The sequence below is a fragment of the Ischnura elegans genome, chromosome 12 (genome assembly GCF_921293095.1).
Source record: "Ischnura elegans chromosome 12, ioIscEleg1.1, whole genome shotgun sequence".
NCBI lineage: Eukaryota > Metazoa > Arthropoda > Insecta > Odonata > Coenagrionidae > Ischnura > Ischnura elegans.
Window position 1 is genome coordinate 76,441,867 of NC_060257.1, and position 72,089 is coordinate 76,513,955.

At 38.5% G+C, this 72,089-nt stretch overlaps 3 protein-coding genes across 12 annotated transcripts; 1 reads left to right on the plus strand and 2 right to left on the minus strand.

The window, feature by feature from the left end:
• Positions 1–9,209: 9,209 nt before the first annotated feature.
• Positions 9,210–11,965, plus strand: LOC124169477. Of its 2 annotated transcripts, XM_046548094.1 has the most exons (3): positions 9,210–9,389; positions 9,726–9,884; positions 10,025–11,965. In XM_046548094.1, the coding sequence occupies exons 2-3, from the start codon at positions 9,742–9,744 to the stop codon at positions 11,844–11,846; spliced, it is 1,965 nt and encodes a 654-aa protein (XP_046404050.1). In that variant the 5' UTR covers positions 9,210–9,389; positions 9,726–9,741; the 3' UTR covers positions 11,847–11,965. The 2 variants fall into 2 exon arrangements, with proteins under 2 accessions (XP_046404050.1, XP_046404051.1); XM_046548095.1 differs by lacking the exon at positions 9,210–9,389 and having other exon boundaries at positions 9,794–9,884; positions 10,014–11,965.
• A 2,982-nt stretch (positions 11,966–14,947) lies between these two features.
• On the minus strand, positions 14,948–47,333 carry LOC124168956 (zinc finger protein 1 homolog). Of its 6 annotated transcripts, none has more exons than XM_046547375.1 (12): positions 46,948–47,329; positions 42,840–42,977; positions 41,772–41,957; positions 40,808–40,915; positions 39,598–39,711; positions 30,949–31,183; positions 30,551–30,838; positions 30,398–30,451; positions 30,215–30,277; positions 28,188–28,465; positions 27,413–27,578; positions 18,745–18,857 (listed from the first exon to the last, which is right to left on the minus strand). In XM_046547375.1, the coding sequence occupies exons 1-12, from the start codon at positions 47,125–47,127 to the stop codon at positions 18,844–18,846; spliced, it is 1,824 nt and encodes a 607-aa protein (XP_046403331.1). In that variant the 5' UTR covers positions 47,128–47,329; the 3' UTR covers positions 18,745–18,843. The 6 variants fall into 6 exon arrangements, 5 of the variants coding, with proteins under 5 accessions (XP_046403332.1, XP_046403331.1, XP_046403330.1 ...); XM_046547374.1 differs by lacking the exon at positions 18,745–18,857 and adding an exon at positions 20,554–20,947 and having other exon boundaries at positions 30,949–31,177; XM_046547373.1 differs by lacking the exon at positions 18,745–18,857 and adding an exon at positions 20,554–20,947.
• Positions 47,334–50,340: 3,007 nt separating this feature from the next.
• Positions 50,341–58,388, minus strand: LOC124169124 (venom serine carboxypeptidase). 4 transcript variants are annotated; one of them, XM_046547620.1, is made up of 7 exons: positions 58,187–58,388; positions 57,809–58,092; positions 57,532–57,715; positions 55,730–55,876; positions 55,550–55,624; positions 52,733–52,899; positions 50,341–51,055 (listed from the first exon to the last, which is right to left on the minus strand). In XM_046547620.1, the coding sequence occupies exons 2-7, from the start codon at positions 58,082–58,084 to the stop codon at positions 50,486–50,488; spliced, it is 1,419 nt and encodes a 472-aa protein (XP_046403576.1). In that variant the 5' UTR covers positions 58,085–58,092; positions 58,187–58,388; the 3' UTR covers positions 50,341–50,485. The 4 variants fall into 4 exon arrangements, with proteins under 4 accessions (XP_046403576.1, XP_046403578.1, XP_046403580.1 ...); XM_046547622.1 differs by having other exon boundaries at positions 58,191–58,285; XM_046547624.1 differs by having other exon boundaries at positions 57,809–58,089; positions 58,187–58,275.
• Between the last annotated feature and the right edge of the window lie 13,701 nt (positions 58,389–72,089).

Consider the following 72,089-nt stretch of genomic DNA (forward strand, 5'->3'; position numbering starts at 1 on the left):
TGGGGCCATCTGTGACCGGTATTTCATTCGTGCCTCGGAATAGGGGATTCTTTCCAGGGTCTTTATTTCCATTATCCTCCTTTCATCTTTCATGACGGGACAATCTCGGGAGTACGATGGATGCGTGCCCTCGCAGTTGACGCAGAAAGGCTCCGATGAACATTTCTCACCGTCATGCTTGTCCTTGCCACAGCGCGGGCAGGTGTTCTTGCCCTCACATCGCGGTGCGATGTGGCCGAATTTTTGGCATTGAAAGCAACGCATCGGGTTGGGAAAGAAAGGTCTCACAGGTACCGATTCATAGCCTAGGTAGACTTTGCTCGGGATTTTATCCAAACCGAACGTGAGGATTACCGAGGTAGTATTAATCACTTCACCGTTACGCTTCGTTGTAAGTCGTCGACAATCAATGACACCCTGGGAAGCCATCTCCTTCTTAATTTCGTCTGGTTCGACATATAGTAGGTCGTAGTGGCTTATCACGCCCCTAGATGTATTTAGAGTACGGTGGATCTCGACATTGATTGGTATATCGTGCAACTTTTCTACTTTTAACAATTTTTCGGCTTGTACGTTATTGGCTGTTTCGATTAATAGGGAACCATCTCTGAGTTTCTTTACTGAGTTTGGCTCTCCTGGAATGATGGCTTGAAGTGCTTTTTTAATGAAGAAGGGAGAAACCTTTTTCAAATTTTCGCCGTCCTTGGAGCATTTCAATGACAGAAACCGTTTTGCTCTTTCGAATAACTGTTCTCCTCCGCCCGTGTCCGGGCGGGATCTCTTTGGTGGAGGAAGAATTTCAGACTCCATACTACGTTATATTTCATCCCCTGGGCTCCCCACCCACCACGGAGCCACACATTCGGGACGCCACACCGAGATTCGGTGTGGTCGCCAGGGCTACCCAAGGGACATAGGAACCTTCGAAAGGGGGTCTCTTTCGGGTTAGAACCTCCAGCGCGGGGGCCCTCCGAACCCACACGCCTTCAGCCGCCCTACGGAGACCCCCATATCTCCAGCACTAACCCGTCCTGGCGTACGCTCGGAAGGAGCCGCCAAGCTCCCCAGCCGCCAGGAGCCGATTGACCGAGCTGGGCTCTTCTCGGCCGCCCGTTTTTCGGGGAATCCAGGGCCGAAGTGGGGTGTTGAACTCCGGCCCATACCGGGTATCCGACGCCCAGCTGGGTGCCGGAGAGCTCACCCACCAGGATCCCCTTCTCCCCCACGTACGGGTCTCCACGCACGGCAAACACGTGGGTGATTCTGGACGCCAGATCTTACGGCTACTCAGAGCAGCAGAGTCACATGCTGTCTGGACACTATCCGAGCGAGCGACGGGGTTTTTTTACGAGCTTGTCTCCTCGGTGGGCTCGGGTCCGTGGGGGCGCGACTCCCCAAAGGAAGAGATAGCTCTCCTCCCCCCGTGCGGGGCCGATCAAGAGGTATTGGAGCTCCTAACCCTTCTCTCGAACAATAGGGACTCTCCCAAACTGACCCGCAGAGATGGCCATGAGATCCACCTACTTCTCATCCTGGGCTCGGAATGGCTCACTCTCTCTGCATCCATCCGCAACGTGGTATACAACCGTGGCCGCATCCTTGCCATCGCCGCTACCCACGGCTGGGAGACGGCCAGTCGAGCATGCACCCCAAACGAGATCCTGCGGCTCCCGGCCTCCCTCACGGGCCGCAGGTCATCAGGGAGATCGTCCGGGAGCGGGCGCCGCCTCCAGCCGCACGCCCGACCTCTCGTTACCAGCCCACCAGCTCCAGGGGCCGCCGACCCGCCGCAGCCCGCGGTCCCAACCATCGCCGGCGCACTTAGTTCTTCACCGCCCCTGCTCCACTTGCTGGGGCCGCCGTCTCCGGGCCCACCGGAATCACTGGAGGATGAAGCAGAGGACGATATCCTCATCGGGGAACTTCTCCGCTGGCACGATTCCGGTGAGGCCGGGGATCCCGTGGACTGGCAACCTGACTCCGACTCTGGGTCCGAGTCCGACTCCGGAGACTCCTCCACCATCTCCGACGATGCTGACACGGCTTCAGGCGCATCTGCGCCCCCGGACTCCCCCGAGCCGGACCTAGATGACGATCCAGCCCTCGACACCCCATCCCAGGGACCAGGTTTCGGCGGCTGGCGCACTCGTCCTGACGAGGACCCAGACATGCGGCCTATCACTGATATTCTCCAAGGTACTGTAAATGAACCAGTTTCGGTTGCGGTGTCGCACGACCCCCTTCCCGCTATCTTGCCTTTTCCATACGACGACCCCTCGGTCACTGAACTAGCCTTAGGCGAACACTCAATATAGGCGAACACTCAACTTCTTCGCTGTAGTCTTGAAGTATTTGAGTCTTGGATGCCAAGTACTTGGTCTTGTTGTTGTACGACCACTGGCAGCATACATGAATAATAAGGTGGTGTATATGGAGCGGCATGTCCGTTCCCAAATTGAGTCACTATATCACGATGTGTTGAAATTTCGATGTTTAACACTTTGAGTGCCAACGACGTAATATTACGTTCTCGTGAATCTTCGTAGAACTGCGGGCAACGTAATATTACGTCGGTTTGAATTGGATCGTCTTTTATGTGGTCGGCGTAATGTTATGTTCTGAAATCTACTTAGATCGGTTGCTTACACGAGTTAGTGCATAGAAAATATTCTAGATGGCAGCTCACTACAGTAATGACCGAAAAAATATAGGTATTGCATCACCCTGTCAGTTGTGGAAAAAGCAGTCATCATGGCCGACGCTCTGCTCCGTGATAAAGATATTCTTAGAGAACTACGTCATGAATGGGATGACAGTGGCACTTCTGATGATGCTGAACTTAAGTGAAGATGATCCAGATTTCATTTTAAACGAAGTGACATCTGACTTAGGTAAGCTAATGTCTTTTATGTGGTATTTTTTTATTCGCGTAACGACCTCTGTTATTCTTGAAGTCCACTTACGTTACTTGTGAAATATTGCGTAAGGTCGTTTTTTAGATAATTTTATTCTTACATATTACTCAAGGTTTCTTGAATATTTTCAACTTGGTTTCTCAAATGCCTGTTTTGTATACTATTATTTTGTTCCTTTAGATTCGAGTGACAGCAGTAGCACCAGTGATTGTGAGACCGAAGCAGCGGCCATGAATCAAAGGGGTTTGAGAGGTAGAAGAGGGCGGCCACGAGACAGAGGTGGACGAAGGATCATGGCAGATGCACAAGATGGAGGTTGGAGTGAAATAGACCATGTTCCAAATATAAATGTTTTCACCGGAATGTCTGGTATGGTTGAGGAAACTGGTCTCGACAAAACCACTCCTCTTGCTGATTTTTTTTTCTTATTTTTTTGATGATGATATTATAAAAATCATCAAGGAACAATCAAATCTTTATGCTCGGCAAATTTTACAGAAAAAGAGGAGTTTGAATCAAATATCTCCTAACAGCAGGCTGCTGAAGTGGAAAACTGTTACACTGGGTGATGTGCGAAAATTCCTAGCAATTATTTTGCACATGAGCATCAGTGAGAGGCCATCTTTGGCCAATCATTGGAGCACAGATCCGGTCATATCATGTTATTTCTGCCCTAGTGTCATGAGTAGGGATAGATTCCTATCCATCTTAGCTTATTTTCATTTGAATGATAACACCAGTGCAATGAAGAAAGGGGAGGCAGGTTTTGACCCTCTACACAAGGTTCGTCCCATGTTCGAGTTGCTCAGAAGTAGATTTCAATGTGCATACCAACCGGCAGAGGATGTGACCATCGATGAAGGCATGTGTGCATTCAGAGGGAGGCTAAGTTTCAAGCAATACATGCCACAGAAACCTAGCCGTTATGGCATCAAGTTATATATGCTCTCTGAATCTGATTCTGGGTATAATTTGGAACTTCGACGTATTTTGCGGTCAGGACAATGCTGTGAAAGATGTTGTTACAAGGCTTCTTGGAAACTTAGCCGGAAAAGGGCATACTTTGTATACAGACAGGTACTATACAAGTCCCTTGCTTGCCATGGAATTGGAAGGTCTCCAAACGGGGTTGGTAGGAACAACGCAAAAAATAGGAGAGGGATGCCCAGTGCTCTTCGTAATCCTCAACTAAGTCGTGGGGAACAAGTTTACAGGAGGAAAGGTAATGTACTCGTGTTATGTTGGAAGGATAAGCGTGATGTATACATCATAAGTACACGACATACATCAGAAATGGTGACCTATAGTGATAGAAGAGGTAACCAAAGAACTAAGCCAGTTGCAGTGGTGAACTATAATAAGAAAGAAAATTGGTGTAGACCTTTCTGACCAGCGTATGTCCTATGGTGTATTTGACCACCGTAGTATGAAATGGTGGAGGAAATTAGCTTTCCACATGCTTTTGATGACAGTACAAAATGCATGTGTCTTGTATAACCAAGTTACAGGGAAAAAAATTCCAATGACATCTTTCATGAAGGAACTCCGCAGTGACCTTGCAATTACTCAGGAAGAACCTTCATCAGGACCTGGTCCCAGTGGAGGTCATCTAACCCGTCTCTCCGGAAAACATTTTCTCAGTAGAATACCAATTCCCCCAGAAAAGAAAAGGGCTCAAAGAAGATGTAAAGTGTGCTCTGACAAGGGTACAGAGCAATCAGGGAAGGCAAGGAGAAAGGACACATCTTTTGAGTGCAAAATTTTCAATTTAGGATTTTGTGTATCTCCATGCTTTCAAATATATCATACAAAAAAAATTATGTAACATAAATAGTCGATAAAAATGATGCTCACACTTCACATAATGGTATTTGAAAGGAAAATGTATATTTAATTTTACTTGTGATAATCATTTCTATTACAAATCCGGAATTTTCAATTTTCTATTTTTAAGAAAATTGATTATTTTTGTAGAGATGGCAAAAATATTATATTATTTGCGTATATTATGCCTAAATACATAATTAAAGATAAATTTATAAACAATATGGTCGTCTTTATTTTCAATTTCTATGTATTGTAGTAAAATTATTAAATATTTCTAAACTTTCGTAAAAATGCCCAGCACTGGAGTAAGGATGAGGCTTTAAAGCGCTAGCACTCAAAGTGTTAACAATCCATCAAACATTAACCAATCTTTTATCCTTGGCTAGCATTAGCGAGGATGAATTTGCCTTCGCTTACACGAAACGTCCAGGTACAACCGCAATACGACGAGGAGAAATAGCTTACCTTCTACATTGTGTACCTGTGTTTGTGAGTATTCAAAATAATCAAAAATGTTACATGGATCTGCCAGTATCCTACAACAACAAGACCAAGTACTTGGCATCCAAGACTCAAATACTTCAAGACTACAGCGAAGAAGTTGAGTGTTCGCCTATCATGCCAGTTGTTTTTCATTTTAAAGACCAATGGTACAATGTTAATCCAACCCCTGTTATAATTCCTTCACCAATCATCTTAGATCCGAACACTCAACCACGATGGGAATACAAGAGCCCAAAATCTTTAGCTCAGTCTGGGATTTATTCTCAGCATGACCACAACGAGTGGCAGACAAATATCTTATTGGCTACTAGTCAGTCTGCACTTGCAAAGGTCATCGCTAATCGGTTTATAGGTAAAAATGTAGATTCTCAGGGCAGCTCAATACATTCTTATTTAGACGAGGCCACAGTTGACCATTTAACTTCGTCATTTATAGCTAAGACATGGGGAATCTTTTCTGACTTTGGCCATTTTATGTCCGGTATAATAGGATTCTTCATCCTCATTAAAGTTATTAAGATGGTTCTTGACTCTGTAATGAACGGATATGCACTTTACAAAGAGTATGGATTTAGTTTAGCTCTAGCAGGTTGTGTTTGGGATAACATTGCTCATTTGCTTATAAGTATGAAAGGCAGAAACCATAATGCAAGCCATAAGAATGAGCCAGCATCCGCTCCTTTGACGGAAGAGGCGGAGCCTTCTGGCTGTGTGTATCCCAGTGCATCACTAAAACCTATGTACCGAACTGCTGAATCTCTGTGACCATAATAAACTACTATAAACCTATACAGATTAAACACAACATCACATGTAATCTTGGTTTAAAACTTAGATTCTTTCTTTTGACTCTCGTATTGTTCTGTTAACATCATGACAAAGGAGGTCTTCTTTGTGCTCCTAATGGGACTTTCCCTTGTTAGTGGATTAATTGGGTATGACTGTAAACATCCAGACGTGAAATACTCAGCTGTGTCCATTAAGGAAGTGAAACCATGTGACGAAGTCCCTCAACGAGTGACGTCAGAAAATGTCCACATACAACTGATCCAGAAAAGGCGATACTCCAGCATCCCTTATTCAGCATGTTATACAAAAACAATTGTTCATATAACCCACTGTGGCATGCATAGCCATGCATCCTCAGTGACAGGAGGAATCTCTACGAGAATCGTCCCTTATACTTACCACACATGTGTCGAGGCTCTAAGGAGCATGAAGGTGCGTCTCTTTGATACAGCTATAGATGTCTCCTCTTACAATTCCTCAATCCAGGGCACATTTACCGCTTACGGCTCTATGTGGGGGTCAAGTGCTAGTTGTAAGGGTACATCATTTGTGTATAACACCCATCATTACTACGACTCGGTAATGCAAGTTGCTTATGAGATTATCTTAAAAGACTGATATGGAACAGTAGATGCAGAGTCTGATAAATTCATAACAGGACTTGGAAGTGTAGGAGTGTATTCTGCTGGGACACTACACATTAAACTTGTTGTATGTGTTGACAACCAAGCAGTGCTCTCTTGTCTCCGGAAAGGAAATGGTTTAATGACGACAATTACTGTGAAATGTACATTCGAATAATAAAGGATCCGACACGCAATGTGTCCTGGAGGTTTGTCCCGTCTGCAGCCCATCTCGCCGACCGTCCATCCCGGACTTTACTCTTCTAATATGCCTAGGCAGTCACAGCGTGTCAGGCCACGCGTATCTCCTAGGGAGGAGAATATTTTCATTTATCTTAAATTGTACGACGCGAGTAACATTGCTTTGTCCCGTGGGTCTCGTGCGGGAGGGATCGACGCGGAGTTTGGCATTTTTTTTGTTTTGTGAGACATCTCCCCCCGGTTCCATCTAAATATCCGGGCGAGCCAGGGGTGGGATGCCACATTATGTATTTTTTGTATTGACTTAGCTTATACTTTACTATGTTAAGTTCTAGGACCAATAAAAATTATTATTACTGATTGTATTTGTTTTTGGCTAGTATTGATTTATGCTTGTACCCCTGTCCATCATTTTTAACGGCATACATTCCTTCAGTGTGGAAAATTGGCAGCATTTTCCCTCTTCAAATCCGGAAAGAAATCTTCTGTGGAGTCTTACTGTCCTATTTCAATTTTTCCAATTCTATCAACTATTTGTGAACGCATCATTCATCAATGCCTGTTGTCTATCTCTCTTCCCTTCACATCCAATGAACAGCATGGTTTTCTTCCCAGATCATCTACAGTTACAAATCTGTCCATTATGCACAAACATTGCATTGATGCATTTGAGACTTCATCACAGCTGGATGTATGCTATTGTAACAACGCAAGGCCGCTGGGTGGTTGCGAGAGCGAAGGCATGAGCGGTTAAGGGTTTGTTTTAATACGGAATCCATGCGAGAGAGAGTTTACCGGGCGCACCAGACCGGCATAGAGTTTACCGGGCGCACCAGACCGGCATGAGTCAGCAACCGGCGGCGAGGGAGTCAGCTGATCAAGGCACAGGAGAAGAGGGGAAGGGAGAGGAGAGTGGTGGCCGCGAGAGGGAGACAGGCTGGCTGTCTCTCTCTCGAGCGCTAACTGTCAAGGAGTTCGGAAGTTGGTGTTGAGATGCTATATCGGCGGCCACCCAGTTACTGCAAGACGCCCGCGCCGTTCCGGTAGCCGCGCGGTGCCTCCAGAGAGCTCGGCCTGGGCCACCTGACCTGTAATCGACTTCCCGGCGCCTCCATACTTCAGCCAATGCCAACTGACCTGTCATCGACTTCCCGGCGCCTCCAACCTTCAGCCAATACCACCTGACCTGTCATCGACTTCTCGGCGGTCATCCTACGCTGGTTAACTCTCTCGCACAAGATCATTACAAATTGATTGCAGAATTGGGGGTGGGCTGGGTGAAGCATGGGTTTCCCGTCCTTTAAGTTTTTTTGTTGGGTCGCAACAGCACTTTTGCTTATGCTTCCGTGCTCTCGCAATCTACCCGCAACCGAGCTCAGCCCATGATTTGGTTGGTTCTGTGCAATGAATGGATTCTGTGTGTTGCATTGTTTTTTTACGTGTGGTATTTATTAGACCAACAAATGATTATGTTACAAACTTAGTCTCCGTACGTCCGCCCCTATACCTGCCACGTATTTCATGGAGAACCTATTTCACGGCCCACAGCCGATGACGCTAGCCTGGCACAATGGTTTTATATTTCAGTGTACCGGAGGGACGGCGCCCGTAGGGTTACACTATATTGATTTTGCTAAAGCTTTTGACAACATCAACCATCAGTTACTACTCATCTAACAAGAGAATCGCTATAATGTCCATGGTAATTTCCTTTCTATTCTATCATCATTCCTATCAAATAGAAAAAAACAAACTTTAGTAGACGGGTCACACACCTTGACAGTACCAGTTACATCAGGAGTTCCGAAAGGTAGTGTTCTCAGGCCTTTACCATTCGCAGTGTACATAGACGATCTAGTCGATATTATCTCCTCAACCACATGTAATATCTCACTATATGCTGATGATTGTAAAATTTTCAAACAAATAGTTTCTCCAACAGACTGCTTTCCTTTCCAGAGGGCTCTTGATACTGTAGACCAATGGTCTAAGATATGGTGTCTGGAAATTAATCTAAGTGCACCATCCTACCTTTCACCCAACGCAGTTCCATCCAGAGTCATAATTATTGCTTATCTGGACATCATACTCCTTCATTAACCTCTCAGAAAGATATAGGGGTTATTTTTGACTTCGCTGATCGCCATTTCCTCAATGACCAGAGGCTCGTCTCAAATAATATTAATAGCAAATACAGTTAATCTGACCTTTTAGGTTACGTTTTACTTAATATTAGTAAATAATTCTCTGGTTATTTTCTGTCCTTTGTAATTGGCCTCACTGTTTTTGGACTGAATTAAATAATAAATTATGTGTTTTGATGTGCCTTATATGCTTGCAGCTTGTAGGGGAGGGTGGGGCACAGTGAAACATGGGGCAGGGTGAAACAATTCAAATTTCCCTCCTCCTGACAATTCTATGAATTAGTGCTCTCTGTGTTATATTAAGGAACTAACACCACAACAGCTGCTGCAGTCTCATGGCTTGTGCTCTTCTAGTCTCCTGTTGATGGATCAAAACCTATTTTAAGGTGAGAAAAGTAAATAATTCCAAAGAATTATTTCACACTGACAAACTTTTCCTTTTCATGGGAAATCTTAACTTATCATTGTATTTACTGTTACCATTTCTTAAGTTTTGGAGACCACCAAACATATTTCTATATCTTCATTTGTTTTCATGCAGTAAGTTTATTTATTCAAGATGGCCTGGTGGGGCACACTGAAACAAGATAAATGGGGCACAGTGAAACATGTTTCACTGTGCCCCATGTCTCATTTAGGAAGAACTATTTGACTTGAAATATGCAGTGTGGATTACTATAGTAATTATTATTGTTATTCTGATGGAATTTCATTATTTTCAGAATAAAGATTCCAAAAATGAGGAATAGAATAAGAAAGAGCCATATTGGATCCTTCACAGATGGTGAAATGCGCGCTGCAGTTCATCTTGTTCTGCATGAAAACTATTCAATCAGGAAAGCAGCCAAAGAATGTAATGTCAATTATGTAACACTCAGTCGGTATGTTTATTTGTTTTTTGCATGTGAACATCTTGTAACATTGAAAGTTTTCTGAAAATTTTTTTAAATTTCAAATAAACAGTAAACGTAAACTGACATTCAAATTTTCCAAATAATAATTTTGAAAAGATTCTTTTCAGGTATGTGAGTAAGCAAAAAAAGGCTAGTGATGAAGGGACTGGTGAACATGTTCGCATGACACCAAAATATCAATCCAGATTGATTTTTACAGCTGAACAAGAAAAGTGCTTGGCTGACTATTTGATAACATGCTCAAAACTCTGTTATGGTCAGTCGACTCGTAACACTCGAGAGCTAGCTTATGAAATGGCAGTGGTGAACTCTATACAAGTGCCAAAAAACTGGCATGATGACTCTGCTGCAGGTTTAGACTGGCTACGATTGTTCTTGAAGCGAAATCCAAATTTAAGCATTCGGCAGCCTGAAAACTGTTCTCTTTCTCGTTGCACATCATTTAATGCACACACAGTGAAAACATTTTTTGACAATCTTGGTGCAGCCTTAAGACGTTCAGAATGTTTTGGTGATGGTTCCAGAATATGGAATCTAGATGAAACTGGTACCTCAACAGTCGTAAATAAGTCTGCCAAGGTGATTGCAGAAAAGGGATCCAAAGGGGTAAATAATGTAACAGCAGGTGAAAGGGGAACTCTAGTTACTACATGCTGTTTTGTGAGTGCATCCGGAAACACCATACCCCCTGCATTTGTTTTCCCAAGGGTCAAGTTCAGTGATCATATGTTGATCAATGCCCCTCCTGGCTCTCTTGGACTGACATCGAAAAGTGGTTGGATGACAGCAGAAATATTTCCTGAAGTTATTAAGCACTTCATCAAACATACAAAAACAAGTAAAGAAGACCCTACACTGCTAATAATGGATAATCACCAAAGCCATATTAGTATACAAGTAATAGATTTGGCAAAAGAGTATGGCATAATGATTGTGACTCTTCCACCTCATTGCAGTGCCAAATTACAGCCCTTGGATGTTTCCTGTTATGCTCCATTTAAGACCTATTATGCCGCAGCAGTTGATTCCTGGAACAAAAGCAATCCAGGTAAAGCTCTTTCCATCTACCATATTGCAGGATGCGTCAATTTTGCCCATCAAAAGGCTATGACTCCAGCTACTATTATTAATGGATTCAAAAAAACTGGAATATATCCATATAATAGGCACATTTTCACCGAGGCAGATTTCTTGAGTAGTTCTGTAACAGACCAGCCTTCTCCTGAAACTGAAGAGTGTGACTTATTGAGCCAAGAATTAAGAGCAACTGCAAGTACTTCCAGTTTAAACAATGGTCAAGGTGAAGATAAAAGAACTTTTCAAAGTCCTGCTCAGTTCAAGGGCTATCCTAAAGCCGCTCCAAGGAAAAATTCAACCAGGAAAAGAGAACCAGGCAAAAGTATGATCATAACAGACACACCAGAAAAAATCCGTATGATGGAAAAGAAAAATACAGCTATAGGAAAAAAAACTTCTGAGGCAACTAAATCATGCAGAAGTTTATTTAATGCCAATGTTGCCATTGATAACTGTGAGGGGCCCCATCAAAATTCAGACACCACGTCAGAGGGAGGACTTTCAAACCCCTTGGAAGGTAATGAGGATATTTTAGAAGGTTTTGGAAATAAAGTAGGTACAGTAAAAGTTGGTGATTATGTTTTGATTGAGTTTTCATCGAAGAAAAAATTCTACTATGTAGGTAGAATAATTAAAGAAGCAAGAAAACACAATGGCGCTGAAGTTACATATTTACGAAAAAGTTCCAAAGTGCCAAATTCATTTTTTTTCCCACATATTGAAGATATAGCATCTGTCAGCATGAAAGACATTAAATTAGTTTTACCACCTCCTTCTTATCGCAAAGGAACTGCAAGAATGAAAAGGTTTATTTCATTTAAAATTTCATTTGCCAATTTAGATGTTCGTTAAGCTTCTAATTATCACTGACTAAGGTGCAGTTTGTTTCATGTTTTTTAATCCATTACTGTATTCATGCATTGTGAGTTTCATTCTAGTGAAAATATTGCCAAAGGTAAAAATAAATGGTATTATAAAATCTGAAAAAATGTGTTTCACTGTGCCCCATAAGTAAAAAAGGCCCTGTTTCACTGTGCCCCACACATGGGGCACAGTGAAACAATTGACATATCACTACAAAAATTGATGTAAATCCATTGCTTTTTTAAATAATTCCATTTTTTAAAGTAGGAATAGTGAAGAAAATGACAAGCACCATTTATATATTTTCATTGTTATTTTATTTTCAAAAGCAATGTTTTTATAGGCAAAATAATAATTTTTGTTTCACTGTGCCCCACCCTCCCCTACTACAATGGATCTCATGGGCAAATAAATTATGGTTATTATTATCCTGTACAACAAGGAATTGAACCAAGTTTGATTATGCAAAAGTAGTGGTATAAGTAAAAGTGAACCCTTCAGGAAACCTAAAACCCTTTTAGTCGCCTCATACGACAAGCAGGGATGCTGTGGAGGTATTCTTTCATGCGCCCCCACCCACAGGGCTTCGAGTAAATACACAACCGCAGCAGGAACACTTCTCATGCATTCCAAGATTCTTGATCTTAATTCCATGACTTCTGCCCAACAAAAATCTTCATTTCCCTCACTTTCTGCACTCACCCACCAATCATTACGAAAAATGTTTGAAGACAGAGTCAACAAAATAGAATATTCTAATTTAACAATAACAGGACAAGCCACAGTGAAAACTTTAGTCACCTGCAATGCACAAATTGAGCAAAAATTCCACAGAGAAAAAATCATTTCCGTTGATCAGGATTCGAAACCTTATTCAGGAGCGACTTTCTGGTTATAGCTGCTCCACAGTTTACTTGATGGAACCTCAAAGGCTACAAAAATAATTATATGATTTATTTTCTAGGAATTATCCATTAGGAACATAATGCGGTACAATACAATAGGAACTCAACATGAACAAAAAACAAAAATTTTTACATGGGGAAAATAAAGGGTTAGGCAAATACAAGGATGGATCTAGGATTTTTTTCTGGGGGGTCACAAGGATCTGACAGGCAAATGGTCTTCCCATATTTGAGAATAAACACAACACACAACAATTAATGTACAAAATATTTTCTTTATTTAAATATGAAAGTTATTAATATGAAATTAAAGTATTGAGACTCCATAATACACTAAATAAAAAGAACGTAATGATAACTATATTTAAAATGTAGTCTACATTTTAAGCGTCTGAAGGGGGAAGGCATGTTTGAATAGGTGAGGGTAGAGCATGCTCCAGACAGGCTTGTGAATTTCCCATTTTCACGGAAGTGTGGCCAAATCCTTTCCCCATGTCACCTCACACTTTGAGGGTTTTGTATTGGGGTGCCTGAAGGCTTAACCCAGGATTTGAACTCAGGACCCTTTGTTCAGTAGCCCAGAACTCTACCAACTAGGCCACTACTCTCCCCCAAAATTCGATGAACGATTAGCAAAATCTGATTTGTATTCAAAATGGCAAAAATATTTCAAATAATCTGCCAACTGTGATGGGAGTAGAAAAGAGGTGACGGAAAATAATTAAACAGGCATATACCCGATGAGTGACAAAACAGATATACATATAGGTTGTTTCAAGAGAAATCTGAAATACTTCAGGATGTGGTAGGGAAGACAATTTTAAGCATTTCTGTCCTAATGACATGGGGTTGCAAATACTTAGTTACTGAGCTACAGCAACGCAAAAATTTGGTTGCACTTTGCCGTCACCTTATTTAATACTCTGAATTTTAAGGATATTAAATAATTCAGGTTGGACCTATGTGTGCAGTTACAATATTTTGAAATAATTTATCTCAAAATGGGTGATATTGCATTCCTATTCCTGACACTTGCTTAAAGCTCTCATTTAACTAAGCTCAACGATTAATTATGTCCTTAAAAAATCCAGAGTACTAATTAAAATGTCTAAACTGCTACTGATGAAAACTGTTTTCATAGTAACGGCTGAGTGCATTCAAAAATATGTTTGCATTGCCATAGCTCAGTACAGAGGCATAACAAGGAATAGGCTTTAGGGTGGGACGGCTTTAGGATGGGATGCCTGGAAATATCTTTTACATCATTTTGGCACTAAAAATTTAACTTAAAGCAGATGCAGTTATTATGCGTCAAAACTAGACAATAGTTATAAATAATTTTTTTACTTCTCTGAGGCTTTGGGAGGGATCTACCCCCTCATCTCCCCCATAGTTACACCACGCTCAGTAACTAAAGAGTTGCCACTTCATGTTTATGAACAAAAAAATTTTCAAACAGCATAAAGCTAGAACAGTACAAATACTTACAATTTAGTTCCGCAACAAAATGACTGATGACTATTTTAGCTTCCCAATCCAGGTGACTATAATAATAAAGAACAATATAAGTGGGAGGTAGATGAATTCCAAATAAATAACAGAATGTTACAAAGAATAATACTTTCAACCAGAATTGTTAAGAGCTGAACCCGTGCTTAGTAAAGTGGAAATTTTCTATGGAATATTACTATGCAAGATTTAATCCAAATAACACCTCCACAACAAGCCATTTGGATGAACCCATCTAATAGTGATGGGTCAAAAAGAATTGAACTACCAAAACGAGGAGAAAAAATTAATACCTTACAGAGGAGTCTAAAAGAGATACATATTCACAAATGATATTTATACTCAAAATATTTATATAGAACAATTAGCTGTTTATAACAGTCTAAGTTGCTCATAAGAGGAGCATTTAAAGACTTTTCTGGCACTAAATACGTGAATAACATCAGTTGATAAATATTCATTCTGGTTTACACTAGGAGTGGACAGCAGAACTTTTCCAGCAAACAGATAACCACTGAAAGGCCCAGGACTTTATTTGCTTGAAATCACTATAACATGCTGCAAAAACCATACGATACCACGCTAAGCTTTCATATACTCTATACGCCTGATAAACAGTATTTTGTAGCTGAATGGCCCTCACTGTTCGTTGTGAGTACATATTTTGAACTGCTCTTTTTACTGAACAGGTTCAAAGTGAACGATTCGTCAAAATGAAGTGTTTAGCCCACCTCTACCACCTAGGCCTTGGGGCTCCTATACACCGTGTTCCAAATACCTCACAAGGTGTGAGGGTGGGGCCCTTCCTGCAGGCCCAGACTCTGTCAGTGAGCCTCACTGATGAGGCTGGGAGAGTTAAGGAAAGATAGACACTATGAGTTAATTTTCTACAGCATATAACAAATACAGTAACTTAATAGCACAAATATTAACAATTCCTAAAATATAATGCCACAGTGCGATTTTCTCGGGATGGTTATCATTAGGGCGCATGAGTGACCAAATCTGCATTGAATTTCCCGGGTAATACACCATTTGCTAATTAGACATTGTATCATTCAATGGAATTTCATTCAGATAGCTCCAATCCACCTTCACAGTTAATTCTGTTTAGGGTGGGAAACTGGCAAACAGTCAACTTCTTTTGGAGAGATATCAAGGATCAGCAAATCAGATGATATATATAAAGATATCATACTGCCCACATAATATTATTTTACAGCTCTACTACATGTGTTTCGATTGGCTTGCAATCATCAGGTGACCTTGTGACCTTATGACCTGATGATAATTGCAAGCCAATCAAAGCACATGTAGTAGAGCTGTAGAATAAAATTAAGTGGGCAGTACAATATCTTTGTTTATCATTTAAACTGAAGGGCACTTAATTTATTCAGAGCTCAGGACCATAGACGATAATATGTATGATTTCCCTGGGAATTCCCTGATTTCCCCCTTTTTACTACCCTGGCAGGTAAGCACCTTGCTCACTTCTGCTGACATCTATTTTAAAATACTTGGTGACTGCTTGATTTAGAGGAGGGACAGTACAGGATCATATGATAATAGGTATGATTTCCCTGAGAATTCCCTGATTTCCACTCCTGCTTTTTACTACCCTGGCAGATATGAACCTTGCTCACTTCTGCTGACATATATTTTAAAATACTTGATGACTGCTTGATTCCGAGGAGGGACAGTACAGGATCATATGTCTCCTCAAAGTGTTCTTCCACTTGAAACTCTTCTTACACTTTGCGCACGAGTAAGGCTTATGGCTCGCGTGAGTGGCATCATGATTCACCAACTCTTGCATGGATGGGAAATATTCGGTGCACTTTTGGCAGTGGAACGGCCTGGAATGGCACTGCGCCATGTGCTTTTTCAGAACCTTGCCCCACTTAAAGCTCATATGACAGATCACACATTTGAAGCGAAGAGCATCTGTGTGCATGTACTGATGATTTGTGAGGTAACCCTTGTTCTTGAATCTCTTCCCGCAGGTCGTACACTTATATGGCCTAGTACCAGAGTGCATGTTCAAGTGAAGGTTGAGGTATTTCCACGTCACAAACCACTTCCCACAAATTGTGCAGTCAAATCGTTCATTATGCTGGGTGTGCAAATGATGAGACAGACAGCTCTTGTGCGCAAACGACTTGTCGCAATGGTCACACTTCAAAGGCTTGAGATCCAAATGCAAGGTTGAGTGCTCCAACAGTCTGTGTTTCGACATAAACCACTTTTTGCAATAGTAACACTCGTACCGCTGCACTTTGGGCTGTATGCGTAATAATTTTAATAAGTCTTCCTTCTCGTGAAAATCATTACCACACTTAGGACATTTAAACCATGTGGTGTTGACATGCATGGAAAGGTGTTCTTCAAAATTGCTCTCCACGGAAAACCTCTTCCTGCAGAGATGGCAGACAAGCGCCTCTGTGTCCTCGTGAATGCTGAAGAATTTGGAGGTAGAATCCCCAGCAAAGCTGCATCTTCCTGATGATATTGGTTCTCTTTTTATATCAGAGACTTCAGCCACCTGCAAAGACAATTGAATTTGGAAACACTGCTTTGGTAATGACTCACTCGGTGCAACAAACAGAATTTTGGCTTAGGTTTGGTGAAGAGAGACCTCAACCTACAGTGGAACCTCGTTAAAGCGAGTACGGGCTATAGCGACACCCCCGCTATTACGAGAGATAGCCGATGCACCGTCAATTGACCCTATAATAAGCGTGTTAAAAAATTCGTTTTTACGAGACCCTTTCGGTGTTGGCTTTTGCTATAGCGAGGGTTTCACCGCCGGAAGACTTTCACCACGACTCCTTAACCTCTGTAATTGCTAGCGATCTGTTAGAAATGAAGTTAATGGAGTGCTCAGTCTTAAATTTAAGTGGTAAACTGTCGTTCGATAAATACAATGATTGACGAAACAATGCTTTACATGATTTTTATTCAGTACGGCGCTTATAAATTGTTTGAATAGTTAGTCGTTTTTTGAGTAAGGAAATTTAGTGATGCAAAAAAACATCGCCTTTCGTGTGGATTTATGCTTACGTTTATCGGATAGATGTTTATCTGTCGCCGCACCACTCCTGTTCCTGTATATCTGTTCGCAACAGGTATATTGGCTATTATTTGCTCCACCTCCGGTAAAGCGACAATTCGCTATAGCGAGTGTTTATTAGTGCACCGTGGGGTGTCGTTATATCGAGGTTTCACTGTATACTGCCACCAACAATGCATGAAGGATTTTATGAAGTCATTTCCAGCAGTGGCAAATCACACTACGGACTCACCAAAAGATCTGTGCAATGCCATTAGAAAGAACATGTTTGCATACTGGTTATAGGCAAGGAGAAGAAGTCAGCCACCATAAAATTGACAGTTTGAGGTGCAGTGGCGCAGCGAGGGGGGGGGTTTTGGGGGATAAACCCCCCCCCCCCCCAGAGCTCAGACAATTTTTTAAGTTTAATCTATTTTATTTATTTGGATAATTATTACTTACAGAATAGTGTAAGGATTAATAAAATATCCCTCAGAGGCCGTAAAACTCACCATTTTTAACCATTTATCTTAATTCTTTTCAGGCGGAGGGCCTTCGCACCTCCCGATTACCCTGGCAGGTATGCCATACACCCAGACACCCCAGTATTAGTTGCGCCTGAAACCCCCCCTAGCCTTAATTCCTGGCTGTGCCCCTGTTGAGGTGAGACATGGTGAAATTGATTCATGCTAAATAAAAAACTGTAAACTTCACATTTGATTTTAATAACAACGAGTTTGGTCGCTGTGCGACATTGCTAGGTGCAAATGCAGAATAAAGGTATAGATAGGTGCCTGTATGTAAACTGTACATAGTGAGGTTCAAATACAGGATACAAGTATCCACCTGTATATGTACAGTTTCCTGTATTTGCACCTGACAATGTTGCAATACTAGACATTTCGTGGAATGTCTTGTATGACATTCCACGAAATGATATGATATTCCCTGTAGACGAAGGAGTAGGCAGACATTCCATGAAATTAAGTGATATTCTCCTATCAAAATCTCTTATACATCACAGTCACATTAATGAGGCCAGTAAATATGAATGAAACATTCCATCGAAGAAAAAAAAACAAAAACTTTGGTAACAGCTGACTCACATGACTTAAAGATATTTTACTTAATTAGCAATGCTGGTGATGAAATACATCAGAGGTACTAAGTGTGAAATATATTATGTAGTTGGTCTACATTACCTAGAAAAGATGGAAATCTTTTTTCACTACTGTTTGTATCCTTGCGGACATCAAATTCATTTATGCCAAAAATTAGCATTAGCATTAACGCTTTTTCCAATTAGTCAGGTGTATTACTTTTAATAAATTTATAGACAAAAAAAAAGGAAATTTCTCGATAAATTTTAATAAATCTATGTAAGGAAGTATTTACCTCATCTTCCATCCTGATTGGTACACCCACAACATTATAAACAGCTTTCTCAGGAGAAGAATCCTCATCAATCACTTCCACCTCACAAATCTCTTCCTGTTTCACTGATAAATTTGCGCTGAGGTCATTATTCATGCAGATCTGAAAGAGAGAAAGGCAACCATGAGTGCTTCGTAATAATGCAGTTTTTTTCAATAATTTTAAATTATGATGTCAAGAAGCAAAATCCATTCCAAAATATTCGTAGGAGGCTTACAGTTTGTGCCTCCATGTCAAAAAAAACTTATTTAACACTTTCAGGTCCGCTTCTTCAAAACAAATATTTGTGCTCACTTTGATCTGGAGTGCGGAACGTTACAAATGTGGACACTAAGTAAAGAGGATGAGAAAATAGCAGATGCATTCAAGATGTAGGTGCTGAGGAGAGTGGAAATGGTTCACTGGATAGAGAGGAAGAGGAAAAACAAAGTGCCGGGCATGGCTGGTGACAGGAATCTTCTAGACGAGATACAGAGGAGACAGAAATTTTGGATTGACCAAGTGAAGAGCTGGGAGGAGATGTTAAGGAACATGTCAAATCTGTGAGGTTTACGGATGAGGAGAAGGACGAGATCCAATTTGTGGATAAAATGAAAGGGAACAGGCCTTACTGTGAATTTAAGAAAGAAGTCCAAGTCAATAGGTGTGACACAATAGGCTAACTCGAAAAATGTTCCATGTGAACCTACCTTAAGGATGCATTCAATACTTTATGCACATGGTTTGCTATTCCGGACTCATTGATAGCTTCTTTCACTCGATTGCAATCTTTTCAGTGTCAATAACGTGATTGTATGTACATACTTATATTCCCACTCCTCCATATACTCCAGCAAACTGTCTATACAGCTGAGCACCTGGCTGTGCCTCATGCAATCTCTACTTTCATTTCCCCCACTGCCTTCACTTTTACTATTCCTTTCCTCTCCAGTTTGACTCTGACTGGTCGCGGCATAAACATGCCTGAGTGGAACAAATACTCCGGTTCACTTGGCGTGCAAGGCCACAGCAATAATTGCCCATTTACCATATGAAAAATACATTTAGAGATTGTAGATAACATTTTTCATAATATATGTACAAGATTACAGTTAATCATTGATGAATCTTCTATAATTAATCAAGAGTTTTTTCCCAACACCAATCCGTCTTCTGTTGTGCTAGACAGCAGATGTCCAAGTCAACTTGAGGCATTCCTATTAAGCAAGTAGATACAATAATTCCTTTTATGAAGGGAATTCTAATGGAAATACACAATAAGTCCGACATTGTCTTGCATTAAAATGCAATAACTTAAGTGTTTTTGTGCCCGATTTAGTTTTTTATACAGATCGTCAAAAAACATCGAAGGAGTATGAAACTCATGAACAGATAATCTGCAGCACAGATAATCCACAGTCGGACAGTCAGAAGTCTGCTGTAATTCACATTGCAGAGCTTTTATCCAATAGCATAATGCTAAAGATGTTTCCCTACAAACACCTACTGGGAATAACATCAATATGTACTAATGTAAGGCTGCATCTCGTTCATGAATTTTCTTCATTTGTCTTCTTTCCTGCTGCAAATCTTCTACTTTAAATTTTTGTAAATAGTAAAAAAGTGAAAATAATTTTTAAATAACATGCTTCTCAGCATTCATCATCGGACGTAAGTAATATGTAATTAAACTTACCACAAATTATCTTTAAAACCTTAATTTGGTTTTACCAAAACAAGAATGATAAGTATTTCCGCAGAATGACTGGATGCAGTTACACAGGAATCAAAGCACAGGTCATGAATAATATAAACATCATTTAACTTGAAAATTATTTATTTAACCTACAAAAATTCATATTATAAGAACAACATGACATAGATTCACAATTATAAAATTTAAAATGCATTTAAAAATCACAATAATACTGCCAAAATATTTAATCTTCATTTGACATAGTCACATACGATGTGCATGATACATACTGTGAAAACATGTACATCAAACACATCAATCACAATTATGTATAGTAATATTTTTATTTATTTCATCAAGTCATCCACAATTTGTGAATGCTCTTGGTCATTACCTTAAAATTCCGCAGAGTGGCAGAGTCATATCTTCCTTGCCCTGGCATTCCTTAGCCACTTTTTAATTTCACTATTAATCATGCTCGCATCATATTTACCTCGGAAGAGGGATCTGGCAGCCACTGCAAGCACCATAACTTAGAGTTAGTCAGGTAGAACAAGACTAGGCTTAAGGTCTATTCCTGTTAATATCACAATGGAGTTTATCTTCCAAAATGTATCGTAAACTATGCCCCAAGAGTAAGCGAGATCTGGTGAAAGGACACCATAAATATGACATCTTGTAACCATGATAACTGAAACATGTTTATTATGAAAATGTACAATTTGGTAAATAACCATCTCGTAACCACAGATCACACAGAATACTACCGTAAACTCTCATTCTTTTATAGTTCATGGGACCGAAAAACCTGAGGTTCATAAAAAAAAATTTGTATAAGCCTTTCTTTAAAGTAATCATCGCAAAAAACATACCTAGTCAAAATTCAAAATTTCTTGATCTCTGCATTTTTCCAGGGTTACCCTGGAAAACCCTGGAAAAATGCAGAGATCAGACCATCGCCGCGGAAACCTACGCTCTAACTTCAAAATTTCTTGTCTGTTCAATCTCCCATACTTTGCACTACGTGCGATGCAGTGCAAAGCATGGGAGCCATGTGTTGCAGTGCAGAATATCTTCTGAGTCATGTGTATGACATACGAGACTTAAATGTAGTCCAATGATTATGACGTAGCATAGTATATATCCACCTAAATACTATTGCCTACCCATGGAACTTTGGGATAAAGTTCATTTTGTAACCGCCCGGACGGGGACTGAGGTTTGTTATTGTGAAGAATTGAAAATTTTCTAATAACGTTTCTTTTACAATAGATTGCATTAGCCTTTTCGTAAGGACCAACAAATTACTCTGTAAAAAACCAGAACTTTGTAATAACATTGTACTAACAAGGGTCTACTGTATTGGTTTTGCATTTAGAATTCTTCAGCGATCTCTAAATATTAAACAATTCATCTGATTTTCTCCTTATATCAATCGTACTCCCCATCACACATTTTAACCCTTAGTCAGCAGGAATGTCTTTCAACTTTTGTATGCTGAATGTGGGAAAAACGTTTTTCACCATTTGGCCATTGCTCCACTACCTATGTCAGTTTCCCAAATTTTTACTGCTACCCAAGCGCACTTTTCCTCACTGAAGGGATCGCTAATGCAGCTTAACTCCCCCCAACCGCCCCTCACAGGGGTGTGCCTTCCGGCATTCCTTATCGTACTGCCCATTTCGTACTGTTTCCTTCCCACTCCACACTGTTAAAAACATTCAATGCGGACCTGATTTTCATTAAAGTCATCCAAATCGCCTGTAAAAATAAGAAAGAAAAATTCAGGGAGGTTAATGCACCATAACTTCCGTTCAAATACTGCTTTATATAAATGGCGCACATGCTTCGAAAGAGGGAAGCTCGCCTAAGTCCATACACACGATCGGAAGACTCTGAAGTGGATATTAGCCACGAACGGAGGCGGAGAAAGGGCTCCCGGCCCGTCCAGCAGAGCAACGTCAATTGACGTGCTCCGTATCTCGGCTAGGATGGGGCCACGTCCATTGGCATACTCCGCACTGAATGTTTCAATATCTCTATGACAAATGCCCAAATTAGGCCCATCCATTGGTAAGAAAGAAGGGTTTCCTCGGAAAGGTTCACTCCTTGCAAGACGCTCAGCCAGGCTAGAGGGAAAAATATTTCTTGGTTCTCTCCCGCACAGTCTGTTATCTAAATCATGTACTCCAGCAGCAAAAAGGTTAAAGGGTTGAAATCCAAGATCCAAGTAAAATTCCACCCTTTCGCACTGGACGTTGGGTGGAGCCGACGGGCATTTTCATACACAGAACACCTGACGTCAGATATAGCTATTACAGAGTTTTCGATGCAAACGATGGGACGAGGGCTCTGGTCGATGTGAGGGCAAAGAAGTGACCGCTGAGTTAGCCATTGTTTGATGCATTCAGGCCCGGCCTGAGACAGCTTAGCCAGTCCTTAGGGCCACTCCTCGGCAAATAAGCCCGACCCTCCCACTCATTTATGACCATTCTCACCGCAGGAATCCATTGCAATGTGGTTATATTTTAAGTAGGGATGGGCATCCTGTTGAGTTGGGCCCCAAATCTCAAGGGACGAAAATACCCGGGTAACTCCACCCCAAAAAAGAGCTCCGTACAGAGAGTTTTAAAATATTCTCATGCAACTCGTAGCACTGAAAACGTTTTCCAAATATAGGTGCCCTCAGAAAAGGGCTAAATAAAAGCCACTTCCTACCGAGGACTACAGGAGAAGCAGTGACCCACTCAACAGAAGTGCGTGACACCATCAACTCATGCATGAAAGGTTTAAGGCAGTCCATTATTAACTGAAAATAGCTTGAGAAATCGGCAAAGGATCAAGAAACGAAAAAAATACAGGTCTCTTAATTTTTTTTAAATTTACCATAAAAAAATAATGAATCAGTCTTATGTTTATGAAAAAGAAAGTTACAAGATGTCATGACAATGGGATTTTGTTTACAAAGTGATCATTTACCACTTCACATAGAACCGTTTTAGCAATGTAGCCACGGTTGTGTTTCACTCATATCATTTTTAGAATGCACACAAAAAGCGGGCACAAGTCAAAAAAAAATTTCTTGCATACCCTTTGCCAAAATTTAATTTATGAGAACAGACCCCCTAGCATAAGTCGAAGATTCAAGTTGCATTTTATTTAAATTTTCAGCACAAAAAATACCATGCCAAAACAGGTTTATGAGAAATAATTTCAGGCTTAACTTTAATGAAGTAAGAGAAATTCACAATGAAAAATGACTTCGTGTAAACCCACACCTAGATTTATAAACCATACGTTGTTTTAACTCCGTAGAAGCAAAAAATAGATTGTAATGATCTCAAATGAAAGTTTTTTTCACAAGATAAAAATTGCAATGCTAAAAAATAATTTATAAATGCCTAAAAGCCACTCCTCTACGAGTATTAGACCTTAGACACAATCGATTAGAATGCACTGTACAGATTGTCCCACAGGCTGCGAGCCATTTTTGACTTCTAATTTAAGTAACTTCACATCAAGCAATATTCAAGAAAATCGGCATACTTATGAGGAAAGGTCCTAAGTTTTGTTGAGTGTAAACAACATTTTACAATTTTGACCTTTTGACATCACAATGCGGGTCCAAACCAAAATTTTGAATTTTCCTTATGGGGTTTCAATGTCAAAAATATCGAGATAGAAGAAAGTCTCAATTTCATTGACCAAGATGTCAATTCTGAGGTTTTTGGACACAGAAAATAACACTTTTATTTACGAAAATTCAACCATTGACCCAGTAAGGTCACAGTCAAGGTCATAAGGGTGGCAAAAAGAATAGCATACCAACAAAGGTGTCGATCCCTCGGTTTTAAAGGTTGCCCAAGTCAATGGTATTGTCCTAATACCCATATTATCCACTAATTAACCTTCAAGGTTAATACAGAGGTCAAAGGTCATAGATGTAAATGTCGGGCCATTGTGACAACTAACACATCAAACCATAGGTTTTAAAGGGTGCCCAAGTCAGTTTTGCAGTTCATGGATCTGTATTGTTGATTTTTTTACCCCTTAGGTCATAATAGGGGTCAAAGGTCATAGAGCTTACCATCGGGCCATCATGACAACCAATTTGGTATAAGATGATAATTGCCACACCTCCAAAATAACAACCATAATCAATCCCTGCTTGACGACAATAATAGCAGAACATCAAAATGTCCACCATGGAAAACTTGACCAGGTGCAGAATATTTTCAACAAATGTAACAATATCATTATCTGGGCAATATTTACCCACCAAACTGATTAAAATGTTACCCTGACAATGAAGATACTGTATAAACTAGTGTAAGAGACGCAGCCATATTTGCAGCATCAGAGCCAAAGAAAAACATTTTTACTGCATTTTTCTTCATCTCATCGCACGGTGTTGCACACTTATACCTGGACTTTCCACGGTTATCAAAATTTCCACTTTCAACGCTAAACATTTACGCTGCATTTTTAAGCTACATTTACATGAATCGTATGTTGGCATTCACCTGTAGCCTTGACCTTATGATGCTTACTAGGCATAGTCGGATCGGATACCTCGGATCCAAATATCCACGGATGATGCTCTTCATCGGATTCTTGGGACCCAAATTCGCTAAAGAAATTGAACCTGGATCCAAAATTTTACATCAATGCTTTCATTAAGCGTGCCATTAGAGGGAGTGGAAAGAGTTATCATCCTCTCTTTGCACACGCCATTGCACTGCGATGCTTATCCCACTAATGGAAAAATTTGTTTAAAAGCTCTCATTGAAGTACTGCAACAGTATTTCAGCCATGGAAAATTTTAAGGCAAAATATGAAAGTCGCATAGTGTGAATCTTCCTAAGAGATTGAATAATATTTGGGGAAATCTCAGTGCCTTAGGATAATAACGTCAAAAGTATCCACGCCGCAGATTTCACAAAATCACCCTTGGTCCTCCATTAGCCCATGCCTCTGATGTTTTTTTTTCCTTTCCCATACCACACAGACCATAAATCATTAGCTTCAAAGGAAAATATCAAGTTACACGGGGACAATGGAAACGTGTTCCATTCCTACTCCATCTCATCAACTGACCTATTCCTGTCTACCAGCTTCAATTTTTCCAGTTTCTGGAGGTCAAATGCTAGGTGAGTCACCTACTGAGCCTGAAGGTATCTCGACAGCTTTCAGCAATTGTATGACACGCACAAGGTTCAAAAAAGAACGAGACCTAACGTGAAGCATTTATGACATCATTTAAGTTTTTTAACCTCTAATTGATTAACACTTGGCTTTCTAGCAATAAAATTCAACATAATTCAAACGGCACAATTTACGAATAAACAAGTGTAGCAAGAGTGCACTCAAACAAGACGGACTGGAAACTTCTGGTAACGCAAACTGCGTACATCACATAGCCAGGGTTCCCACTCCAACTAAATTATAAAACTCACGGTTTTTTCCAGGTTTTTATCGGTCTAAATTGTGTCAAATTCACGGTCTGTTGATTAGACATTTTAGGAAGAAATATTGATCACATAAAAATCACTGGCCGCACGTTAACTAAAAATATAGCAAACGCGATAAACGCCAGGAATGCAAACGCAGCATTGAAAGTGCTCTTATGACGTCGCCTATCGTTAGCGAAACTTATGTAGGGCCGGCTAAAGGTTGTGAGTGGGAAAATGGAGGATGACAGGGAAGTGAAGAGGTGTCTGTTTTCTCGCCAGGGTTAATGATCACTTTGGTTAAAGGTCTTCCAATCACAGCCTTAGGTCTGTGTGTTGTCATGACACACGGACCAATTAATAATTGCGCTTCGAATACACGTATGCAGATAAATGCGTGGACAGTGTCTGCGAGTGACTGACCTTGAAATATGGACGACATATCGATTTTTCTTTTGATCTGTCAATCGTAGATCTACAATCAAGTTCGAGAGGTTTTCAAGGTTTTACGACGAATTTCACGGCTATTTCCATGTTTTTTCACGGTAGACGAAATTCACGGCTTATTCATGGTTTTAAGGTTTTCACGGTTGAGTGGGAACCCTGATAGCTCACCCGTCTTCGCTTTGATGACAATGACGTCACATGCAAGATCAGACGTGTTTGTCCCTCATTACCTCGTTGCTTGAAAGAGGGAAGGAGTGCACTCCTTCCCCTCCACCTCTCCTCCAGCACTTTTCACTTAACAAGCATTTCTGATTCCTTCTATCCACCATTTAGTCCAACAATGCACACACTCATTTGAATGTTTTCAACCGCAGGCTTTAACACCAATATAATTTTCAATTGCAGTAATCCTTATCATAGTATCTGAAGATGATTTTTGAAAAATCAGGCCCTAGGTATAACAGAAATTACTCGGCAAGACAAATGTTCACTATTAACCAGCTATTGTCCTTCAAAAGAACGCGTTTCTCTAAGTTTGATATGCAATTACTATTTGCAGCATGAACGCCATGGGATGCCCACTTGTGACGGTAAATTTAGCACAACCTCCGAAGCGAAAAACCCAGAGTGATCTTTTCTATGTTCACTTCTGAGGTACCGACACAATGCTTATAAGTACGAAACGCAAACAGGAGAATGGTAACAATATTTCACTAAGGGATAACTTCCCAGCTTCCCGCTTGTTTTTGACCTAGGGTTTTAGATGAATGAATCACGCTGGTAACCAAGGCCACTCAGTTCCCCTTGGACTTGCAATAAGGGATGGGGGGGAGATGAGAAATTCGTGTATGAGATGCACCTCCATTTTCAGCTGCATTTCTGGGAAAAATGGTGCATCTCTTACACCCATTTATATGGCATTACTGCGTTGAATGAGGATTATGTAGTTTACAAATTAAAGGGTGGATTTAAACCAAATTATCTTTCATTATGAATCATCGTCAACAGGTTTAGTTCAAAATAAATATGAAAACTTGACAACAACCTTATTGAGAAAATGGTAAAAAATAAAATAATGCTCTCACCATGAAATGCCTCAATAAATTTTGGGAAGCTAGCTGAAAAAGAACGTTTATTCTGCTTTCCTGTCCAGTTGTACAGCATTGCCAGGTTTTTTGACACAGTCCTGTTCAAATTTGTCCTCACCCACTTTTGCATATCGCATTTTTTTACAAGCAGAAAATAATCAACCTAGAGGAAAAAATTTCTGATAAGCACAAAATGTCAAGAAAATAACTCATGGCATGCACTTTTATAATGACATAAAGAAATTATAACAAAAAAAAACACATACTGGTCATTCTATGTCAACTCAGGGCAGGAGCTGATCATACCTGCTCAGATTTAGATGAAAATTGGTTTTGTTGCTTGCCTCAAATATTAAATACTGTTTGAGGTGTTTTTGGGCACCAAAAAATCAGCTGAATTACTGGGATTTTCAAAATGATGATTATGCATTTTAGGGCAGTAGATGCAGTGAGCATGTTTCAACATCAAAAGGAGACCTAACCTAATGATTAGGACTTGTACATGCAAGAAATAGTTGGATTCAAAAGAGTACATCAAACAACCAATTTAATTTATTTAACTTGTGTATTTTATGCCTAAAATGTGAGAATGAGAGCCAAATTTACCTATAATTACCAATTCAATTTATTCAAGGGGATCATTCAACAAAATACGATAATACGTACCACTAAATGTTTGCTAAAAGGCATAACTTCAGCCCAGGAAACTTAAATTAAGTCTTTTCAACAACATTGCACAAGAGTAAAAATATGTCGGGGAGATTTTACTAACCAAATATCTAAAAGACCCCTTTTTCTTCTTTATATCAAACTCAATGTATATCATCTCTTCACGTTCATTTGCAGGAAGTTTGAAAGGCATAACAGGTTCCATGGCCACATTTGAAGGAGATGGACGATTTCCTTTCCCTTCCAGGCAATTCCTCAATGCAAGCTGGTTTTCAAGGCAATCTTCCATATTTAATTTAACTGGAAGCAATGCAACCCTAATCTCATTTATTATCTCTTCTTTAAAGGTATGCATATAATTTGAAACCTCCTTGATCACATCTGTAATGATATTTTAGAATAATATAAATATATATTGATGCATATATTACATAACTACAAATAGACCATGAAAAAAAGGAATGGAACACAAAAATATAGAAGTGAACACAGGAATTGCGCTAAGGTGAAACAATGGCCAAAAATGCAAGGATCACAAATCAAATCACTGACCCGCTTTCTAGGCAGATGATTAGACCACCAATCTACCTAGATTACTTTAATTGCCAGCATGTTTGGTGGAAGGGTATGAGCATCAGTTCCCCCAGATATATCCCATATCATTGACCAAGAGATGGCTGACATGATATAAACTAACACAAATGAATCAGATTCCTCAGAACGTGTCTCTCAGTCATCAAATCGTTAAAACTTTTGCGGTCTACGCATGAACTCATTCTGATTTGATGAGGTTGCCTGCGTCATGACATAGAAAGAGCTGACGTTTATTCTGCCTTCCCAGTAACTTCTTCAGAGCTGAATGATTCTTTGAACCACCAGCAATCAATGAATACAGGCTAAATTGAGTTATACATATAAAACTTCTCATGAGGAAAAAAAACAGCACAAGATTATCCAATTATTCTAATCTGTACAATTACAATGGTGGACAATACGTACCACTTCCCCCAAAAGATGTCAACTTTTGACGTTTGATAACATGGCAGCTAATGTAACACTAGGAAATGCAGAGGCCTAAGATTAAATTCCAGAAACCACTTCCGCTAATAAATTTTCTTAAACTAACTGTAATAGGCGACTATCAAAATAGAAAATACTTTAAATGGTAAGTTTTAGAAAGAGGAACTCCAATCTAACGGTCTAACATATCAAAGTAAATTACCGAAAGAATCTACTAAAAATTAATTTTTTCTTTGTTTTTGGTGTATTCATAAGGCACTTTGCAAGAATGAAAAAAAAATTGATGAATGCTGCATACATTGAAAATCAATTTTTCCACAAAACTTGCTAAATTTCCTCACCTTTTCCAGGAAATCGAAATTCCCCTAGTATTCCAGGCGTTCCCTGTTCTCCAGGATAGTGGGCACCATGGGATCAATTTTAAACTTCAAGGTGGGGGAGAGAGGGAAGTTGGTTGGTGTAATATACCATAGCAACCACTTTCCTCTTACTTCCATCTTCTGCCATGAAGATATAAAGTGATGGAAAAAAATAACCTGTACTAACTATTTGTACAAACTAGGAAATCAGCTACATAGCCAGAAGATATGGGGCTAAAACTTCACGATTAACTCCTAAACTTGTAAAAAATTCCTCTCCCGACAACGTTTTCAAGTACTAAGTGAAGGTATTTTTCCTCTCCAAATTGCATTACTCCATAAATGAATTTTTATATGATGCTAACTCTTAGGAAATAGGATCTTTACTTTCCAAAAATAATTTTTAAGAGAACCCCATATTTTTCTAAGTAATTTAACAATTCTATGCTGAATTGCTGATGCAATTGAATTGCACCTCTCTCTAATACTGATGACTAAAATAACCACTACGCATCAAATAACCCCTATGATTGTACTCATGCTTTTCTTAAATCCTTTGGCACATAAAGAATTACGTATTATAACCATTACTATCATCATTATAATTCTCCAGAATACATCAGCTCTGTCAAGGTTGAAGAAATTTCAGCCATTTTAAAATCAAGGCACACATAATCCCAAAAGCTTTCTTTAATGTCTATCAATGTCTCTCCCATTAAAAAATTAGAATACAAAACTTAATTGCACTTACTATGGGTTACCCTGCTGTAGTTATGTACTGAAGTCCTGGCAGAATCACAGGGAAATGATCCTTCTAATCAAAACAAAAAAGTTGAAGAGGTAATATACATAAAAGCTAACAATCAATAAGTTAATTAAGAGAAATTATCAGTACACAATAAGGATTATTTTTACAAAATGAACCACTTATTACCAATATCTGAAGTTTCATGTGTCCTCCTTTTTTGTGCATCTCTTTCACTATCCGCTAAAAAAACAAGCAATTTCCATTGTAAAAAACAGAGAAATTCAAAAGTAATGGTATAAAAAATTGGGTCACAGAATGTACGCTATACTATCAACCAACCATTTTCCAAAGGTCTTTTTTGACTTTCGCTGAGATCAGTCTGACTTGTATGAATCCTCAAAATGTCATCATCACTCCTTTCTTGACAAGCATCAGGAATTGTCTCTGCAACAGCAACATCTTCCTCTTCACTTCCTTCCGATGACGACTCTCCGACCAGTTTTGAGTCAGCGGGAAATGTTAACCGACGTCCGCTATCTTCACATTTCTGGAGTTGCTCTTTGGCTTTTTTTAAACTCTTCAGTCGGAAGGCTAACTTTTTTAAGTGACAGGCATCTAAATATTTTTCTGTCGAATTAAGTGCGACCCACCCCACATAAGTAAAGTACTGAAGACAAATGTTTAAATACCGCATAAACCGAGGGAAATAAAAGAACTTTCCAAGCAAAAATACTTACGAAATGGTCTGGATACAGTGAGCACACTGTACTTGTCCCATGTGGATGGGTCTGGCTCAATGCAACCTTTAATCATGGCCAGCTCGCTGCCATGAATCTTTGATGGCCAGAGAATAAAAGTTGCCTCTTCCCCTAACAACCAGTTTTTTGGAGCGACCGTAATGACCTTCCTATCATTTTCTGATAATTCCACTACAATGTATTCCTTTGTCTTTGATGCAGCAACCTCCTGTAACTTATAAATTGATCTTTTAGGGAATACCCATGTTATTTACACCAAAGCAAAAATTAGCCATGAAAAAATCATCTGGCTTAGCCGGAATTTGAGTGAATGAAAAGCAACTCAAAGGCAATGTCGACTCCAGCAGCCATCCCCATGGAAGAATTCCATTTGACTTAACCACCTACCATGTCCTGCTTTATTACTTTAGAATTATACTGACAGTAATGACTGTGTTTGGGACAAAGTCGGCTGTGTCTAATATCGGTCATTAGAGTGAGACAAAGATGGAGTGGCAAAGTTGCGATCGGGAGATCTGAGTTCGAATCCCACCAAAGCTAGATGTTTTTCATGCCAAATTTCACCTTTGGTATAAATAACTATGCACTTGAGCACGTGACTATGTACAAAGCCACTTGTTACATGCAGTGATTTAAATGTCCATGTCAACTATTGTATGTGCAAAAAAAAAAAATACTGACAATTTGAGGGTAATCATCACCTGATGAATACGTCTTACGTTGAAACCATGGTCATGTAAATGTGTGAAAGCACAAAGTCTCTTCTTTTTCATTCTTTATAATTTGAGGGTAAATTCAAAATAAATTATTATTATCTCTTTCCTTTTCCCCAGGAGGTGACATACACATAATTCAAACACAGAGTAGCACAGTGGCCATATAAGAACTTCCACACTCCAAGGATAATAACATTTCTTTGCTCTTCATAACCTTTGCTAACCAGGGGTAGTGCCCAAAAAACCACTCGTCTAGCCAGGCACTCAGAGACGAACCATGATGTCCAATGGTAACCCAGGCCAGGCAAAGAACGGTAGGCTAGAGATGAAATCGAACACATGAGACATAGGTCGTTAGAATGAGGCAAAGAGCACAAATCGCAAATTTGCACCCTTTGACTACAAAGCTGACAATTTTTTCAGACCTTTCCCATTTTGAAGGCACAAAAAGGTGATGCTATATGATCAAGCACATAAATATAGGTGACGTTGACTATGGCAGCCATCTCTCCCTTGCAGGCTAGCTCTCTGAGTTAACTGGCAACCAGGTAATTGAGCTTGCCCATTCCCAGAGTCACGGGAATGTAACCCAATATGTATTGAGAAGTACCTAATCTGATATGTTTTTTGAAGGGAAAATTTGGCTCCATTGAGTTCATCAATGCCTCTGCCAATGTAAACCAATACAGAAAGTAATCTGATAAGACTATCAAGTGAAAATCTTAGTGGAACAGGGCATACAAACAACCATGACTGTAAGTGCAAACACAACCTTTCACTCAACTTCCAATGGTAAATAAACTTCAATATTGAAATTTAATTTATAATAATGCCCACATTAGTGTAAGGACTGAAGAAAGGAAAACTAGTTTAGTATAAGGGATACTCAATCGGAATTGAAATTTAATTCATAAAGTGCTACTCCATGGATTTTCTGAAGAATCGTTTCAACTAGTGAACCACCTTGACGGTACAGAGAGGAGTGATGATTGGCCAAGTAGTTCTGCTTGGAGCAGCATAAAGGTCGGAGTTGAGCAATAGCCCGAGCCAAGGGGAGCAGACAATAGACGGAGCCGGGTGAAGCAGACCAATAGAAAAAGCCGCACAGAGCGAAGCAATGGATGGAGCCGGGCAGAGTTGACCATGGCCTTTGCCAAGCCAGAGTGCCAAGTCTCTTTCATGCCCTCAGCTCTGTAGGTCACGGATGTGAACCCCTTTGAAGCTCGACGACTGGTTATGACGCATTATCCTCTGCTGCAGTTCTACTTCCTGCTTATTACGTAAATATCCATGGAAAAAACTACCTGTAAATGCAACCAGCTATAAATATGTAATATATGTATTATATTTTTTTAATTCAATCTGGAGGGGCACTTTTTATGTTTTCAGTCCAAGCGCAGAAATTGTCGTAGGGAAAGATTGTAATTGGAGAGGTTCGCTCACAGGGAGGTTTCTTGGCATGCATTGCACAAGGATGAGCCCAGAATTGGGCCAATGACATCGAAATTGGGAGGTTTCCATGAAATTTTGCTGTATGGGGTTCATTGTGTAGAAGATTTTTACCAGGATTTTACTGTAAATCCTGTAAATTTGAAGATAATTTCTTAACTTTTACATAAGTAATACACAATGAAAAAAGACCGATCAAGCAGCATTAATGAGTGCTTATAAGGATATCAGGGGTCCTGATAAAGTTCTAGGTCAGCAAAAAGTAAGCATTTTCCCTTAACAAAGCCCAACCCTCTGCAAACAGTGGCAAATAATTTCACTACTTACCATCAAGTGAAGATTTTTCATCAGTAATAATTCTTGTGTATCATACCCAATAACAGAGCCATTCAGATCTGCCGCAATGGGAAAAAATAATTACAGACAGGTTCTGTCACAATCCTTTCTGATACAATCTCTTGATACAATTACAATAACACTCAGAAACATTATCATGTGCATTTTTCTCAGAGTGATCATTATTTTCATGTTTGTCAATATAGTACCAATTGAATAATACAGTGGAAGCCAGGTATTGTATGTACCAATGGCATTATGCGAGAAAAATGTCATTGCGAGTCTCTCTTTGTACTACTGAACGGCCTATGTTTCACATGTAAAATAATTCGGATAAAGCGAGGCCAAAAAGTACCTTCCATGGTATATGCTCGGTATTCTGACAGATTTCTCTAGAGTTATTGGAATGTTGGCTAAGGATAAGTATTTTCATTACCTATGACTAGGACTCTTATGTTTTTCGCAAGTACAAATTTGTACATAATAGTAGTTTTTACGTGATATAAGGTTTGTTTGCAGTATATATGACTTTTTCAACAATTTGGAAATATGCAGCACATGTTATTGAAAAACATTTTACAATAACATGTGCTACATAATTTCTTAAATTTCAAGCAAGCAAGCTTCATTTCTGCCAGTTCTACAATAGACTGTCAAAACACATATTAAAACATTGAATTCTCAACACTGCCGCATCATGTCATACTGAAACCTCCCCATCACATGATGCAACCATCTCTTTTACTATTAGGGATGGTTGGATCGGATACCTCGGATCTAAATATCCAAGGGTATAGGGAAGTGCACTAGTGTTTCAAATGCACCAAACACATTTTTTAAATTAGAGTTCAGAATAACATAATGTCGTAAAACCACAGTTTAAATCCTAATAGTGAATACTTGATTCGAGATGACCGTCTGAAATATGGAAAAATTCAAAGGCCGCGAAAACGGGTGTCCATGTTGAATATTGGCCGTGACGTCATAAGGCAGTAGCAGAAGGCAGCTTCTACACCGTTTAGTTCTACCACTATTATTGCATAGAAAAATTACATAATTTGAGGGTATCCGTTTTTTGCTGTCATAAAATATCTTCAGATTATATACGCGGCTGCTTCTCTTTTGAGTAAACGACTTCATAATTGCGTAATATATTAATATTCATTTACGTGTCAACTTCAAACTTAGGAAAGAGTAGTACGAATAGCACATTGAATCTTTAATAAATGCATGATGGCATTTATTTTTCGCTGGGTATATTTTGGCACAATGCCGTTTATCATGCCAAAAATTTTTTTGTAAGAACCGAGTCAAACTTATAAACCTATTTCAGACGTTTGCTGCAAGACTTATTCGTTGCGTATGTATTCACGCCGGCCGGAACGTTCGCCCTTCGCTACTAGAATCATGGGATGTTAGCCTTATTTTCGAGCTGGCTGGTTGTTGCAATGGTTCGCTGTCCAGGATGGGTTCAAGAAAAGATAATCTTGGTTGGGAGAAGGAAAATTCCAACGATTTATAAATGGTATACCAAACTTTGATGTATTTATGGTTACTGAATTTTTGAATAAGGAGGACAGGTTCAACGCTCCATAGAAATGCGAGACGTTAAGGCTAACAAGGGGAGACCGCGTACCTTACTGCATCTTTTTCAATTAGGGCGTTAGTTAGGCTGTAATTAATTAATTTTCATGCGTTACTTTTTACAAGTTATATATATAAATCCAAAATATCCACAATCTCCGAATGGGACGGTTGGGGTAGTGGTAGCGTGCACGAGTCAAAGGTTTGGTGTTACCCGAAGGATCGTGGTTCGAGTCTACATCATGGTATTATTTTTTGTTGCCTTCATTGTGATCATACGGCGTCTAGTTTATCATTAATTATAATTGCAGCAATCATTGACATGAGACAATTTTTTTATCGTCATTATGGCGTTTAGGTATTTTAGCAGTGTCATTACAAACGCCGAGATACGATGACTACAAGGGTTGGTGTGCGCTAAAATGTTAATTTTTTCTTTGCTTATACTGACCAACTTCCACATTAAAAATGAAAACCACTCTTGCAAGAGCACATACCATTAAAGGCTCGCGGCAAGCAACAATATGCGTACAGGCATAATTAATAAGAACACAAAGCGAATATAAAATGCCATATATCTCGAACACTTGTAATTCACATTACTCCAAAGGGAGTTTACTTACTCAGTACATACCTCAGTACCTTGTACTCAGTACCTACCAGTTTACCTCAGTAGCAGTGCTATAAGAACCATTCTGAAATATAATTTCAACTAACAAATAGGATGAAATAAAAGTTGATAACCCTGGACCGGGCGCGCTGGCGTATAAAATACGTCAATCTTTGAAAACCAAGGATTTCGACATTGTACGTACATTCTGGGCTATAATGGTCTCGTGTATTCTTACAATGTACTTTGACTGCCTATATTGCGAGTTTTCAAAGTTCTAATTTTTTAGATCAGCAAGATGAACCCGTCACCAGTGGAGTACAAATTACGCCGCGCGACCTGCCGTGTGCCTTTATATCTGTATCACCTATAAATGTACTAATTTCAACAAATAAAGATTAACTTTAACAAAAATCGTTTGTTATCATATATGCACATATCATGGGCAAAGTACGCATTTTTCCCGGTCGTGTAAAAAAACAGTCGCGCCATAATTCTTTAACCAAACTACTTTCAGTTTATAAATTACGTAGGTCTACGCGGAAGATGCTATATTTTGACTCAACACACTTTCTGATGTGACTGAGGTACCTATTAAGTAAATTATTATAATATAAATATCAATTTGATCTTACAATACCTTCAAATGATCTTCAAAACAGAATATCATCGATAGGTAAGAGTCAGGAGCAGCCTTGAACCATTTATTCCGTATAGCTTGTGCTTAAGGCACGGGAATGAATATCTTCTCCAGGCTTTTGTTTCGACGTCGAGATGAAATTTGGAACAAAAAATCATTTATAATTCTATTTTGAATTCATGTTTTCGGTACTAGACGACATTTTTAGGAAGCAAACTCCACCGATTCCCGGAAACTCTCGCCGCGCTAAAGAAGGCGACGGAATACAGCGATACTCCACTGGTGACTACTGCCTTGTGACGTCACATCTCAATCAAGATGGAGGCACTGTGTTTCAGCGCAACATGAAATTTTCCGACTTTCAAAACGTTTTAAAGTGCATACCCCAGATGCAGAAAATAAAAGTGACTATACTAATGTTTCTTTTTTAGGCTAAACTTTCAAATTCAGCAATAAAAAAAAATTAGTGCACTTCCCTATTGCCCTTCACCGGATACTTCGAATCCAAATTCACTGATGACATTGGATCCGGATCCAAAATTTTAAACTATTGCTTCAGCGAATGCAGCATCCTGTAAGCGAGAGTGGAAAGTGTTCTGATCCTCTCTTCACATGCACTGCTGCACTGCAATGACTGTCCTACTTACGAACCATTTTGTTTAAAATCTCTAGCAGAGGTCATGCAACAGAATTCAGCCGTGGAAAATTTTAAGGCTAAATACGACAGGCACATAGTGTGACTCTTCACAAAAGATTGAACAATCATCAGGGGAATCTCAGCATTGTAGGATAATAACCACGTCAAAAGTAACTATGTCGCAGATTTCAGTAAACCACCCACGGCATTCTATCAGCCCGTGCCTCTGATGTTTTTTTTTGTTTCTGAGATCACACTGACCATAAATCATTGTCTTTGAAGGAAAACATCAAGTTACACAAGAACAATGGAACAATCGCATGTTTCATTTCAACCCCATCTAACCAACTGGCCTTTTTCGGCCTACCTGCTTCAGTTCTCTGTTTCTGGAGGATAAACGCTAGGTGAGTGACTTTCTGGGCCCTAAGATGTCTCGATAGCTTTGGCAATTGGATGACATGCAAGAGATCTAAAAAAGAATGAGACCAAACACGATGCATATCTGACAATATTTTAGTTTTTTTCAGCTATAATTGATTGCCATTAAGTTTTCTAGTTACAACTAGACTATACTAACATTCAACATTGTCAAAACAACACAATTTCCAAAGAAACAAGTGTATAATTAGCCCCCTCAAACAAGTGGAGACGGACTGGAAACGCCAACTGCATACATCACGTAGCTTGCCCGGCTTCGCTTTGAAGGCAATGACGTCACAAAATAGCAAGATCTGACATGTTCGTCCTTGACTCCCTATTTGCTTGAAAGATGGAGGGATCTTGCTCCTTCCCCTCCACCTCTCCTCTACGCGCTTCTGCTACCCACCCCTTCCTCTCGAGATTGCTGAGAGGTCGTCTCGTTCTGTTCACACACGTCGTCGCACATTAAGTACATGTTGTTCAAAACATTGTCAATTATGTAGCAGATTACGCAGTTTCAATTTAATTCAATGATACATAGATAAATATGTATTGTGTGAGGAAAATTTGAATACTATTAAATAACTTGAAAGCTTATGAAAATGATTTTCAATCAGTTAAAATATTAAAATGTGCATGAAAATGTAAATAGCATTCCTTAGATCGCATGTACCCAGAAGATACTTGAATAATTACTTCATTTTATGGCAGGCAATCAAAAATGTATTAGCATCTGAAAACATCCAAAGATCTGACACCTGAAATCAAGCATTTGATCTGGATCAAAAAAAAAACCTGGATCAGTCCATCCCTAATTACTATACCACCAATAATGGGTTATTTATGGTCTCCACCAAATTCACAAAGACAAAAAGTGGTCTAACAAATGACTGGGCTCACAGTTGGCACTTTGATGTGGATAAACTCAGGGTGTAACTCTGCTGCTAAGTCTGCTATTGGAGCTCTGATTGTACACTCCCCTTAATTGCATCCAAACAAGGTGGCATGTTTTAAAATAAATGTATGCATGGTAAATCTGTCTGCCGCTATATATCAAATAAACATATTTCTAGTTCATTTTAATTTGCTATTTCAGAGAGCCCATTGTTATTCAAACTTGATTTTTCATGATGGCTTTTCTGCGTTACAATTTCCGCAGTTTCCTTTCTGATATTCCACCATTTTTCCAGCTATTTACGTCAGGCCAATTTCTTGGTATTTTGGTGGTCAAGAGGTTAGCCCGCGGGTTTCAAGAGAAAGTCATATCGCAAAGCGAGAGTTTCTGTTACTGAAACATCAAAAATCGCTAACATATTAACTAGCCTTGACAAGTATGCTAGCGATGATTTTTGTGTGTTTGAAATGAAAACATTAAATTATCATTTGCACATGCTGCGATACTAGAATTGACTGAATTGAGGTTTTCTGCCAGAAATACCAAACCATAGCTCTACCGAAACGCTCAAGAAAAATTCCCAAGGAGGAGCACCATTCACACACAGGGGTGCTGTTTTGGTCGTAGTGTTGGGGGTAAGGATCATTACTTACCGTAGCTCCAAGGTGGAGTGGAATAACATACAGTGATAATGCATCTGAGGTCTGATATTCGAAGACAAGTTGCATTTAGATATTCAACAGTTATTTTAAACATTGAGTGTTTAACTGATGAAAAAACTAACATTAGAGCATAAACTAACCTTAAAAATACATCGTTTCAGTTTCCCCCTCACCACGTAACTGGAAAAGACTGTACTTGCCCTACCCTTCCTTCAGCACAACACACTGTTGACTCATACGCAAGTCTGGCACATTCTGCAGTCGTCACTACCCATTACTGCAATCAACTTTAAATACATTCTTGAATATTGTACTTAGCTTTAAGTTTGCATTGCACAATATTTTTAACTTTGTACATGAAGGAATTATTGTACTGTCTAAATGGATTTGGATTAGTGAGACTCACTGAAATTCATATTGTACGAGTAAAAGGTTTCATTTTAAAAATTTTTTTACCATCTATATCAGACACTGCATTTTTATATGTACTAACTATTATGCCAATTTTATGGTATTTTTCACACCACATTGTAAAGTTTTTATTTACCCCTATCTACGAGCTCTACTTAAGACTTGAGATATTGGAGGCAATATTAATACTCAAATTAACATTCAATAACTGCAAAACAAGGATGAAGAAAGGCAGTAGAAAAGGAAAGATATGGGTTCGATTTCTCACCTGATGTGGAAGATGAGCAGGTTCACTGGAAACATTCCCTTGGGATTCATACTGGCCATTTCCTCCACTCATGTCCCATGATTCCACATGATCAACTTCCTCTTTGATACAGCCCTGTAAGTTGGGAAAGAACAACCATTTAAAACAGGCTCAATTCCACTACTCCAACATCAAACTGAAATGTGTTCCTTCATCAAATTTTATTATTATCAAATGTGATTGATTAAAAATTAAATAAACTAATATCTTTTTTATTTTCCGCACCGTCACCAACTATTCGGGTTACCCTCTCTCAGAAAAATCAAAAGGCAAAAGCTATTCAATGAGAATACATATCAACTGTTTTAACCTATTCGCAGTTAAGCTGATGACATGACGCACTTCTTCATGGCAACCATGTTTTCGGCTTCACATGGTTTATTGTTGGTTACACTCAAGATAGTGATTCTTTATGGAGGCAGTTCCACTAAACAAGTAAATACACGAGAACTCCAATGGCATCACCATGAAAATTGGGCAACAGCTTTCATGTTTTGTTTATAATTTTATAGAATCGCTGGTTAAGGAAATTTTTTTATGGTAGTCACTCTTTCTTTACAAAATAACAGACATGAGCACCAGTTCATATGAATAATACAGCCATGTTTACAAGTTTCTATCATGTATATAACATTTTTTCCCATTGCAGTCATACAGGATAGGGTATGAACTCCTTCAAACATAGATAATGCGTTTATCACGAACGATCAACATTCTTACAAACTTTAAATCATAATTAACAAGTAAATATGAAGAATGTGTTCAAAATTTATGAATTATTTTTGACTCATTGAAACTAAAATTGCAAGCTAAGGGGTCACAGAAAAATCAGAGAAAAGATTTTAGTTGTCCTTGAATTTTCTTTTATCAAGGTTCAACTGTATATAAAAATTTGTAATAAGTAATTTTGAAATGAGTGCTCCCCAATAATGATGGAATAATAATGAGGGTAGTTAATGAATTAATCAATTGTTAATTTAAATTAAAAGAAATAAGCAAAAGGGTTGTCAAGGGTCAAGAGTTCAAGGGTCAATAAGTCAAAGAGAAAACAACGACATGTATAATTTAAGATTAATCGTATCATTATTTACCTTAATGCTGAGTTTAACAGTTATTTATGGATCAAAAGAAAAATTAATTCCATTAGATCAGCATGAACTTGATTTCTTACCTCAAGAGGAAGGCAAGCAGCATCACCTGAAACTCTCCCGGTGGTTTCGTATTGCCCCTCTCCTCTGCAAGTGTCTGCATCGTCAAAGGATTCCTCTTTGATATCAACCTGGAAGTTAGGCACAAACAAACAATTAATTCAGTTGCTCCTCCAAGAGATTACTATTGCTGCCTGGGGGTGTATGAACTCCTTAAAACATTGATAGATGCATTTACCATGAACGATCAACATCTTCACAAAATTTATACCGCAATTCACATGCAAATATGAAGTACAGTAGACTCTCGTTAATACGAACAACGTTATTATGAAGCAAATCGTTGGTCCCGTCGAAAAAACCTATCTAAGCTATAGGAAAAGAAACGTTATTACGAAAATTCCGTTTTTACGAAATTACGAACCTCAGTCCCAGTCCTGGCGGTTACAAAATGAACTTTATTACGAAGTTCCACGCATAAGCTATGGCATTTAGATGGATATTCAGCACGCTAAGTTTTAATAATCACGCCACGTTTAAGTTGTCCTCGTGTACTGTGACCAAAGCGTCATTTATGGTTATTTCTTCACCATTCGAGCAACGTCATATAACAAGCTTAATTCCTGGGGAATCATGGTGACAGACTCATTACAGCTCGTAAATTTGATGTACAGTTAGTTCTCTTCCTATGCACATTCGATTTGCGAACTTTCAGAGATGACAGGATTAAAATATTTCGAATTTGGCGCCTTTTGCTTTAGCCGTTGCTACGCCGTGCGGCGTAGAGGAAATCATACTCTGGGCATAATCTGAACCAAGTATCATTCATTCCGGAGTGAAGTTAGGAACTGTTCAGCGTTTCGCCCGTTGTTCCTTGCTGCGGAGAGCAATTTTTTTCCGCTCCAGCTGCGTTCCTGTTAACTAGCCTATTTAATGAATCAAAAGTAAAGATTAAAGATAAGTATAAAAATCAAAAGCAACTCTCACCGGATTTCTTATATCCAGAGGTTGGCAAACAACTTTAAATTCACTTTTGTGACTGGTTTCATCTTGTCCACCGGTTTCGCCTTGCCAACTGGTTTCACCTAGCACATTTGATCCCCCTGGCTCCACTACTTCCAAAGCCTCATCATCATCAGAATCAATTACAATTACTTCTTGATTAGCTCTATTCTGGAAAAGAGATAAGCATTATTATATTTTTTTCCAAAATACCTGTGGTAAAATGTAAAGGGAGGGACTATATTCCTATGCATTAAAAAAAATGTTTCCCCAAAACTGAAGCCTCCAAATTAAGGGGGGGGGGACTATATTCGGAGAAATATGGTAGTTCATTGCAGAGTGCAATAAAATATTACTATAACTTGCATAAAACTATGAGAGTAGATCAATGACAACCCAATGTGCCATTTTCGAGGGTTTTTTCTGGAAATAACAAAACTGAATAACATTGGTAAGCACCACCAGATCTCATTGTTGGATATACAAAGTTCTTACAAGATTCACGAATTAAATTGACTGACTTATTTCTGATTAGAATCATAACTACATCTCCCTTTTTATTTCTCTCATTTTGATTATTAGGTGTATATGAAATTTCAAAATAGTAACAGTCAATAAAATGCAAAACTCTAAAAAAAATTTCAGTTCCTCTTAAAATGCGTTTATATCAAAACAAAAAAATTCAGCAACTTGTAAACTTAATTTCAATCAAATAAAGGACAAAGTAGGGTGCCAAATTTAAATCAAACAAAAATTCTTTACATTAATCAGCAACTTAATCAATTTTGCCAGCTTAATTACAGTAAAAAAAAAAGAAAATTGTACACTCCAAAATGGCAAATTCACCATATCTTTCCGTGCTGGAAAACACAAGCCCTCAGCTAGTTGTTTTTTTTTGCTTCAAACGCAATGAACAAGTTTCTTTGACACCATGCTTAGTATTTCCTTCCTTCTTCCAGATTTTCCCGACTCATTTTCAAAATCCCCTGATTTTACCCCAAATTCCCTGCCCAGTATTAACCTCAATTTCTGCAGTAGCTCCACTTCACTCACCTTCGCACAAAACTCTTCATAAATTTTTCGAAGTTGATCAGAAGATTTTACACACATATCCTTAAACTCCTTGAAATCCATTAGTTTCTTCAAGCACAAGTAGCACCCTCGATAAGGGAGGCCATCCCCTTCAAAAACCTGTCATAACGTATCAAAGACAAAAAATGGTAGAGCTTAACACAGTTAAATAATTCCCCAGACAATAAAAGAGATCATGGAAATATGCACTAAGGATCAAAATAAATATGTATATTCTTTTATAAAAATAAAAAAAATCATATATGCATAAATAAAAAGTCCTAATATTACTTAGTTTAAGACTACTATTGGCAGCTAAGCAAGTAAAGATGTATCTCAGAACATAATGAATGGTGTGGGGAGAAATGGGGTCACTAAATAAGGTTATTGATTCCAATAACCTTAGTCTAAGATTCCAATAACCTTAATCCAAGATTGGTTCCAATAATCGATTTGAAATTTGAATATGTTTTAAACAATATCATATTGTTTATGTTCCTTAAAACAATCCACTAATAATCTTTTTCAAATTGATGCCTTCCAAATGAAACATTGCTTGCTTTTATAACTTCCTTATTTCCAGAAATACACATAGCATTTAATTAGAAGACTCTTTCGTAAAATTGTAGTATCTAGTAAACCATTGCATGCATTACAAAAAGACTTTGTGCATTTGTTTCCTAATCAAATGAAGATGATTTACCAAAATTTGGTCGAAATTGGTGATCCAAGGGGCAAGCACCGGTCGAATATGAGAGGAATGACACATGTACATGACTTCATTCACTCAAGGAAAGCGTATTGTTTTCTAAGCTCTGTGAACTGTAAGTATTTTAATATTTATTAATAGCTTCATTCATGCACAGAAGAGCACACTGTTTTCCATTTATGATGCAGTGCAAGTCTTTTATACTTGCATATTGTTTCATTATAAAAAAGTGATGTAGAAAAATATAGGTAAATTGGCAGCCCAGTCAAGGTCACTGGAGGTATCTTGGGTAATACGCAAGTAATTAAGAGGGTGAATAAAGAGCATGGATGGAGCATGAGAATGCCTATCATTGCAATGGCATCACCTTATCCCTCTCAGGAACGAAACTATTGAATTTTTCTGGTTTTGACTTCGGTTTCATTTCACTTGCCATCCCTGGTGATAAAATGATCGCACAAGATGAGGAAATAACTTTCGTCGCTCATCACATGAGAAGTTGGCTAGTTAACTTGAGACTGATCTGAAATTTGTTTTGGATTCAGGAGCAACTTAGCACCTAGTACGAGAGAGGCTGCACCCACTCATGAAAAATACTCAAAATTTATTACATCTCGAACACTTTCAAATTGTACGTGTGATTAACTACATATTTGCATAGAAGCGAGGTAAATTACATGTGTTGACAAGTCAGGATTTCACGGTCAATTTCATAGCATAAGTGGTAAGAGACCATTCTCTAAATAAATATTCTCTCAGTGATACATGATAAAACAGCGTTCAAAATGGAATGTAGTCTGTTAGAATATTTGTATGTGGGTAATTTCCTTCAGTGCACAGAAGAAAATTGTGTGATGTCAAACACTAACGTCACAAAAGGCTGGGCCATATTTATCGAAAGGCTCCTGAAATGATAAACCTACCATACAGTGAGAAAGCATTCTGAGAAGAAAGCAGTCCGTGTACGAAGTGAATAGCAACTAGACTAACATTTGAGCTGCTTTGACATCCAAGATCTCCTAGATTTGGTGAACTACTACAGTGATATATAAGAGGATATAAAATTCCACCAAATGCTAATGGAGAGATACCAGACAGTTGCAGATGACTTTTCTCATTTTTGTGTAGTACTTGGTTCTTATAAAATTCAAATAGAAAGCTTTTCATAATGAACTTTAAAAGGCTGCTAGACACTGAATTAAGAAAATTTGCAACCAAAATAAGATGTGACAATGGAGGTGAGTATTTTTCGAATGAACTGAAACATTTTTGAAAACAAAATGGAATTAGGTTACTTTACACTCCACCTACTTTCTTCAAATGAATGGTGCTAGTTGAACTTTTCACTCCAAGACGAAGTTAGAACCCTTCTAGCAGAAATATAACTTTTGAAAACACTATGGGAAGAAGCAATAATGCATGCTGCATATAATCTCAACTGGTCCCAAACTAGTGCACTTAATGGACAAATTCCAGTAAAAATTTACCTTGGAAAACTAGATATTGAAAAACAGAATTTTTGGTCCAAGGCATGGGCATGAAAGCTACCCAAATGTAAAAATTAGAAACTTGAGCCAGAGAAGTCAGAATGGTTGGGTATCATCCATGCAATATATTCTTAAAAGGTGAAGATTAGGAAAGCAAGACTTAACATGCAAGGATGATTGGGTTGACAAAAATCAAGAAAAGAGGGAGCCAGTAGATACTGAAGTCGAAGATAAGGAATAGAAAAACCTGTCTCGAAAGGAAGAAAAAAGACAAGTTCATAAGCCCAAGAGATTTGAAGAACTTTACACCATTACCTGCCTATACGCACATGATCCCAAGAGTTAAAATGAAGCAGTTAAAATGGGACAAGAAAAACGTGATTGTTGAGTAAATGGGTTCACTTGTGTGTGATGGTTACATTATTGATGCTGTTTTGCATTTACGTGAGTTGTGTTTTTCTTTTGTTTCATTGATTGCATTGTTGTCCTGTTTAAGGTCAAGAGAGAGACTTATTAAAAAAGGAAAAGAATAACCTACCACTGATGCCATTAATTTTAAGTTGTACACACATGAAAAATACAACACTTAAGGCCTGTTTACATGATACATTAATACATATGAGTTAATGTCTGTTTGCATGAATGGAGCAGAATGGAACATGTACGAATGCATGAACCAAATTGGAACAGGTTCTACTTTCTGTGTATGCATTCACACAAGTTGGGTGGCCACACGGTGTATTTTGGCATTCATACATTTAGTCATTAACCTGTACGTGTTAATGTACCGTGTAAACAGGCCTTTAGACACCAGCTGTGATGCCAGATGGAAGTACCAGCCCACTTGCTTGCAGATAATCAAAGTGCCGTTTAGCCAAATTATAAGAATAGCAAACACTCCAAACATACAGACATTAAAGCACATTTTATAAAAGATCCTGCTTTAGAACAATGTTGATGACAACTGAGAACAATGTTGATAACATTTTTTTAAACCTTTATTACATAAATTCAGTATTTTAAGATATGGTTTACATTTATTTTGGAAATAACTAATAATGTATTGAGTTCCTAATTTCAGTTTAACGGGATGATAAAAAAAATGCTTATTTAATTGGAAGGGTTTTTGATCATTTCATCGTTTGTCGAAGTGAACTTTGGTTATGAGTCTGATCACTATTTCAAGCCAACGTATCTCAAGTATTTTCAATATTGTACTTTTTGATGACTTGAAAATGAGCGGGGGCATTGAGTACGTATTCGATTTGAATGCTTGAGTTATTCATTTAATCAACGTGTGGAGAGTGGATGTAGCCAAGTCTGTAATTTCGTTTTGACAGTCTGCTTCATGATCATTACTAAACATGTCGTGCTGAATCACTCGTGAGTTTTCATACCTGATAAGTTTGTAGGGAGAGGTAAACAAGGGCGCAGAATGCGCCCGACAACTGGAGTACACATACTACAAAGTTCATTCCTTTTGCACTTACATTATAAAATTCGTATGGGATGACATGGCCGGAAATATTAAGGTTTTGAGAAGAGTAAACGACAAACCCAACCCTGAGATAATCTTAGCTGCAAATAGAGATTACTGGGGAGGCTTCTGAGACATTTGAGCTCGATTGCTGTAGATAATTGTGGAACAGGAAAAGAAACGAAGGGAGAGTGTGAGACAGAAGAAGGAAGTGGGATACAAGACTTCTGCTGAAATAAAGAGGAAGGCAATTACACGTGGAGAGTGGCGAGAAGCCGCAAATCGACCGACATTTTCCAGACCGAAAGAGATGATGGGGTTTGTAGAAGTACGAAGTTATCACCAGACTCTACTGATAATATATTATTGGCAGTGGTGCGCGATGAAAAGCGATATCAAGATACAAAAATTACTCACTTCAAGATTAAGCAGATCCTCAATCAGGCTCCCAAATTCCACTCCACTCTTTCCTTTTGCAACGAAAATGTTGAGAGAATCTCCACGATAGTTCATGCATAATCTACACATCATATCCTCGAAGATCATACCACTCATTTCTTCGTTACTAGGTGTAACCTTCGAACTCGTGCTCATCATGATGGAATGATACTTTCATGAACCAAAACCTTAAACACCAACTTTGATCATCTGCCCCACGATCCCACTGAGTTTAAAAGGCGTAGTTAAATAATTACGAAGTTGCATGAATTACCAAAATAAAATTCATACTTGCTAACATTTAGCAAAAAAGAACACGCAACACAGGCAACAAAAGCGTCACTCATATGTTTCACTGTCACTTCGGGCGTAGTCCGTCGATTCAACGCATTGTGGTATTGTCGCTGCAGCACATGGAGGGAAAGCACTGAATTTCAATTTCTTCAACGCTTATATTACAGTAGAAAATGATGAAATGAAATGCTAAAATGAGTCTTACATGGTAATGCAACTCATTTCCTTCATTTAACACTGCAAAATTTCAATCAATCAAATGAATACCTTATATTTTGATGAGCTAAAGCTTAATATTAATGGAGTTTTCATCTACACTTTTTATGAGTTGGCTTATATGTTGTCAAGTATATCAGGTCTAGTGATCAACCATTATTTATTTCACCAAAAGCAATCTATTAAAAAATTTTAAACTATATAGAACACAAAAATATTTCATGTGAAATATTAATGATTTCCTGTTCTCGTGATAGCTTCTGCTGAGGTCTCAAGATGAAGTCCTAGCAGACTTGAAGGCCACGTTTAGTATTGATGATTGATCGCAAAAGTTCAAATTCATAAAAAAATAAAGATGTTGAATTTAGTTACAGAAAAAAAACTTACTTAAGTTACTAAAAAAACACTAATGCCCTCTAAGCAGGTTTTGAACCTCGCAGATATTGAATTAGGTGGTAATCACAGATTCCTTTATTGACAGAGCTGGTCCAATCCAATCAAAACGAATTGCGGTTTAATAGCTGCTGAGACCAAACTTGCTTTGTTGTGGAGCCAAGTCTACATACACTGTGAATGAATTTTTAAAATCTTCATTATGTTTTCCAGAATAACATGAAGCCAGCAGTACATAGGATGACTGCGAGAATGAAATCGAGGTGGAGAAAGATGTTGAGACCAAGTAGAGTTTTTCATTATAACAACGATTGGTAACAAACTTATGTCGTTGACATTCATAAAAATTCATATCCCAATAGCACTCGTGAAGCCATTTCTCCACAGCTAGTGTCAGGAGGAAATGTAGATGGAATGAGAATGGCTGAAGGGAAGAAACTTCCACCATATGTGTTATTTTCACAAGGAAATAATAGATGGAAAAATGGGGATTGAGCTTCTACGGCCTCCAAAGATTAAAGAAGAAAAGGAATTTCTCAATTGGCCGTATAATTCTCCCTGCTCGTCCACCTTGCAAGTCGAAAAATTTTTTTTACTGCGTTGGTGTGCGGGAAGGGGGAGAAATTCCCCGCATGAACCAAACACCAGCCTCTCAACCGGAAAAAAAAAAAAACACATACTTGACACTTAAGTGCATTTGGTTCTTCCTTCAGCACGCTGAAGAGGGCTACTTTGTAGCCGAAATACGTATACGTGTGTTTTCCTCGTCCCCATGCCGATCCCCCGACGACGCTCTTTTGGAGCAAACCTTTTTTCTCCCGGAACATTGAAGCCACCCACAGGTGAGTGAATGTGTGAGTGATTGCTTATTGAGTACAAGTGTTTCTATGGATCACTGGAGGTCCCTACAGCCCCCACAAAGGCTCTTGTTGTGTATGTTTGTGTGAGTGATTGTTTGAGTGTTTTTTTTTTTTTTTTTTGGGCTTTCCGGTTGAGAGGCTGGTGTTTGGGCCCTGCGGGGAATCTCTCCCCCTTCCCGCACATCAACGCAGTAAAAAAAATTTTTCGACTTGCAAGGTGGACGAGCAGGGAGAATTATACGGCCAATTGAGAAATTCCTTTTCTTCTTTAAGGAAATAATACTAAAAAAGAAAATTCACCTGCAGGAATCACTGTTCTGTCACAAGAGAAGGTGTAGATGAACAGTTATTGTGTTCATCTGACAGTAGGCATGAAAAAATACTTGCTGATAATGAGCCATAGCTGGATGGCAGTAGTAGAGCAAGAAACCACTCCAACAGGGAGGATAAAAAACCAGGACTGAGCCTGTGGATTATAAATTCATAGAAACTGATTACAAAACATTTGGCTATCAAAAGCTTCAAAAAGTTTTGGTGACGAATAAGAAGTTCTGCAGGAGAGAGTGAGTTCATCTGCAATGATGAAGAGTCAAGGTCGGTAAAAATTATTCATTGATAAGTGATTTTACGTATTCCTATAATTCCTTCTAAATCGTGCATAATTTTCTCTGCCTTAAAGTTAATTCGCAATAGATGTGCCAGGACATACGCACACATGCTACCGTGGTGTATCTCTAGTCAGCAGTTTTTATGAAAACCACACAAATTTTTATTTTGCAATTATATAAAGATACATATCTGTTGGGATATGTGTATAGGAAAATAAATGCATTGAATTTCATGGACGTTAGATTTTTCAGTTTGATTTTTTTCAGGCTTTGATAACATATCTACGCCTTAACATTCGTTTTCTACACATCTGATGCTTGGATGTATTGCATTTTAAGTGTTCATATTTCCACTCACTGCTTACAACAAAATAAAATTTGTGTATGATAAATGCAGTTTGAAAGACCCCAACTCACAGTGACTATTGCATTAGGAAATGGTGGGATAAAACGCAATGAAAAATGAGTTTGGTTCGTTTAGTTTTAAGGGATGCCGATCATTCATCAGTCAACTGATTCCAAATGGCAATGAACAATTTAATAATCATAAAGGCCGAATATGAGTAAATTAGCTCCATTAGCTTGAAACATACCCTATCAGCAAACAGAGCAGCCTTGCCTTTGTCAGCAATTCATGTAAACCTCCATAACATGGATGCTTGGCCTCAATGATTCAATAACCCTTGATGAAATTTTGCATATATGAAAATCAAGGATCCTTCCTATTTACTGAAATGATCGACTGAAGGGATAAAATTTTCCTTAATAACTAAGATGCGTAATACCAAAGCATATGATTTACTGGTGAAAATAGCACTTACCACACCAAATGAAAGTGGAAAAATATTTTAAAATACATGCTCGAAAAAAACTTAGAGCTTAGCCTAGAAAGAGAGAAGAAAACATACAGATAGGATTACATACTTGAGAAGCAACATATTAACCCTCCTTCAACTAAGAATAAAGGACAAAACCTATCTTTAGTAACTTGCCAACAGGGGTAAAAGATGAAAACACTTTATTAAAGTTGAGATTCTATGAAAATATAATCACCAAAACAAAAAAAGATAATAATGTAATCACAGTGAGCACTTCTTCCACAAATTCGCAATTATTAAGATCAGTAACAGAGATTCAACAGCTGGATCACAAAACATTCCCAGCACCTGTGAAGGGTTTATTTGCTGTAAATCGGTTTAGCAAGTCCAAGCCCCACTTAGGTTGGTCCGATGGCACCATGTGTCCTGCATTCCTCACAAGTATTTCAGTCATGGGCCCAGCCACTTTGGAGTACCCAGCTATTTTTCCATCAACATGCCAAATCTGTCGAGAAGCATTCATGTACGCCTTTGCTCCGTTCCAATTCAAGGAATTTAGAAATGACACAGTCAATGGATATGCAACAATTATGTCCAACTGCCCATTGTAAAAAACAATTCTGTACATTCCGGAGTCAAGCAGGGCTTCAACCCATGGCTTAACTGACTGCATTACGTCCAGTTTCAAGTGCTGCTCAACCTCTGTACCACCGTTAAATGGCCGATCACCAACATGAATGGCACTGCGGACCTCTGCTTTCTGGACAAACTTGCCAAGGTCACCAAATTTACTATCATCGTGAGAATGCAAGAAATTGTAGTAGAAGGTGAAGCCAGTGGCATTGTAGAAGTAAGATGGATAAGGAGTGAGGTCTCCATTTAGAAGCTCATCAAATATCTGGAGAGAGACGATAAGATCAGCATTAAAAAATTGGTGGAAATATTCATGATATAGGGTAAAACTAGTCATTAGAGAAGATGAAGATTTGAGGATACCCGAGGGGAGAATGCAAAGAACAAAGCGACTATAGATTCATTAAATATTTCACTGAATACACACATATACAAAGAAAATATTTTAACGAATGAATCAGAAAATATTCTTCATGCACCTTAAACAAATATGTGCAGAAGCAAGTAATAAATATACGATTTTGCAGTGGTAGTTTGAGGCCTTTCAAGGGAGATAAATGCTGAACTGACAAACAGTGCAATATTCGGCACCCCCCCAAAGATCAACTATTGGCTAAAAAGATCAAATTTACCAGAATTGTTGGTCTCTAATTACAATAAATTATGTTATTACAAGCAAATACAGACTAATACATATAGTATCCTTAGTAGAGAATAATATGACGAATATTATATAAAGACAAGTCTTTGCAAAATAATCAGCCCAAAATCACTAACTGGCCAGAAAGGTACATATATTTCATCCTGATGATTAGGAATGGTTAAAAGTTTGAAGAATCAATTATAATGGACTGAATTACAAGGATGAAATGCCAAAAAATACATTCCATTAATACACCTGATCAAATTTTACATGCTCGTTGCCATAAACATCCTTATACATCAATGTCTCATGGTAAATTAGGTATGATACTTGAGTAAGAGCCATTATATCTAGTAACTGGCAAATCTAGTAAACATGCACAAATTTAAATGCAGCTAGCAGGAGGGTACAGATACACTATTGGACCATATGTTATCATACTGAACATAAAATATTGGGAAAGTCCCCAAAGTTTACAGCATGAGGAAGGATTTATCAAAAGTAAGTCACCCAGAAAGCCATTGCTATGACAACCTACAATGCTTTTAGGCTTTTTTGATATGTTCATGTCCACCTATTTACATACCCTAGCCATACTTTGTAAGTTCATTGCATATAGGCTTTACAGTATTGCATTACCCTGATCTAAGCAAATATGTAATACCTTGGTGGACTTTCTTTACTACCTCATACAAGAGATGTCTCCCTGAAATGTTCTCAACATGACAGCAAAATTTTACACCAAGAAATAACCTCTAAATAAAAACTGCTGTGTCCTAGGACTGAATTTCACCAACCAAACAGTTCCACACTCCCGTTGCCAAATCAGGGATGAAAGTGGATATGTCAAGAATAAGTACATATCTGGTAAGCAACTTTCCTCACAGAAAATTCTTAAAATGCAAAGCTATTGGAAATTGGAACAAAAATCTAATGATATTATTTTTACCTTTGCTTTGAGTGTGCCAAGGGAATTAGTATAAGCATTGGGCTAGTTTGCGTCGGATGCTGTCTGCATCAATGACAAATTTTTTCAAGACACTCCCTGTTATCCCCGAGTTTTCCATGAGATGTTCCACCTGACCAAAATTCTTTGAGTATTTCAGGTATTCCAAGCCCTTAGGCACCCTGTTAACTTAATGTGGCATAGATGAACATTTTTCAGATCTGGATTTAGAATTTCTGATATTTCAAATCAGTGCTTTAACTCTATGCAATGATAAGCAAATAAAATATCCCAGGTCAGTGGAAATCGTAAACAAAAGAAGAAGGAACTAAAATATAAAGAACAAACTCTACCTTGAAGGCATCCTCAAATTGCTTTGCCTGAATGTACTTGACACCTTCAGCTTCCTTGGCTTGGAAGAAGTCTCTTGCATGGGCATCAATTAGACCGAGTTGGTACAAATACCCAGAATACTTGAGCATGTGCTCTGGATCACAAAGGCCATTCCCAATAGCCAAGCCTGTAATTAAGGAACATTAATATTTTATCAGAAATAGTCAAACTATGTAAAATTTGAAAATACATGACCCAATGAAGAAACATAAAAGTAACCATAGAATGAATGATTTCGATGATATCACACACTTGTGCCTGTCATAAAATTGAGTATCCAATACCCAAACATGATACGACAACAGAGGCATAATTTGTCAAAAACTGCAATAAGTAAGCACAGAAGGAAACAGTTTTTACGTAAGTTTGGTTAGGTACTGCTAATAACTACAAGGCTAAATGCTAAACTTATACATGTTCTGAGATGGGTCATATACATCATTTTCCAAATTCAAACTACAAGCAAAAACACTAAATTTTACCCCAAATTACAGAATTTAATACTGACAAACTTCATTTCTCATAATATCTAAAAAGTTCCTATGAAAGTATTTTTCTTGCAATTGAATTATTCCATTTTGGACAATTATCTACATATTTAGAGACATGGTTACAGGAGCTGGAGTTCCACAACTTAATTGCCAGTGCAAATGAAATGAACTGAAACAATTTAAAACATATGATTCAATTTATTCTCAAGAATTACGAGCTCGTTGATGAGTTAGAATAATTCAAAGTTGTTGAATCATTTTAGTTAATTTAGGGGAAATAAATAATAACAGAAATAGCCAAATATATACAGGTATTGGCAAAGTAAGTCATTCCAAGTATACCCCAAAGTGAATTGGAATTCTGCCTTAGTCTAATTCAGCAGGGTTATTCCACTAATCCTATGGCCGGGCCATAAGTCGAAATCGACCATAACTACAGCCTCGAGACATACGTATGGCTTCGAGCGATTCTACTCTGAGCAAAAGGCCATAAGTCGGGCGGTAGCTATGGCCTAAAGGCCTTAACACTATGGCCTGCCTAGGAGGCGGTCATAACTCGGGCCATACGAAATAACATTGCTCGCCTACCGAGTTATAGAAGAAATTTACGGAGTGTTTTCGATTATATAGCGATTGTTTCAAGAAATATATTAATATTGCGGGGGAGCACATATACAGATTCAACTGGCATTGGCTAGATATATAAAATAAAGAAGCCGATTTCATCTGGAAAGAAGGAGTATACGGGATACGTGTAATCCGTTTGCATACGATGATAGTTGTTACTTAATTCGCAAATAGATATAGTGGATGAACTAAAAGTTCGCTTGTAGTTAAAAAGTTAGAAATACTTTTTCAATGGATGCTCTGTTAAAGTGAACGGAGGAACGGGCTTTTATTTGCTTTCTGTGCTACATTTGCTGGCAGATTTCTTACTTGTTTCGAAAAGCTGTAGGTAGCTAGAAATATCCGCGATTAAATGTTTTATATTTTAAGATTCTCGTAGCATTACGGTTCATGAGGGAGGATATCTAAGAAACAGGGCAACACATTTTTTTGGTAGTAAGGCAAACTTCAGTAAGTCGATGCGTAAAGGACAAATGTCGTCCATAAATCAAGGAAAGAATGATAGTCTCATATTGATGTTTTAATTTTATACAGCTACCTAAACATAAGCCTCTGATAATAAAATTAATGAAACTTAAAGTTTCAATTTCATCTTTAGATTTCGTGCATTTGCTGGATTTCTACGACTTTTGAGGGCAAATTATTGCAGCCATAAGACAATAGTTACACCATTGGAAGGAGAGAAAGGGGGTTAGAACTACAATAGGATGTCATGTTCTAACTCTATCCATTACATGTACAATTCACGAATATTATAATCATTATAATACTGTAGGGTACAAATCGTGTACAAATTTCTTCTGCTTCTTCTCGCCCGTGATTTGCGTTCTTCACTTTTTTTAAAGATCTCCAGCGTCTGCCGCCAGATCAGAGTTTAAAGAAAATCCAAATTTATCCTTTAATAAGAGTTCATTTCAGTTAAGGAACATAGAATTAATTTTTTATCCAAGTTGGAACAAACTTCCTTATCAAAAAATGACTAGTGTTAGAAAAAAGTGAACCCAACATATAGTACCAATTATAATTCTCATACTCGCCTGCAGAAAGGGCGTTAAGGCTTTTGGCCGGGCCATACGATATGGCCCCTCGAGAGTGGAATCAGTATAGGCCGTAATTTCGGGTCGGGCCATAAGAAACTTACGGCCGGCCATACGTATGGCCCCGTTTAGTAGAATAGCCCTGCAGTAATCTTTACTATGCTGAGCTGAAATATGTTTTTAATTAGCAAACCACTCTCAGCTGGTTTTTGACAAAAAAAATTATTCTTGTTTTTATTTCCACATTTGCCATCATGTGATTATAAATTTGAAGAATGTAGTGCTAATGGTACATTTCAATTCAAGGGAGGACGTTCTGGTATCTGACCTTTTTGCCGATTTGGAGTAATTTAAAAACCACTAGTATAACCCAGAGAAGAATGGAATTAAGCCATATTGTCATTGATAGTGAACGATACCAAACAACAGAACTTCCAACAGTCCCTATAAATACGGAATATACTGAATCGAGTTTTGAAAATTTGAACGATTGATTGATATGGTACAATGGGTGACGGCCGCAGAATAGAAGAGACAGTAATTAGTACAAAATAGGCAATAAAATAATATGACTAGGATGGCCAAACCGATACACAATGACCTTAGCAAATTAATATCATACCTTTAAGGTTAATATGCAGGGCAGCCTTGGGATTTTCTTGATGTATTGTGTATGAAATAGCAGGCACATACTTGCCTGAAAAATGCAAACAGGTACATAAATACAGATACACACATTAAGATGAGCAAGAACTCTGTAGCAACAGTATGTACAAAATTACAGTTAACTATGAAACCATACCCGCATATGACTCTCCAGTTACATAAAAATCATTCTTCTGTAGTTCTGGAAATAGTTTAAAAAACTGTAAAAGAGCAGAATACAGATTTTTTCCAACTTCAGTTTCATTTTTGGAGTATCCAAGATCATTTTCTGTGAAACTGTAGCCTGGAATTCAAAAGAAAAATTTAAATTTATGAAAAGAAACTATGGTAAAAATTATGTACATAACTCATAAAAAAAAAAGATCAGTAAGGGTAAGAATATGGGATATTCCAAAGGTATACTAGATAAACCCAGTAGTATTACAATAAAAAAAAATCATTTAACCAAGAAGATTAAATGTTTCATCAACACTAAATACAATTTAAATGCTATCCAGAGTTAAGGGTACATTTATTCTCATATATTTCTAGAAGTATGAAAATAAGTCACTCAATCAGAGGAGTCGATCAAAATGCTACCTAATAATACCTTACTACATTCCATATGCCATGTATGAGGCCCATAGCACTGTGATAATGTCAACTCTTAATAAAATGATCGTCATAAGTTTTTTTTTCAGATTTGTCAATGTATCTATGGACTTAAAAGGATGACATAGCCCAAAATTTTACACAACGAAAATAATTAATTGATCCCAAGTCTTGAAGGATAAATATTTAATATCAGAGAGATATATTTCTCTGAAATTACTTCAAGCACTGTGCTTCCAAAGAACCATAGAGGGCATTTAACTGATAATTTTACAGCAAACAAAAAACCATGAATTTTATTTTTACAGGTGGTGGGTTATACCATAGAGTAAGTATATTATACTTACTCTATGGTTATACCTTAGGGAATATTAGAAAAAAATAAGTAAGCTTGATTCATATTTTGCCTCAGGTCAAAATTTGTTGTTTTATGGAACCATACTTTTGATGCAAAATTTTCTAAAATCTTATGAAACATACGAGTTTAGAGAATTTTCAATGTCCCTTAGGATATTTTTCAATTATTATTTTGAATCCTCATAACTTCTGTAATAAACCTGCACATTTTTATAAGAATTGGATGTAAAGTATGGCTGAGACAAATTATTTTCCTCTGGATGAAAAACTGCAGTTTAACCCCAACTTAAATGGTCGTGAAAAGAACTAGTAGAGATAGCCTAGAAATATTTACACCGTTTCATTCCTAAATAGAAGAATGAAAATTGCCAAGTTTCACCAAAATCCAAGTCGGTGGGGGTCATGACTGGATGAACTTATATGGTATAACCCAGATAGCATTTTCTCCTCACTCAAACGGCCTTAGAAATGGGAAATTTAAAGCTAGGAGTATAAGGAAATGCTTAAGAGTATACCTGAATGTGAAATTACAAGAAAATAGATAGGGGCGCAAACTAAATTAGACGGATGGAACTCGAGTAATGGAGAGGCAAAGACAGCTGTTCCTTCGATATAATGTATGCGGAAAAGAGGAATGTCAACTTTATGGGGAACGATAGCAGCGAAAGCTTTCCCTTATCATAAGTTGTTGGACGTGAGGATATCATTCACCACAAAATACCCTTTCAAAGGTAACGTCGTATTCCTTCATCGTGTTAACTTCGCGCTAAAGAGCATAGAACTACTTCCTTACATATAAACAACAGAAATGAGTTGTTGAATGAATTCTAACCCTTGCTGCATAAATTAAAAAGTACAGCAAATTCTAACAAAATCAATTCCCTCCGCAAATCGACCTTTTAATTAAGTTTCGCCAGCATTCATTGCGCAAATGAATTCGTACCAGTGGCCGGACTTCCAAGAATACGTAAGGCTATTTTTAAGCAGTACCTGTTCCCACAGGGTTATCGATGTACAGCACACTGTGGGATTTCGTCCAAGAATATTTCCTCGGCTTTAGGTACATTTTTTTGTCCACATAAAATGGGCCGTGCTCGGTGAAGAGCCCAAACAAAGATGTGGCCCCTGGGCCTCCTTGAAGCCAAAGAACTACAGGCGCCGTCTCATAGTTATTCTGAGGAGGAAAATATTGTATTGAACGTTTTATATCACCACAAACTGACAACATCAAATCAAATTCACTCACTAGATATTTGAAGAGACTTACCATGGCAGGGAAAAACCAAAAGAAAAGGTTGGAGTTGTACTCCTTGTTAACTGTCAAGTAGCCGGAGTAGCTTGAGATTTTGGATACGCCGGCTAAAGCACCCACACGAGACAATTTCTGAGCTTGTTTTATATCTCCACTCTCAATTAACGGAGTGAGATACAAAGGTTTTCCAGGGTCCCCATAGACTGGGTATTGCTCCAATTTAGGATACACATTTATGAATCCACTGACATCCCACACTCCAATCAAACACAATAACAAAGGTGCCCACATGATTACTACTGAAAAAGAAGACAACACACAATGAACACAACAAGGAAAACAAGTCTTCACTGCCAAAATACAACTACAGCTTGGATCCGACTCTCAGCTTACTTGCCTCAACGAAATCCTGACAGAAGTGGATGCTAAGAAGTCAGAAGTTGTTCAGCTCCATGAATGAGTCAATAGCTTGAGCCTCTGAGTCACTCTGAGTCATATCCGTCATATCTACAGTCGGTTCAATGACAGGCATTTTGTTCGCTATCGTAGATCAAATAGACGAGCCGTATCTGAAGAGCCGTTCCATCCTTGAATAGCTCTTCGCGAATCTCGCGATCGTGAAACAAATGCATTGACGTGAAGCGTGCGAATCGCGGTAAGATTCAAAACGTGTTCAAAACGGTTGACGTTCGAGGCGTGTTTCCGGGAACTGTCAAACCTTTCTTGGAAAAGAAAATTTTATTATTTTTCTCTTGAATTATTTTACTTATAAAAATTAAAGTAATGGCTAAGATATAACAGCTAAAATCATATGATACATAACAAATGTTTGGAATTATCCAATATCTCCTTCCATTATATATACAGCCCTAGCTTATCCGGCGAACGTTGTACCGCCTATTAATCAATGAACAGTTTAGTTACACCATTTATGAATCGATAGCGGCTGTAATGATTTAAAAAAATTGACATATTATAATACATTAAGAAAACATTCATTGAAAACAAAAATAAGCATTAAAATGGCTTGTTGTAAACATATATTTTCTTTTTTCAATCTAAATGGGGTACACCGGGGGACGCATTAGCGGATTTTGTCTATGAATTTTATTTTTAACTAAGGAAATTCTAGACATCTAGGCGGATCTAGGGGGGGGGGGGGCACGTGCCCCCCCATATGCCATTACATCGGCCCTTTTTTGGTACCTATAGATGTATTTTTTTTGGAAAAATACCACATTCCCACTTTGCTCCTACCTACCATGTCTATAAATAAGTTCAAATCTTCTATTGCCATTATTTAATTCACTATTTACAATCTATGTATATGTAAAACAAAGTCGAAAATCGTGTTAGTTACACCATTTATAACCCGAGAACGGCAGAACTGATTGTAATGATATTTGGTTTTGAGGATTCGTGTCCATTGGCGGATCTGGGGGGGGGGGGGGGGGCACGTGCCATGTCACCTACCTACCATGTCTATAAATAAGTTCAAATCTTCTATTGCCATTATTTAATTCACTATTTACAATCTATGTATATGTAAAACAAAGTCGAAAATCGTGTTAGTTACACCATTTATAACCCGAGAACGGCAGAACCGATTGTAATGATATTTGGTTTTGAGGATTCGTGTCCATAGGCGGATCTAGGGGGGGGGGGCACGTGGGCACGTGCCCCCCCCCCTACCCTCACGGCACGTGGGCACGTGCCATGAGGGTAAGGTTCTCGGGATTTCCATTTAGAGAATTTATTTTACATTTTTGTTACCTAGCATATTTCAAATTTTAATTAAAACTATGGTAGGGGAAAGTTGGAAAAAACGGGGTACTTAACAAATGAATTGCCATATCTCATAAACTAAGCTATGATTCTCTGGTAATTATTTATTGAAAAAAAGCTTAATATTTCTGCTAGAAGTTGACGACAATGAAATAAAATTTTAAGCAGCTAAAACAAAGATAGTTAATATTTTCTTGCTATATGTCAAGTACCCCATTTTATCAGACCGGTCTGATAAAACGGGGTACTAAGTTTTACGTTAGATTTGTAGGCATAGTATGTCTAAATAATTTTTTTCAAGCAATCAATATATACCCTAGTCACAAAATGCACATTTATTTAGTTTATCCTATACATCGTCAATACCAGTGCACTCTTCAGGAGCCCATTAATTGCGATTAAAGCATTTTATCCACCCTTCTTCCAATTTGGACTTCGAATTAAGGTCATTGCTGTGAATGCAAGAGGTGTTTCTATTTTCTTCCTCTTGCTATTATACCGATGGCTAATGTTCTTCAGCAGTTTACTTTATCTTCTTCTTCCTGCCCTCTAAATTAGGCTTTGCAGACTTATCGGCAGAATCAGTTTCAGGCATGGATTCCGTCTGAAGTTTCCTTTTGCTAGCCCTGGTCCTTCCTTGATTCGAAAATGAAATAAGTTCTTTCTTATAAGGAGAACTTGTCAGAATAGCTGTCTTTCCTTTCCTTCTTCGGATGGTTCCTTCTCTTTTCTCTGCTCTTGGAACTGCTTTTATATCTTGAGGAGAGACCTGAAACGCTGACGTTGAAGGTGCAGTTTGTTCTGACTGTGTAGTTCGTGATGGAGATGGATCAGAAGACACTCTCGATGGTGACTCTGAAACAGATTTCAGGGAATAGACAGCGTTACTCTCAAGTGGTGTCTCTGTTGTTTCAACTAGCTTGTCGGTGGTTTCCGTTGGTGTGTCTGTTGTTTCAGCAGGCTGAAACATCCAATCCGAAAACACATCCGGATCCAAGGGAAATATTCCAGTCTTACGGAAACCATTTACTGCAGTTTCAATGGAAGCGGCTTTCATGAATGCTGTTCCATACAGCCCTGCAACTTGACTGATTGTGATCACGCGCCCAGGATGAGACTGAAGCCACTTCCTTGCCTCTTGAGAGTAATAATTACTTAATGGTGCCATGAATGCGACATCTAAGGGTTGCATTCGATGTGTACAATGAGGTGGAAAGCATAATAGATGGACGTAATTTTCTCTAGCCATGTCAATTAACCTAATGCTTTTGGTGTGTGTTGCATGTCCATCCAAAAGCAGAAGCACTGGCTTTTCTTTTGTTGGTTTGGAAAATTCAATGAAACGTGCAAACCATTTCAGGAATATATCCTTCTGCATCCATCCACTCGGGTGATATTCTGCCGTTGACCCTGGTGGAGCATTATCAAGCAGTTCCGGTTTAGCTCTCTGACGGGGGAACACAAACATTGTGGGCATATAAATCCCTGAAGCACTCATACAGGTCTCTGCAGTCACTAAGACACCTCTCTCTGCAGAAACCAAACCTCCAACCTGTCGTTTACCCCTCAATGCAAGAACCTTTGATTGCTTATTGGGTACAGTCCTTATTCCTGTCTCATCAACGTTAAATACTCTATCTGCACTGAAGTTATGCTTCTGATAAAGTTCTGAGAGCAGATCGAAAAATTGTTTCACTACCGGTCGATTGAAGCCTACAGCTCTGGCAAGAGACGTCGGCTCTGCAGATCGGAGGCTTACACTTGGATTCCTCCTTAAAAATGAATAAAACCAACATTTACCTGCAAGCTTCTTTTTTGTATTGAAATTATGTGGCAATTTGTTTATCTCTGCTAGCTCAAAGACTAGCTACGCAGCTCCTCAATGGTTAATCCAAACAGTCGGCTCTCCATTAAGTGAATGAACTGCACTAATTCTTCTTCCTGCTTCTGGTTAAAAACAGGCTTATAGCGACCGAGACCTAAAGTAAAAATATTAATAATACTGATAATAATAGGTCTAATGATAACAATGATGATAATATTGATAATGTGACTAATTTATTTTAGGTTTATTACCTTTCTTTGTAGCATCCTCCACAGAGAGCCCAGTTCGGGCTTTTTTAACCCTGGCCTCGAGAGTAGTCTGCGGGATGGCGAACGATTTTGAAGCTTTCAAATAACCCATTTCGCCGGCCAGAACTGCAGCTACGGCATTTTTCATGCTCTCTTGTGACCATGACTGTCTTTCTGTCTTCCTTTTATAAGGAGCCATATTCGCATTTATGGCACAACCAAGCCTTGTTCAAGCTTATTATTAATAATATAATGTATTAATAATTAAAACAATAATGATAGCAATGATGATAACTATTATAATTTAGTGTAGTATTAAACTAGTTGTGATTCAAGTCAATTGTTCAGACTGAAACTCAAAGTCGGTTGCATAAAACGGGGTACTACCCCGTTTTGTCCAACTTAGTAGTACCCTGTTTTATCCAACCATGCCATTTTATGAAGCAGACGACTTCAACAGAAAAGGAGTGGAATATTCACATTGAAATATACATCGTTAAATGGAGAAAAAAATGCTTAATTTGCAACAAACTTACTTTGAAATGTTCAAATGAAGGTATTCCAGTTATAATCACTCACTTCAGAGACAAAAATTACATCGCACCACACGAAAAAGTATTTTCTTAGTGCAGAAATTTCACACGTGCTCACAGCGGATAGCTCGTACTGTCAAAATGGTTGTGAGGAGCTAACGAAGAAGGTAGAGAGTTGAATGGTAGGTGTCAGCACATACCAAACAAAAAAAACCACGATACCCCGTTTTATCAGACCACCCCGTTTTATCCAACTCTCCCTATGTGTGTACAATGAAATCATGAGAGCTGTGAAATACGCGCAGTATCAAATTTATTTATTTATTTCCGTACGAACGAAAACTGCTCTACACGGCCTATTGATAATCCTAAATTCACCGTGCCCAAATTAATCATCAAAAAGTTATACTTTGTTAAAGCAATAAAATTGTGTATTTGCAATGTATAAATTATTATTTGAATAATTTTTCAATGGAAAGCTATACATTATTGGAGGTTAACTTCATTGTGAGCGAGATGAAATCACTATCTTATCTTTTATGTCATAGACAGAAAAAAGAGAAAATCCGGAATGAGCAAAAAAAATGAAATTAAAGTTTTTCGGTTTCATTTTTCGTTTCAGAATTGAGAGGCAAAGAAATTCCACTATTTTAAGTTTAATAATAGATTACCTACCTTTTCAAAATTTTGGTAATGATTTCAAAAATAACTTTTAAAGAAATCAAGGTCAGCCTCAAAGATTTTCTTTCCTTTTAAAGGTAAAATTCCATGATTACAAGTGCGAAAACTTTCCTTAAACCATCAAAGTTTTTTCTGTACCACTAACCTTTTCTTTCTACAAACTAAATTTGCAAGTAACGTACATTTTTTTTATAATAGGGTAGCTTGCTACCCTGGTGGGTTTAGCTCGAGGATGCTAAGTAATCCTGGAATAAAATTTCGCTTGTTCTCTTTCTCTCTAATGACAGTGATGTGCATATGGGGATCCTATTGCATGCTAAATGCTGGTGATTGTAACCCTCTGCCAAAAACCCTATATTGACTCGTAGGATTTAATATTGAAGAAGAATAAAAGTTGTGAGCGGAAATGTTTAAAATGAATCTTGAATCGTAGAATTTTGCAACGAAATTATTTGTTTCTTCATGGAGTCAACTCCGATCCATTTCAAAATTTATGCCACAAAATTATGTCCATGGTTAAATTTTTAAGCTTTCACCACCCATCAGCAGAGTTCCCCTTTTAAAAAAGTTTCCAAAAGCGTATTTCCGCATGATATGAATGATGAAACAGCTGACCGCTGCCCGGAGTGGCTGCGGAAAACTTTGACCTTATCACCAAGAGTTACAAGAGGAAGTCTTCTATCTTTGAATTGCACATGATAACAAATTACGGAGTTCAGTGGCGTTGACCGCCGAGGAGATAAAAGTCACAAGTGCGGCGATATTTTTTTATGCATCCACACATTGGACGACAGGAAGAGGGAGAAGTTATCCTCCGTAGAAGCATATGATATTTTAATCATAATTTCAGTGGAATAGGGTGGTTTCCTATTATTTTTTTATCGCTTAAATCGAAAGATTGTTACTCCTGGAGCATGCATTTCACGCTTTTAGACTTTTAAATGACGATATCTATTTTTCGCGGTCAAATGAAAAGTGAAAAATTTCAAGCGCGCGAAAACGCGACGGCTAAGTATGAATGCTGGGAAAACTCCGTGTGACGTCGTTCTGGTTCCCGCTGCCGCAAGTGAGGTGACCTTTGGGCGAGGTTTTGAGCGCTGATACGACGCAGGATGCTAGCAGGTAGCAGAGCATCCTGCTGGCAGGTGGCGCTTGGCTTAAATAAGGATTATTAATACTTATACGAAATATATAGTATAGTATACGTATACGAAAGTTATACCACCTGGGTGCGAGGCTATGAACGCCGCTTCGATGCAGGCTGCTTGCTGCCGAGCGTGGCGGTAGCGTAGAGTACCTACTCTGCAAGCAGGTTGCGCTTGGCTTAAATAAGGATTATTAATACCCATTCTAACGAAGGAAACTTTCCGACCTTAGCCAGTTTTGATAAGTGATTATTAAGACATGTTTCCCTGAGCTCTGTGCCTCATGCATGCATCGGTAATCTCAGACGATGTAAAACTCCTATCTACTCGTATAGAAACTAGGTCCCTGTGACGTCACGTGGAGTGGCATCGCATGGGCGCCAATCTGGCCTTTTTCAAATGAGGATAAAAATTGACCATTGCCATTCGTCTAAACCGGTATTTCTAAAACCAAATAATTTTTATCTTATGAATACACTAATGGTGGGTATAGAATCGCAATCAATGCCATTCGTTTTATTTGATGAAGGAAAGTACCCTATTCCCTTCAGGAACTTTGGACACCTTCAATATAACTAGTTTAATATCAAATTTTAACATGTATACAAACAAATAATTGCTATTGCAATAATATTTTAAAGGATATGTTTTTACACCAGTTGACATAAAATGACGGGGTGTCCCGAAAGAAATTCGAAAAATCGAAAAATAAAGACCACTCTACCAAAGCACGTATGCTTTACCAGACTGTCACATCTCACATACATGTCTTCTCCTTTCTTGTGTCTCCGCAAATCGTTTATTATCAAAAATTCAACTCATTTACTTGAATTTTATTTCAACGTAATCTGAAATTGACATGCGCATTAACATGATTTCGTCATAACAGCATTTTTGACGCAAAAAATCCAACGCATAAATAATTCGATTGTTACAAAACTTAATTATCCGAAAGTAAGAACTAAATAAACAGCAGAAAACACCAACAGTAATACATTTATCAGACTCCGAAATAAAAATAATTCCTTGATAACAAGAACATTTAAAATGCAATTTACGTCGGAACATCTAAGCGAAAGCCCAAAATTCTGTTCAAACAATCATTTGCTCAACGTTTCGGACAAAATATGAGGGCCGTTTTTTTTAACCTCCGATGGGTCATGAACAGAATACTAATTGATCAATAAAAAATTATTTCATCGCTAAATGAAGAGCACATCCTTGTGACATAATTGCATCGGCGATTGAGGAATTGGTCGTGCCTGTGGACAAGGTTTACTATAACTTCTCCCATAGGATGTTGCCGCTAATGTCTTCCTACGAATTTTCCTTTACCCTGGAGCTCATCTCCCGTTTGAAAAGGCTTCCCTCCCGAGCTACTGCTTCATTTCAGCGTAAAGATGGAAGTCACACGACACTATGTCGACATTGCACGGCGGGTGATCGAATTGTCTCATTGAAATCGCTCAAGGAGCAGTACGGCTGCATCAGCGCTGAGATGACGGGCGTTGTCATTGATCAGAACACTTCCAGAAGTCAGCATGTCTTTTCTTTTGTTTTGAATGGGAATGGACTTAATGTTTCATACTGTTTCACACTCTAGCCGCAGTGGATTAAGAAAATCTCTTCAAGAAATGTCAATGCTGAGGCCATTCGGCGAGTTGTCTGTCTCTCCGCAGTGCACACTTGGCGGGGGAATCAATTGACGCATCAACTACACTGCCTCAACTAACAACTTACGAACACAAATGACTTGAGGGTGTGGTACGAAGGACGCGCAATTGCCCTACCTGCGCAGTTAGTTAGTTATTGTTGTTTTTAGGGTGCGTCGACATCTTAGGTCATTTTGCACCGCATCATTCCATTCGTAAAAATTCATTTTGGGAGGATCACGTCATAAACCTGAACCTGAAGGAATCTGGATATTTATTTCCTCGGAATATAAAATAATGGGTGAGAAAAATGTGTGCATGAATATAAATTGTGTAACGGGGTTAGATTTCATTCAGCAGACCAATAGTTTTCAGAAATTTTATTACCCGACTAAGACGTTCAGGGTCGTCACGAAGCATGTCGTTTAGTCCTCCAACAAGGTTCATCCTATATCGCAATATCCGATATAGGTCACATTCCGTCAGGATATGTCTCACACTGATTATAGAGTCACATTCCTCACAATGAGGCGGGATTTTCTCTTCTGTAAATAGATAAGAGTGAGTCATGGCGCAGTGCCCTATCCTCAGTCGTGTGATGACTACCTCCTCTCTCCGAGTATTCCTGACCGAAGAGGCCCACTCTGACACGTCAGGTTTCACGCTACGGAGTTTGTTCCCCGTTTGGGAACACCAGCGTTCTTTCCACTGATTTAAAACGATTCTCTTCCACGATACCTGGAGATCACCTGCAGGTACTGGCAGTGTATTGCGTTCTATATCGGATAGAGCCTCTTTCGCCGCTCTGTCTGCCTTTTCGTTTCCGCGTATTCCCATGTGCCCTGGTATCCACAGGAAACTGATTTTCGCACCCCTCATTTGGAGGGAGTGGAGGGCAACATGAATTTCGTTTGCAATGGGATGCGATGGAGAAGAGGCCGTGATACAAAGCATGCAAAATAAAAAAGGGACAATGGGAAGTCGGGCCTAGCCGGTGATATCAACGCGTGGAAATGAGCTGGTAGTGGCGTGATAAATAACCTCATCAGTCCTGGGACATATCTTCCATTATTTTTTATCTGAATTTCATGTTTGCTGGTTAATTAGTTGTTAACAAACAACATTAGGGATGCCTACCGACTGATAATTTTGTGAAGTGAGACGAGAGACTTATACACGGCCGAACTATAAAACAAGCACTAAGTAGTCATCCACTGCGGTAAGCATTTCACTACAGCGATTAGAAAGCAAGATGTAATAATAGGGTCGAGCTCTTAGACCAAAAACCGTAGGTCCTTACAAGAATTCGGTAGATGGACGTGGGCAGATAAGTAGCGACGAAAAATAATCTTCCCCATTTAGCCATTCTCTGTCTAAAAGGAAAAAAATGCGACGGAACCTCCCACATTTCGTGAACCACATCCCTTTTTAAACAAACGTAGTTTTTACTGAAATATTATTTTTATCCTTTAATATTATTTAAAAATGCATTTGATTGTTTCGGATAATCAGGAAGCATCTAGATCTTTTTCTATTTTTTTTGATCCTGAGTTATTAAAATTGTAAGTTGTACTCATGGCTAAAGGTACCTGTTCATTATAGAGGGTAACACTTGGCTCGACTGTTTCACTGGTCACTGTCTTCTGCTGGTATACAGGTCTGGAGCGTCTCAGATGATTTTCAGTGGTGGCTGACAAATATGATGGCGATATAGATGAATCCATGGCGTCAGTTGCTGAGGAAATTCTGTAGTATTTCATGGAGAGCCTCAATGGTCTTTTCTAAGTCATTTTTTTTAATCTTTGACTTGACGGATATGGAGAATATCATGCAGTTGAGCTCATGCAAAGGGAGCAATTCTTGAGGATTTTGATTCGTAAAATGTCCGATAGAGATCGAGTGGAAATAATTTTTGTCCTCAATTCCGTTAAAACTTAACTTGCTCACTGACTGAGCAACTAAGATTTGGCTATTCAATTCAGTTTTTGAAATTTAAACCGATCATAAAATGTATCAGCTATCCGGGAAAACAGGTTATCTATTGAAAAATCAAATAAAAAAATGTCAAAGTTCACGACCATTTATTTTAAACTTCTTTTTAAATGATAAATATCGATTTTATATCCTCCTAAATTCCCCACAAATGCACTCAATAATTAGTTCTGTGAATGATTTCACAATCCTATCATTTTAAAATCTATTCTTACCAAAACAATTTATATATAATCCGTGTTTATTCCGTGGCTGCTACGGTATAAATAGAAAATGCAATGCTGACCACATGCATATGATAAAAGGTTTTGCAGCTATATTGTATATCCAAGAGTATGAATTGCGTGAGATGAAATCTTGTGACTCTTTAAGATGTGAGGAAAACCGTAGCCAAGGATCCTCAAGTCGTCTTCTAAATGAGTTGTGAACCACCGCTCATTTAAATGGGTTTAGAGAAGTCGCCACTCGTGTCGCTGACGGACGAATTGATCCGAGTTTCTCGGGGACATAAGATATAATTAGGGGTGTAAACCGAAATTTACATTCATGATGATATGATTTATAAAATTCATAACTCTTCAATGCTATTCCTCGCAATGACTATAAGATTATAATGCAAAATATGGGGTGAAAGTGGATACTCATCACCTCGCCGCGGACAATTTTGAAAATGTGAACGAAGGGGCAGTATAAAGAAGCATTCTACGGTATAGAATTGGGCCGCCTCTATGCAGTCCTCTTGACCGTAACCATAGTAGCTATCAAAATACTCACCGTGACCGTTTCTAAATGTAAAAAAAGATACCCAATGTTCAACGGGATTTCGATGCGGATCCGTTTTGGCAATGTAAGCTCATGGTCGGTGGGGTCGTGCGAATAGTTTTTTTTGGCGAGATAACGCCAACGGAAAGAACTTTGGAGATATATAAATGCTCAAGGATGAGTTTTAGTTCAATCGAGTTCATGTTTAAAAATGAACTCGTTTAAACACTGACTTAAATGATACTCGTTTTCCACAAGACAGACTTTTTTTTATTGGCACTTGGAGATGGATGAAAAAATCTAAACCTTTCCCTGTCATAACTCCTTTGGGAAGAACAACCATATTCCTTAATATCTATGACAGTCCTGCGTAATATATTTGTTAAGTATTCTGCTTTTACAGATCCCTTAAGACGTTTCGGTACCGCCTGCCAAATGCATTCACATTTCGTTTTATTGCATCGATGTCACTGTTACCGTCATCCTAGCTTATGCCGCAGTAGTGGTCATCGAGCCTCGAATTTTATTGCTTCATTTATCTGCTAAGAATCGATTCGGAGTACAGCGGCTAAACAAACCTGTGAGGCAACGCTTTATTCCTTCCATTCAGCACTGCAAATTATGTCAATAGAAAATTCCAAAAATCGTTTGTGCAAGCTTGGAAGTCGTTGAATAAGAGGTTTGTCATGCTTTGACGCTACTCCAGCACAAAATAAAATTATTTGTTGATACTACTCCGATTTAATTGCCGAAATCCACCATGAAATTTCAATTTTTGTCGATTCGAAGGATGTTGTCAAAGTCTGCATAAATTTCGCACGTCTATGTCTCCTCTAAAGCTTCTTTAAACTGTACCATTATTTTCAATAACATGTGGCTCAACACAAGCTGCATTCTTTACCTTTATGTTGCCGAGAGCCAACGAAGACGGACGCTGATTCGATGAGGCAAGTGAAATTGGAGTATAACTCTTAGGGGCAAGATCCCAAGTCGATGGAAAGCATTGAGGAAACTCACGTCTACGCATACGCTGAGCCGTTAAAGTGTTTTATTTCGTGCTCAGTGGCGAGGTTTTTCCTCTCTTTAGATTCATGTTGGAACTCGCCGTTTCTGTATTTCAATGGCTCCGTAGCTGATTAGGATTATTCCATCCGCTTTAGCGGTGGTGAAGTTCTGGGAGGGTTTGAGTCCCCACCTCCCGCAATATTTATATTACAACATCATTAAAGGACAATGTATGCGGGGTATGTGCAATGCTTAACTCCACATAAATTTTGCAGCTCATGCAATATAATATATCCACCTCCAGAACTTAAATTTACATTCTCTCGTAAATTATCCGATCCGAAAGTATATTTTCCTACAATTAACGCTGAGTTTTTCGATGAGAGATAGCAAACAACATATAAAACATACGCCATGATATCACATCAAATAATGCCTCTGCGTATTAAAATTCAGTTTGATTAAGTGACTCTAGAAGACTGGTTCTTTCCCTTGCATGACTTAGGAAATCTCGTAATGAAACATCATTAATATTAGTAAGTGAGCTGACCTAGGGGTACAGCAAAGGATTTACTAAGGTAGAAATTTGACTTCGCTGGTTTGAATCTCAAAGATATTATTTCAGATACATACCATGCCAGCAACATATTTTTTACCCACTTTAACGCATATTGACCACCGCTGTCGTTATAAATTTTTTAGACGTTTTTTAAAAGCTTTTGATGGCGAATATTCATTTTTTGTTTTCCGCGAATATCGTTGTTCGTTTTTATCGAAATCTCAATGCCGCACGAATAATATGGATAATATTTTAGTAAGATATTCTTCTCCATCAAGTCCTTTTTCGTATTATTTTAATGCTCTATAGTTTCCAATAATATGTAGACACTCAGGAGACCCACTAAATTGATGAGGCCGAGTCGGTGAATACTTGGAAAGTTGGCACACGAAGCATCCTGCATTCATTGCCTTCATGGTACCAAGAGCCGACGAGGACGGACGCGGACGCGACTGAGCTACCGAACCTGGAGTCAAACTCCAGTAGCAAATGCCCCATCGAAATTAAGATTAGCGGATGGAATGCACGGAGGTAATTCACGTCCCCGCAGGCGTAGGGCTGTCGGAGTGTTTTCTTTCGGGCTCCGTGGCGAGGTTTTTCTATGTTTAGATTCTTATTAGGGCTCACTGTATACCTCTTCCTAATACGTGCCTCCATGGCCCAGTAGTTTAATATTATACGCGTTAGTGACGGTAAATTCCTGCGAGGGATCGAGTTCGAAGTAATTATTCTTTTTTTCATTTTTTAAAAGACGTAGGTACTCAACATAATTGTGCGGGTAATTCAATAACAATTCAATACTAATTGTTTTTAAACGACGACAGTTATTTAAATAATAGTATAATTAGCTATTAGAGACAGGCAGAAATAAATTTGCATTTAATCACTTTCCCTTAAATATCCGACGACTATAAAATATAAGTAATGACCACATGAGGATATGACCAAATGGATATTAACCATTTATTTAACTTTTAAACAACTTTTAAGTGATCATACCTAAATATATCTATTTGGAAATCTATTGGCCTCGCCTTCTGATTTCACTCCTGGCAACTTAAAATAAACACCATGGCCCGAAGGGGACTGTGGATGTGATATAGGGCTTTGGGATCCGTATGCACTCAAGTGAATCACATGCATTATTTTCTCCAAAAGGATTCGCTCTTTCATCATAGTGATCAGTCGCTCTTCGGCGGAGGAAGCATAAAGAGAGCACAGGCGTTGAGCGAATTAGGCTAGGAGCCGCTAGAGACTCGGAGGCTGCGCTCTAGGCTTAGATTGCTTGAACAATTGTGAATAGGTATCTCAATGAGCGACACGATGAACACCATATTAGAGCCCCATTATATTTCTAGGTCCGACAGAAGCGATAAATTAAGAGATGCGGATGGATATGCACATTCGATTTCGAACTTGGGGCGCAGCCTTCGAATCAGCCTTCGAACCATAAAGGACTTTAATAAATGCTAGTCGTCATTTTGTTTGAGAATTTGCTTTTCATATGTAGACGGCTGGTGCCCTAACACCCCCTGCTGCACGCATTTTTAGGCGTTTTGCGGGATAGTATGTAGTTGCATATGTAGTCCTGAGGCCTCCTCTTTGAGTTCGTTAATGTCTTTCTGGATTTAGACGTTGATAAATACTGGTAAAAAAACATCCACCGCAGAGACGGTATATTTACGAAGGCAAAAGCAAAATAACGTTATCAGGATTGATCTTACAAGAAAAAAATTATGCCACTTGTTATTGATGAAAATATACTTCCGTACTAATTTTTCCAAAGTTAACTCTCACAATCAAAGGGTAAATCTTGATCTCGGAGGAAAAAAACAACAAATTCGAATAATTACTATGCCGTGATAAATTACGAGGCTCGCTTGATTTTTAATGTATTTACATCATCTTCGTTACTTTGCGTCAGTAGCTTCCATGTTTTAGTTATTTAAACTTTACTGTTTTCCTATTTTTTCAAAACAAAACAGTCATTGTGATTTACTTCATATTCTGCAAAGCGTTGACATATTATCATAATAGAATAATTTACTTACGATGCAATTTATATATTTATAAATATGCTTAACAGCTAAAATCAACTGAAGTTAAAGA

What these genes read in the sequence shown, in the direction of transcription:
- LOC124169477 (XM_046548094.1), top strand. Translation starts at nt 9,742, where the DNA reads ATGAGGAATAGAATAAGAAAGAGCCATATTGGATCCTTCACAGATGGT. An exon ending in AATTATGTAACACTCAGTCG is followed by an intron (nt 9,885 to 10,024) that starts GTATGTTTATTT and finishes GATTCTTTTCAG; the next exon opens with GTATGTGAGTAAGCAAAAAA.
- LOC124168956 (XM_046547373.1), bottom strand. Translation starts at nt 47,127, where the DNA reads ATGATGAGCACGAGTTCGAAGGTTACACCTAGTAACGAAGAAATGAGT. An exon ending in ACATGAAACTTCAGATATTG is followed by an intron (nt 30,278 to 30,397) that starts GTAATAAGTGGT and finishes TGTTTTGATTAG; the next exon opens with AAGGATCATTTCCCTGTGAT. An exon ending in ATTTATTGAGGCATTTCATG is followed by an intron (nt 20,948 to 27,412) that starts GTGAGAGCATTA and finishes TGGTGCTTGCAG; the next exon opens with TGGCTGCCAGATCCCTCTTC.
- LOC124169124 (XM_046547620.1), bottom strand. Translation starts at nt 58,084, where the DNA reads ATGTGGGCACCTTTGTTATTGTGTTTGATTGGAGTGTGGGATGTCAGT. An exon ending in TTTGGTTTTTCCCTGCCATG is followed by an intron (nt 57,716 to 57,808) that starts GTAAGTCTCTTC and finishes TTTCCTCCTCAG; the next exon opens with AATAACTATGAGACGGCGCC. An exon ending in CCTGCATATTAACCTTAAAG is followed by an intron (nt 52,900 to 55,549) that starts GTATGATATTAA and finishes CCTTAATTACAG; the next exon opens with GCTTGGCTATTGGGAATGGC.